Source organism: Epinephelus fuscoguttatus, linkage group LG12 (assembly GCF_011397635.1).
Source record: "Epinephelus fuscoguttatus linkage group LG12, E.fuscoguttatus.final_Chr_v1".
Classification (NCBI taxonomy): Eukaryota; Metazoa; Chordata; class Actinopteri; order Perciformes; family Serranidae; genus Epinephelus; species Epinephelus fuscoguttatus.
In genome coordinates, this window is record NC_064763.1 from 27,145,747 (window position 1) to 27,217,517 (window position 71,771).

General features: G+C 40.8%; 4 protein-coding genes across 4 annotated transcripts; 1 reads left to right on the forward strand and 3 right to left on the reverse strand.

Moving 5' to 3' along the window:
- The first annotated feature begins 8,475 nt into the window (after positions 1-8,475).
- On the forward strand, positions 8,476-14,147 carry slc25a1a (solute carrier family 25 member 1a). Its single transcript, XM_049592887.1, has 9 exons — positions 8,476-8,871; positions 9,420-9,527; positions 9,636-9,735; positions 11,124-11,262; positions 11,354-11,438; positions 11,617-11,721; positions 11,835-11,950; positions 12,023-12,096; positions 12,188-14,147. The coding sequence occupies exons 1-9, from the start codon at positions 8,625-8,627 to the stop codon at positions 12,300-12,302; spliced, it is 1,089 nt and encodes a 362-aa protein (XP_049448844.1). The 5' UTR covers positions 8,476-8,624; the 3' UTR covers positions 12,303-14,147.
- A 3,312-nt stretch (positions 14,148-17,459) lies between these two features.
- Positions 17,460-24,220, reverse strand: nle1 (notchless homolog 1 (Drosophila)). The gene is made up of 13 exons (XM_049592760.1): positions 24,165-24,220; positions 23,246-23,403; positions 22,622-22,842; positions 22,373-22,452; positions 22,196-22,272; positions 22,010-22,107; positions 21,269-21,461; positions 21,009-21,144; positions 20,844-20,890; positions 20,555-20,757; positions 19,842-20,001; positions 19,687-19,757; positions 17,460-18,392 (listed from the first exon to the last, which is right to left on the reverse strand). The coding sequence occupies exons 2-13, from the start codon at positions 23,381-23,383 to the stop codon at positions 18,380-18,382; spliced, it is 1,437 nt and encodes a 478-aa protein (XP_049448717.1). The 5' UTR covers positions 23,384-23,403; positions 24,165-24,220; the 3' UTR covers positions 17,460-18,379.
- Positions 24,221-25,904: 1,684 nt separating this feature from the next.
- On the reverse strand, positions 25,905-33,999 carry inpp5kb (inositol polyphosphate-5-phosphatase Kb). Its single transcript, XM_049592758.1, has 12 exons — positions 33,462-33,999; positions 32,352-32,456; positions 32,095-32,203; positions 31,622-31,738; positions 29,584-29,759; positions 29,366-29,477; positions 29,178-29,287; positions 27,978-28,200; positions 27,717-27,854; positions 27,555-27,638; positions 27,364-27,468; positions 25,905-26,128 (listed from the first exon to the last, which is right to left on the reverse strand). Exons 1-12 carry the CDS (start codon positions 33,680-33,682, stop codon positions 26,063-26,065), a joined length of 1,566 nt encoding a protein of 521 aa, XP_049448715.1. The 5' UTR covers positions 33,683-33,999; the 3' UTR covers positions 25,905-26,062.
- An 11,982-nt stretch (positions 34,000-45,981) lies between these two features.
- pitpnab (phosphatidylinositol transfer protein, alpha b) lies at positions 45,982-71,709 on the reverse strand. The gene is made up of 12 exons (XM_049592593.1): positions 71,469-71,709; positions 64,309-64,339; positions 57,470-57,615; positions 54,880-54,971; positions 53,758-53,765; positions 53,403-53,477; positions 52,769-52,852; positions 52,570-52,647; positions 50,926-51,036; positions 50,373-50,495; positions 50,100-50,182; positions 45,982-48,199 (listed from the first exon to the last, which is right to left on the reverse strand). The coding sequence occupies exons 1-11, from the start codon at positions 71,483-71,485 to the stop codon at positions 50,135-50,137; spliced, it is 813 nt and encodes a 270-aa protein (XP_049448550.1). The 5' UTR covers positions 71,486-71,709; the 3' UTR covers positions 45,982-48,199; positions 50,100-50,134.
- Positions 71,710-71,771: the final 62 nt, after the last annotated feature.

Genomic DNA, 71,771 nt, shown 5'->3' on the forward strand with positions numbered 1-71,771 from the left:
ACTGATCCACTGGGCACAGGGCCAGCACTTATAATCAGCCCCTTTTCACCAAAAAAATATTTGTTTCCACTCCATACTATTGACATTTGTTAACAAAGGGTTATTTATTTCCATAATTACAGACCCAACACAAAATTACATTTTGATGTTAACATTATTAAGTGAAGTGTTTTTAGAACCTGTAGTGATGAAAATGTTTATTCATGATTATGATACGTGTACTAATGATTAATTAGGATGGGGATGAGTAGTTATCTGTTGTAGCATGGCAAATTCTTTTTTATCAATATATTGGCAGGAGACATTTTGAGCATATTTGAATATCAGAGGGGATGTGTTTCTTCCCCATAATATATTATAGTTGCTCTTTTCCACTCTCTTGATGCAATCAAAAATAACATAAGTGCAAAGAAATGTTGCCATTTTAAGGAAATATAGAACAAAAAGCATCCTGATCTCACAAGGAATTAATATAGTCCTTTCTGAAATTAACCTTGGGCTTTTTAATCTGTTACCTAATGAGATCAGAGGAAATAGTGTGGTTAAAAACAAAAACTTTCAGTCATACAAATTCATAGTAATAAAAGAGTGTATGTGTGTATCAGCTGGAGTTAAAATGCTTCAAAGGGACAATACTTTTACACAGCAAAGGCTCAGTGAGAAGAAGACAAGTGTACCAGACAGAGATTGTATGAAATAAATTATTCATATTTCAGACATGCAATACCATCTGTGGCTGAAATATATCATGCACACGTTCATACATTTATTAATATTTTTCAGAAGTAATTTTTCCATTACGAGGGCTTAGAGCCAAACGGGTAGGTGCCATGTTGGGCCAGTATGAGGATGAAAGCTCTCAGAGAGATTTTGTCAGTGCCAAAAACAAACAACTGAGACCCATAGGTTGTGATTAAAGGAAACCTGAAAGGTGTGACAACAAAAGTTGGTTTTTGATCTGTGCCAAGAAGGTGTAAGCTCACCATAGTAAAGGAGTTTAATAAAATTCGCTGCATTTGACTATAAAGATGAATATAAAAATGTACATTGCAAAGACTAATTAAAGTCCATCAGGCTCAAACTAGAGATCAGTGAGAGAGTGAGAAGGGGGTTATTGACTGAGTTCAGTATAAGTGGGTGGTGTGTGAGAGGGAAATCATCTCTTGGAGTTCAAAAGTCTGATGGCTTGAGGGATGAAGCTGTTGCAAAACCTGGCTGTTCTGCTCCTGATGCTGCGGTACCTCTTTACAGAGGCCAGCAGGGAGAACAGTCCATGGTGGGGGTGTGTGGCATCTTTGGTGATGTTGAGTTCACTTGTCAGGCAGCGTTTGTGTTCAGTGTCCTGGATGGAGGGAAAAAAGGCTAAAGGAGAGGGAGTGGGCCTCTTGTAAATATGCAAGTTCCTACTTTCTTTTAGGATGGTTGATAGTGACCGAGGCTTATCAATTCACCCGATGGCTCAGGTGTGATAAGGCAACTTTGACAGTGAGAGACCCGACACTGCAGCAACTTGCGGCTTTTGCTAAGTTCATTTTCTGTTGCCTTTTTTTCTTAGTTTTACAAACAAATCACTGTTTGTCCCCGAGGTCCAGATCCCTACAATCTGCTGCTATGCTGTGTTGCAGGAAGACTCTGATCCTGTGTCACCAGCGCCCTCTAGCGGTCAGAAAGTGAGCTACCAGACAGACCCTCGGCCTCACTTTGGTGTAGCTTGGTCCTCCCACTCCACGTGTCGCCCCCTGTGGGGCAGTGAGGGGCCCTGCCGGGGGCAAAGGAACCATGAAGCGCCTGATCAGACACACACCTGCCCTCACTGCCATCTGGGGCTGCCCCCTGACACACTGCGCTGGCACGAGGTTGGCATAAACACAGACACAGACATAAATAGAGACACGTAAGCTCACAGTCTCCACAAAACATACCACAGTCTTTTGTCACTCTGTTTACCCCAGAGCCTCTGACTGTTTTGTTTCTCTTTGCACAGGCCAAGTGTCTACTGTTTGAAGGGCTGAGGAACTTAAAGAAATAAAAGGAGTTATCATCAAACAAAAATGTTGCTTGTACTTAAAAATGTTGCCGTCTCCTCTCTGTATTAGTGCTCTCAGGAAATACTACTTGTGCAGTATCTCTTTTCTGCTTGTAAACAACTGTCTGTTTACACCTAAGCTTAGCCATGTCCATCCCTTATTTCATTTTGACTTTTGTGTAATTTCTGTGATATGTTTAATGATGTGTCAGTACAAATAACATGCATGTGTATAAAATCAGACTGTCTTTTTATACATGAAATTAAATACTCTTTCTCTCTATTGCAACTGGAGCCTCTCTTTGCAGAAACAGAGAATAAAAAGAGGAACATTTTCAAAGGAAAAGGACAATATTGACAAAAAAACAAGTCCTCAAAAACAGTTATCAGTGATTCCACATATTTACCTTAAAGGTCCAGTGTGTAGGATCTTGGGGGATATATTGGCCCTTTATATCTACATGGGGAGCAGGTCTTCCTCACTGCTAGTTGCCACTAAATTCCCCTAAATCCTACATGCTGGACCTTAAAGCTAATGCCATCAGAAATGTGACTGATGTGACTAATGGCTTTGTTAATAGATAAGTCATTTGCAAATGCTTTGTAGATTATTTATAGAACACATTTAGGGTTGCCAGGCCGAGATAAAACCCTCTGACAGGTGTTCGTCATTCTTGAAATCCAACACTTAACTATCTGTGGCAGTGGGGAAAAAAGAAACAAAAATGGAGGAGGCACTTGTGCCATTGCAAAATAGAAAAGACAGCACTCTGTAGGAGAGCTTTGATGGAGAAGACAGTTTAAGAAGAGTTGGGTGAAGATCTCAGTGATGCAGGTCGTGCCTGTAGCTCAGTGAGCAGTCGGGGGTCACTTCTTGATGTGTGCTTGCGGCACGTGTTTGGATTTCTTCCTAAGTGATTGCAGGAGTGCAGACCTAGTTTGCCACCACTAGCACAATGTCATGCATTCTCCCTCTCTCTGGTGCTCCCACTATTACACTTCAGTGGTCGGCTGTCTAGATTCAGGCAGTCTGAATACTACTCTGATTTTGCCAATGTCCACTCTCTGGGGGTCCAGCTGAAGAAGGTGGAGGTGTGTGTCTTTTTCAAGTAGGTCCTTGGGACCCCGGTGACTGGAGCAAAGAATCGGCGAACTATTTTCTGAGCTTACCAGATAAAGGAGAGTGTTTCCATGGAGGTCCACTGTGTATGATTTAGTAGTGTCTAGCGGTGAGGCTGCAGAACTGAAATCTCTCCTTTGTGCTAAGAGTGTAGGAGAACTACAGTGGCTGACACATAAACACGAATGGCCTTATTTAGAGCCAGTGTTTGGATTGTCCATCTTAGGCGACTGCAGGACAACCTGGTGGACAACATGGAAGTGAACTGGCTCTGAATGTAGATATAAATGACTCATACTAAGGAAATGAAAACAGAATTATTATTTTCAGGTGATTATACAATAATGAAAACATAGTTATGAATATTATATACTATTACTGCCAATAGATGCCCCTAAATTCTACATACTGGACCTTTAAGGCCTATCTAAAACAAATCTTGGTTTTATACAATTCAGTACCCCAATTAATCCCCCATTAGACTTCAGCTGACATCTCCCCAAACTGAACATTTCACTGACACAAGTGCATCACCAAAATGCCAGTGATAAAGAAAGAAGAAAGATCTCATCAGCTGAGCACACTTAAAAAATGTGATCCAACTCTGATTCCTGATCCTAATCATCAAGGTCTGGAACTGCTTTCCCCCCACATTCTCAGAAAAGGTGTTCCTACCCCTGATGCTACATCTCTTCTTCAGACTTGAAAGGGTTCTTTACTCGTGATGTACAAGTCCATCTTTGCTCCAGCGTGCTCCTCATTCTCACCATCTACTAGGCCTAACCAGCCTGAGCCAGCGTTATTCCTGCACTCCAGCACAGACAGCAAGGATGGAGAGATGTCAGTCCCCCTGCAAACATTTTCACTGCACTTTGAATGAGCTCCATGAACAGGTAAGCAAAAAATAAATAGATTAGTGTTATTTGCTGAATTGCCAGGCAGGACTCAGCCATTAGTCCAGTGGACTTTCCCCAAAGAAAACTCCTTAACTGCTTACACAAGTGGCTGAAGTGTGATGGCACTGAAGGCTATCATTGAAAAATCATAGATGTCATCTCTGGGGAGCTGAGTGTAAGGACACATGCCAGTGAAGTGTTCCTCTTGGCAAGATAATAGTGTAGGTGCTGTGAGGTCTGTGTAGAGTCCTGGATGTGAGCACATGCTTACAGAGCAAAAAGTGAAGAAAAAATAAGGTACCACTGGTGAAAATGAAACCCCCTCAGGTTTCCTTTGTTCATTTCTGTCTCTGCTTCATCTTCTCTGTCAAGGTGGTGTGTGGTGTCTCATGGACAACTTGTTGATCAGTTGACCAAATCATCAACACTGAGTGGCTCACATTGAAACTGCTGCCTGAGATTTCCCTGACAGAAAACACCATGACAGCTTTCTACTACCCCCACGAAAACTGGTGCCAAGCCTCTCCTGTCACATGCTGCTTCGGTATAGACAAAGTGTTGAGGTAAACAGGCATCATAGAGCGATGAGACACGATGAGAGATGTTGTTAAAAGGAACGTTTAACCAGAGACACATTATGCGACATACAGTTTATTATTTTAGGAGGTTCTGGTGTGATTTGCTGACATATGGAAAGTAAAAAGTTAAAAGTAGTTCTCAGTAAATGAGGCAATGGGGGGAGAACCCAAAGGCAGACAATCAAGGCAGACAGAGATCATTTATACAGTCCAATAATTTCCTGTCAAAGTGAATGTATAGGCTCACAGGCAGGTACAGCTAAAGGGTCAGAGTAGAGGTCAGGTTCAGGTTCCAGTGGGTCAAAAGGCAACAAGCAACTTTGACTATCTGGCAATGAAGGGGCAAAAAGAGCAGGGCTGATGATTTAAAGTGGAAACAGGCGAGCAGGTGGGCGGGGAAGGTCAGGTGACTGGGGCTGCTTCATTAGTTGTTCAACATGCTCCTGTTGACTCACCCTCGGTCCTTGGGGCGAATCCTTGCTGCCATCATTAGTGCCGTTTCATTTGTCTGAAAAACTGAGGTGACATTGGTGAGATCGACCCTTGGAGTGTTGAGAGAGCAACGATGGTCATTTCAGAGGTTGATACACAAAAATACCTTCATGGTCAAGTGGAAGTACTGTACATAAAACTCCAGTTGCTTACCACTAAAGAAGCGGAGGATGAATAAATTGAAAAAGTCACCAATTCAGTATCTGGCCAAAGTTCACCTCTTCTGCTCCTGAGTTATGACGTTGAATAATGGCTAGAAAAGCGTTTTTGCAGAACATTATGATGTCACTGTGAAGTTGTCCTTTTACCAAAAACATAAACCCTTGAGCCATGACTATCTTCTAAACATTCTCTGTAAATGCACAGAAAATTGCTGCGTTGCAAGATGTCATAAACTTGTAGCAATAATAGTAATAATATCATGATTCACATCACAAACAATAATGTCTAAATCAGAAAGTGATGCAGCTGATTACCAAGTGCTGACATATTCGATAATCCCCAGAAGATGCCTTCAACCGCTTTGAAATTAGCCTCCAGGTATTTCTGATGATTTGTAATGAGCAGTACAGCCCTCAGCCTACACTTGGCATTCGAGCATGAGGGAAGGTGCGTTCCATTTAAATTCCCCAGTCCTCCCCTCAATACCAAGGGCTGAGGCAAAGTGAATGAGATAGAGTGCTACTACTAATGAAACGCAGCATGGGACGAATGGGAAAGTCTGGGGGCATCTGGTGGACAGGTGGAGAATGGCAATGAAGGGGTTTGCGCAAGTGGGAGATGTGGGATGTCAGTGTAGTGTCTGTAACATTTATCTTAACTGTCTGCTGTATCTGACCCTGGACCTGAGCAACTGTCTTCAACTAGTCACTGGATGAGGAGCTGCTGGAGCTGAATAAGGTGTGTGAGCATCTGGAGAAGGATATACTGCCTGAACCTGCACACACACTCAGATATATGGGCCTATACTGTGACGGCTTCCCTCTGTATCTCTAGTTCTGTCCAGTTGTTTGTCTTCCAGGAGAGCCAAGAGGTCTGTCACCGCTCTTCAGCCAGACCTGGAGAGAGAGACACCTAAGGATACAAATTGGCTGCCAGCCTAGGAGTCTCCCCCTTTTTGCTGAGCTGTCAAGACGCCTTCCACATGGCCTTCTCTGTTGCTTAGTTTGTTTTTGTTACTTTGCTTTACTCCAACCATCAATACGTCACTCATTCACAACCGATTTACACTACTGATGCTGAGTTTTTATGCTTAGTCTAATAAACACCTTTTGTCACCTTCCATTAGTGTGTGGAGTCTCTCACTGGTTGCAAATCCTGAGGCTGGTAAGCAGAAGACCAGCTGGAGGAAGTACTGTCTTCCTACCTGCTTTTCCCTACTGAACTGGATTTGTTCGCTAAAGTCTGATCACACATGTTCGTGTGCTTGTAGACAATTTGTCGCCGAAAATACAATAAAAAGAATGAAGCATGAAATTCATCATTTTTTACAACCAATTAACCAAAAGAAGAACAATTGGTCGTTGTAGTTTGGAGTTTTGACACTGACTGGCTCTCTCTCAGTGTGTCTATGTTTTCCTCAGAGGGGTGGGGGTTGTGGGTGGAAACACTGACCTAGTTTCATTGTGAAGGGTGATTGGGGGAGGCAGTGTGTGTGTGCATGTGTGTGCTCTGGCATGTCCAGAGCACTATTTAAGGGAACAAGGATTATAGGGCAGCAGCAATAAACCAAACTCTTAATTGTGTGGGTCGTGATACACGAGACTATTGCATGGTTTTAATCTTATTCATTTGATATCTTCTAATTATTATTGTTATTACAATATTACATGGCTCTCGGAGTTTAAGTATTAGTGTTACTACATACTTGTACACACATGATACATACCTCTGCATACTTCAATTTTTGATGTGAATATAATGTATGATCCAATGCGCTGTATCCTTAACTTGCACTTCTAATGTGCCGTGTATTATTAGGCATTATATTAAGCATATATTTGGCATATATGACCCTAGGTTTAGTCTCTTTACAAAGATTTTTGTATATTGTCATATAATTTATGGCTTTTGTTATGTTTTATTTCAGACCTATATCCTTGAACCTTGTCCTTTTTTTTCAATGTGACTTGGCTGCAATTACAACATCTATCATACCTATTTTAATGTGTGTAATGTTAAATGGCCCTTTATAGGCTGATGTAAACCTCTATTTACATAGTGCATGTCATAAATAATAGAAATGTCTGGTGAGAAAAGGTATATTTTTAATATTTTATTAAAGCAAAATTAAACAGTACTGGTTTCTTTTGGTACTAAGGGACTGTTTGTTTTTTGTAAGGGGGGCAAAAAGAGGGAGGCATGTCAAATAATTTTTTTGAGCACTAGGGAGGGACTTACGTTTTATAGTTTTGGCTTGGGGGGGGGGGGGATACACATTTAAATGATTGTATTTTGTATTTATTGTTTGATTCATTTAGGTGTGAGGGGGACATATTAAGGTCCGGCAGTGACTGTGTTGAAACAAGGAACCAATCAGGCCATCTAATTCTACGGGATGAATGCGCTGTGCAATTGGTACAAAGGTGAGAAAGCCTACAGACTGCAAAACAAAATCTGATGTCCCTGTTTTTTGCCCAGTCTTCCTTTTTCCATCCAATGCACTGATGCATTCTCCTCCTATTTCCTTCCATTCTCCATGTACCCAACTTTTGGATTTGGCCTTTTAGGTGACGGCCCCAGATGAGACATGCACCCAACTGGATGTGCCAAATGTGCATATTAAGGCAGTACAGGAGGAAGTGCACATTAATAAGCCTCCAGGACTGTAACATGCTCATGTTTAACCCAGACAATGTGTCATGTGACTGCAGTTGGTTCGGATCGAGGTCGGAACACGTTCTCACCACAAACGAACCTCACCAGAGTTCATTTGTAACCGGATGGAGACCACCTCTTAAAGAATGTCCCAGTCTGGTTGTTTTGGTGTGAACCCAAGTGCAATTGCTGTGTTCACATCTGCTCAAACAAATGTCACTCCGGGGTGAATAAACTTGAGCTCAATTGAACCGAACCAAACAGGGCAGGTATGAAAGCATCCTAATTTATGGTGGAGCGAGGGTCATGCATTTTCTGCCAGTCATTCAGGAAAGCTCATGGAAAAATATTGAAGCAAAACAAATCAAAGTCACACCCCTCCTCTGATAAGTAACACTCCCTAAATGATGTAATGTTGTGGATTACCAAAGCACTTGACAGTGAGGGTCAGACTAGACATTACCCGAGCAGCATCCTCCACGTTATTGGTGGCCAAAAGTCATGCATGATCACGTGACTGACTAATAACATTAGGCAGCATGGTGAGCCAATGGCCTGCCCCATCACCTGACCGCTATTTGAATATTGATGCTCCCCCTGCCGCCACCCTCCAGTGTTGTTGTTGTCTGACATTGTCCGAGTCGCGGGACCGTCGCTACGGTAGGAGATTTCCATAACCGGACTAGACGATCGAAATGTCTTCGTTGCTCAAGCCTTTTTCAGTGTGCGAAGGACCGTGCGAGAGCTGCGGTGTGAGGAGAGGATGCGCGAGCTCAGCTCCTCATCGGCAGCCTTCATCGCAGCGTCTGGCAGCCGCAGCTGCCGCGGCGGGGCTGGGCTCTCTGCCGACCCACCAGCGGTCGTACGCGGCGAGGAGAAACCTGGCGGCTGCTGCAATCGGAGGGAGGAAAATCACCCATCCTGGAAAGGCCATCCTTGCAGGTTGATTTTGCAGATATTCATCCAGCCCCGCAGATTTCCCCCCTCATAGTCGCCTATTGCTCTCTGCACAGCACAGTCTAATCTCAATCTGTCGCCCATTAAGGCTATCCATGCAGAACTGGGTCAAAACGCACTTGGCCAGCAGTGATGCTACAGCATTTGCATGATGTAGTAGTATGGTGTCATTTCTGCATTTATTCTTGACTGCATTTTATTCATTTTAATGAATCTAAAACCATCTATAAATATCCTATAAGGCTGATGCTGTAATGATTAGAGGCAGATATACATTCAGTAGACCTCAGCTTTTCTTACAGCTCAGAGGAGGCACTGCTGTGTAATCACACCATATTAGCATTTAATTAAAACACAGATATATGCCTGACATGATCAAGCATCAGCACCACTCTGAATTTAATCTATTGCAGGTTTTTAAAGTGGTATAGAAATGATGGCCAGCTCCTCTCCCTCGCAGAACCTTCAGGAACAATTCTGCACAATGAGTCAACAAATCCTCACAGCCATGTTTCTCTGCTTCCTATACCCAGGTGGCATTGCAGGAGGAATAGAGATCTGTATCACATTCCCCACAGAGTATGTCAAGACCCAGCTGCAGCTAGATGAGAGAGCCAACCCGCCGCGATACAGAGGGATTGGTAGGTCACTGGGACATGTATGACTGCTGCCTGGCTGCACGATGGTGTGCTAGTCTTCTGCTGGGTTACTCACTCCTGGATGCTGTGTGTGTGTGTGTGTGTGTGCAGGTGACTGTGTGAAGTTGACTGTGCAGGATCACGGGCTCAGAGGGCTGTATCGCGGTCTCAGCTCCCTGCTTTATGGATCAATACCCAAGTCTGCAGTGAGGTAAAGATGCACAGTAGCTTTTAATGTACAGATTTTTTGCACTTCTTATTTTACTAAAGAGGACGGAGCTGCAGTTTGCCTCATGCATCCTTTTGGTTTATGCATCACAGATCAGTAGGGTTGTAAACTTGAAATTAATTTAACATCTGAGTGACATCAAAGCAGTGACACAGCATTTCTTGGTACCTAAGTTAAAGGCAGCCAAAATGTTGTATTTTCTTAAATTACTGACTAATTGTCAGAGGTGTGGACTCGAGTGACATGTCTTCAAACTGAGTCAGACTCGAATCACAAATCTGAGACTTTAGACCAACAAAATCATTAAAGAATTGCACCTCAGCTTGGACTTAAACACCAGTGACTTGGGAACTAACTTGGACGTGAGCCTTTTGACTTGAAAATACTTCCCCTAAACCCAAAGATTAAGAAGTTTGTTATTTAAAGAATGTGCCACAAATCAATACATTTCTATTACATAAATATGATACCAAAGATCATTTCACTCACAAACAAAAATCATAGTGCAGTATGCAATGCTGTGCTTTGTGTGAGTTGAAAATCAAGGGATGAGTCTCTTAAGTTCTATATCATTGGCAGCTGGACTTGCTTAAGTTTCCTGAAGACATTTCGCCTCTCGTCCAAGAGGCTTCTTTAGTTCTGGTCGCAACCCTTTCAGAGTCGTTGAGGTCACGTGTGAGTCGTTGACCCACCCGGCAATTATGTGTCGTTTGGGTTTGATGAGTCCAGGTGTGAATGAGTGTTAAGTCGTCTGGGGAGGGATCCCAAGGCTGCATTCCTCAACGACTCTGTAAGGGTTCACAACAACACAGAGTTCAAAGCCTGCAGCTCCACTCTAGTCTGTTAGAACTAAAGAAGCCTCTTGGATGAGCGGTGAAATGTCCTCAAGAAACTTAAGCAAACCCAGTTGCCTATGTTATAGCTCTTAAGATTATCATGACATGGATGACTGAGAATCTTCACTGACAAAGGATGAGTCGTAATAATGTCTAATGTCTATAATGCAGTCTCTTCAATTTCCAAGATCTCATTAAATTATATTTTGTTTTGTTCAACCAACTGTCCAAAATGTGAAGAATGTACTAAACTTTGATGTCAAAACAAGAGAGAGAAGGTAATTCTCAAGTTTAAGAATATGGAACCATCAAATGCTTACAAAATCCAATCAAAAGTCAATCAACTATCCAATTAATCGACTATGCTACTGCTACTTACAAACTTAGTAGAATTGGCTCACTGACCATTAAGAAAATTCTAATTTGGTCAATGAACAAACTATTGATAACAGTGGAATCCATCACACAACTGTTCATCTGTTGATGTTTATTTTGACCCTTGTTCTTGAATGCATCACCTTCCTATTTTCACAGGTTTGGCACGTTTGAGATGCTCAGCAACCCAATGCGAGATGCCACAGGTCGCTTAGACAACACGCGAAGCCTCTTGTGTGGTTTAGGAGCAGGTATAACGGAGGCAGTCATCGTCGTCTGCCCCATGGAGACGCTCAAGGTCGGTGGAGCTGGATTTCTTTGACTGCAGGAAGCTTTTGTCAGCAATGATCTGCATAAACTGACAAGGTGGTTCTTCCCATGTCCTCCAGGTGAAGTTGATCCATGACCAGTGTTCCCTCAGACCTCGCTACAGGGGCTTCTTCCATGGAGTCAGTGAGATAATCAGAGAACAGGGTAAGAGAGCAGGGTGGGTCAACATGACACAAACAGTTTGGAGTATGTGCAGCATCTTTTGTTGAGTTGTCACTTTGGCCCTGCTCCTTTTTATTGGCTACCGGTAATGATAACTGAGTCTGTAACTATCAGTATGGATAGCTTGAGCTCTATAAAGAAACATGTGTGACTCATTTAGGTGTGAGGGGGACGTATCAAGGTCTGACAGCAACTGTGCTGAAACAAGGAACCAATCAGGCCATCCGATTCTATGTGATGAATGCGCTGCGCAATTGGTACAAAGGTGAGAAAGCTTACTGGCTGCAAAATGTCCCTGTTTTCCATCCAATGCATTGTACATTCTCCTCCTATTTACTTTATTCTCTGTGTAACCAACTTTTGGATTTGGCCTCTAAGGCGATGACCCCAGGCGAGACATGCACCCAATTGTCACGGCAATGTTTGGAGCGACGGCGGGAGCAGCAAGTGTTTTTGGAAATACACCTCTGGATGTGGTGAAGACCAGGATGCAGGTAGGAACAACCCTGTGACCATTTTATTACTGTCATCAAATTTGCCCTTTTTAACACACACTGTTTCTGCAGGGTTTGGAGGCCCACCGCTACAAAAACACAGTGGACTGCGCCTTCCAGATCTTGAAGCAGGAAGGACCACAGGCGTGAGTAACCCTGATCCAGATAAATGCTGTGAGCTGTTTAGTTTTCACTACTGTAGACAAACCATCTGACCTCATCTCATCTTATCCCCAGGTTCTACAAAGGAACAGTTCCTCGGCTTGGCCGCGTATGCCTGGATGTTGCCATAGTCTTTGTCATCTACGAGGAGGTGTACAAACTACTCAACAACGTGTGGAAAACTCAGTAGACCGGCTGGACGGTTACAGAGATTCAGACAGAAGCACAGATCAGTGCCTCATGCTACGCACAACTGAACACCTCTATCCTAGTTCGTACTCGCTCTCAGCATTTACCCTGAGCAGATGACACTTCATCATGACAAGTTTGCAAACTTTTACATAAAACAAACGCAGGATGTATTCCAAAAAACAATGATTAACAAAAAGGACGGAGAGTGGCTGATAGCACAAACAGTTCAGTTTTGCATTTCTCCTTAAGGCCCATTTATGCTCCCTTTACGTCCGAAAATGTATATGTCTGTTTCAAATGATGTTACCATCACTGCCCACGTACTTCCATGTGTCCTTTACGTTGGCATGGATGTTAACCAATATATCCACCAGGGGGCAGCCCAGAGTCAAAAGTTTGACAACAACAAACTCAAAAACAAACATGGCGACTGTGGAGGAGATATTGATAATGTACCTCTTGCATAAAAGACAAAGCCTCTAGTATTGCTGATGAGAGAAATTGACGACAAGCATCATTTCCAGTACTTCAGGATGGCAGCAACACTGCCCCCACGGTTTCCGGTGGTACTGCTCCATTCGGCCTGTATCCGTTAGCTCTATGGAAATGTGCAGAAATACGGACAAAATGAACACGGAGCACGGACAGAAGGCTCTGTCCATATCCGGATCTGTATTTAATGTTGAGCATAAATGGGCCTTTATTCTCTCCAGTGGTCAAACTTAGAATTTTATTTTGAAGAACAAGACAAGGCAAAGTCAAATGAAGTAATGAAATGACCAAATGTGTGGACTTGCTTTTTTGAGTCTTATTTAACATGTAGAGAGTGTACGTAGAAAAGAAACACACATTATTATTAACCAAAGTTTCTCGTTAGAGGGCCGAGGAAAAGAAAACAAAAGTTAGGTTTAAAAAAGGGATATTACGTAATCTTTTAGCTTTCCATGACTGTTGTTACGGTACATGTTGTGGAGTGAACACTTTGTACTGAAACCATAAACGTGTCTTTTGATTCACTGAGAACTTACTATACTGAGCGAAGAACAGAGCAGCTACTGGACACAAACCAGCTCTCTGCAGTACTTTCAGATGTCTGTGCAGTACTTCAACACATCTCTGTGTTGTGATTGCTTACCTGACTGTGCTTGTGGTGTCATCACACTAGAACATTTGCAGTATTTCCTCGCTGTACTTTGGTGATGAACTTTAAATACTGTTCATTGTGCATTTCATGGCCCGCTCCTGGCAACTGCTGAGTATGGCTGCATGGATCTCGATGTGGCATCTGTCCTGTTATGCGCTGACAGTGGCTCGCAGGCTTGTCAAGGCTACGCAAATTGGTCTGGAGTCAGTACCTTGCTTGCAAATTTCCTTCAGAGTGTTACGAACTGACACGAGTAGTCGTTAAGCACACACAACAGGAGACAAATCCATATGTAGCACAATCTTCACATGCAGTCTTAAGATAAGGTGTGAGTTACTGATAGAAGTTAAGTGAGCTCATTGTTACATTTCAACATCAGATAGGTAACTAAGGTGTTCAGAAGGTGGCTGAGTTCTCTGATGCTGCATGTGAAGGCTTTATTTGGGAATATCTGACCAGTAATGTGTTTGAACAGACCCACAATCAGGCTGTTTCCAAACAGGTGCATAAAGAAGCCCATTTCCACCTGTGTGATGAAAACAAGAAGATCCTTTAAGTCATTATAATGACATTTTTTTCTAAAAAATAATGAATTAGTGTCATTATCCTCAAGATATTAAGTCAGTGTTTTGAGAAATTTTATTATGAATTTTTTTTAAGGTAGTTTCATTATTTTCAGATGCAAACTTATTTGTGAAGGGTTTTAATTATTTTTAGATACTAACTCATAATTTCCTGATACTTAGTCATTGTTTTGAGATATTAACTAATTATTTCCAGATACTGAGTCATTATTTCCAGATACTAACTCATTATTTCTAGATACTGAGTCATTATTTCCAGATACTAACTCATTATTTCCAGATACTGAGTCAGTTTCCAGATACTAACTCATTATTTCCAGATACTGAGTCATTATTTCGAGATACTAACTCATTGTTTCCAGATAGTAACTCATTATTTCCAGATACTTAGTCATTGTTTCCAGATACTAACTCATTATTTCTAGATACAGAGTCATTATTTTCAGATACTAACTCACTATTTCCAGATACTGAGTCATTATTTTGAGATATTAACTCTTTATTTCTAGATACTGAGTCAATATTTTGAGATACTAACTCACTATTTCCAGATACTGAGTCATTATTTCGAGATACTAACTCATTGTTTCCAGGTAGTAACTCATTTCCAGATACTTAGTCATTGTTTCCAGATACTAACTCATAATTTCTAGATACTGAGTCATTATTTTGAGGTACTAACTCACTATTTCCAGATACTGAGTCATTATTTTGAGATATTAACTCTTTATTTCTAGATACTGAGTCAATATTTTGAGATACTAACTCACTATTTCCAGATACTGAGTCATTATTTCGAGATACTAACTCATTATTTCCAGATACTGAGTCATTATTTGGAGATACTAACTCATTATTTCCAGATACTGAGTCATTGTTTCCAGATAGTAACTCATCATTTCCAGATACTTAGTCAGTGTTTCCAGATACTAACTCATTATTTCTAGTTACTGAGTCATTATTTTGAGGTACTAACTCACTATTTCCAGATACTGAGTCATTATTTTGAGATATTAACTCTTTATTTCTAGATACTGAGTCAATATTTTGAGATACTAACTCACTATTTCCAGATACTGAGTCATTATTTCGAGATACTAATTCACTATTTCCAGATACTAACTCATTATTTCCAGATACTGAGTCATTATTTCGAGATACTAACTCATTATTTCCAGATACTGAGTCATTGTTTCCAGATAGTAACTCATTATTTCCAGATACTTAGTCAGTGTTTCCAGATACTAACTCATTATTTCTAGTTACTGAGTCATTATTTTGAGGTACTAACTCACTATTTCCAGATACTGAGTCATTATTTTGAGATATTAACTCTTTATTTCTAGATACTGAGTCACTATTTTGAGATGCTAAGTCATTATTTCCAGATACTGAGTCATTATTTCGAGATACTAATTCACTATTTCCAGATACTAACTCATTATTTCCAGATACTGAGTCATTATTTCGAGATACTAACTCATTATTTCCAGATACTGAGTCATTGTTTCCAGATAGTAACTCATTGTTTCCAGATACAAACTCATTATTTCTAGATACGGAGTCATTATTTTGAGATACTAACTCACTATTTCCAGATACAAACTCATTATTTCTAGATACGGAGTCATTATTTTGAGATACTAACTCACTATTTCCAGATACTAACTCATTATTTCCAGATACTTCGTATTTGTTTCCAGATAGTAACTCATTGTTTTGAGAGATCAACTAATTATTTCCAGATACTGAGTCATTATTTTGAGGTACTAACTCACTATTTCCAGATACTTTCAATGACTTTCATTTTTTTTATGTGTTTTCATCACACTGGCAGAAATGGGCTGCTGTCGACACTTGTCTGCAGCCTGAAACATGAAAGTGAATTCACTTCTACTTTAGATGACAACATGTCCCGACTATGTAAGCCATATGACTTCAGTGCGCTTGAGCCATCAGTGGTTTTCTTGTGCTGATTGATTCACTATCCTCTAGTCTCATATGTCACTTTAATATTCTTTGTTTACCTCAAAGCTAACCTGCTTCACAAGCCTTTTGTATACTAACTAATGAAACAGTTCATTAGCCGTCTTTGAATGCACTCATTATCTAATATAATGTTTACAGCGACAAGAGGGCAGTAGACATGTCAGAGGCTCGATAACATAAGGGACTAGTATTGAAGCAAGGCTTGGTTTTGATTGACCGTGTTGCGCCATGCAAGCCTTGCACAGAAGCCTTTTACTCCTCTTTGCCAAACTACTTTAGTAGAATCCCGATGTAATATCCCTGATAGGAGCAAATCTTTATTACATGTTAAACAAAGAGCAACAGAATATTGTTTAATCTTTATGTCTCTACTGCTTTCTTTTCATTAACTAAAGCACATCTTTAATGCATAGAATCTTTGTGGTTATGCTTTGCTGCTTTTCATAAACAAGACAACAGCACGTGTACATCATCGTACAGCATATCAGATTTGATCCGTCACCTTTCACAAGATCCTGTCTGGCAGAGTAATGGATCTATGTGAAACATGTTGGGATGACATCAGAAAAAAATACTGTTATAAAACATCAGTGCTCCGAGAATGATTTACATGATCAGATGTGGAAACCTCAGAAGAAACATATTTAGACATGACATTGTTTCAGTGGTTTCAATAAACTTGTGATTGATAAACCTGATCTGTGTCTCTGGAGATGTGTGTTAAGACATCAGACATTAAAAACACCCTGTAATTTCTTGTAAGAGATGTATGTGTAAATTATAGATGAACAAATGCTTTTATTTATTTTCTTATAGGCCAAAGTAGGACTGAGCAATACACTCACTGGCCTCTTTATCAGGTACACCTGTTCAACTACTCGCTAACACAAATAGCTAATCAGCCAATCACGTTGCAGCAACTCCATGCATTTAGGCATGTAGACATGATTGAGACAACCTGCCTAAGTTCAAACCGAGCATCAGAATGGGGGAGAAAGGTGATTTAAGTGACTTTGAACAGGGCATAGTTGTTGGTGCCAGACGGGCTGGTCTGTCAGAAACTGCTGACCTACTGGGATTTTCACACACAACCATCTCTAGGGTTTACAGAGGATGGTCCAAAAAAGAGAAAATATCCCATGAGCGGCAGCTCCCTGGGCGAAAATGCCTTGTTGATGCCAGAGGTCAGAGGAGAATGGCCAGATTGGTTCAAGATGATAGAAAGGCAACAGTAACTCAAATAACCACAAGACCATCTCTGAAGCAACAACACGTCCAACTTTGAAGCAGATGGGCTACAGCAGCAGACGACCACACCGGGTACCACTCCTGTCAGCTAACAACAGGGAACTGAGGCTACAATTCACACAGGCTCACCAAAACTGGACAATATAAGATTGGAAAAACATTGGCTGGTCTGATGAGTCAAATAATGTAGACACAATTTCCTTTGTTATGTCACAAAGTAAAAGTTGTGATGTAAATATTTATTAATATAAAATATTCACAAAGCTGCTTAAATACACAGAATAAAACAGGTTACTTTAACTGGAATGGTGAACCTGGTTTTTCCTCAATGGGATGGAGGATCAGAGAGCTCAGAGCTGGTGACACTTGGCTTCACCACAGCACCAGAAAAAAAATCAGCAGACTGTGGCTTTGCTGACCGCAGGACAGAGGAGATTAAAGGCTGAAGTTGCAGGGTGAGGGCAGTCGGCATTAACATCACAGAGGAAGGTATTAAACACTCCCACCTGTTGCCTTACTGGTCCACCTGTCACCTGCAGTATATAGTTCATCTTGTAAAGTTAAATCCTTTTATTTAACTCAGTGTGTGCCTCTCATTTCATCTGTTCTGAATATGTGTTCAGAAATTTAAGTGATGTATTCATTTTTAAATACATACATTTCTGCATATAGACATGGCACTATATAAAGGCAGTCTTTACATACCAGGGGCCCTGGTGTGTACAAAACAATATACAGATGAATGGAAACCCTTTCAATTTGAGATGCTATCACTGACATACATTTCACACTGTAGCTTCCACTTGCAAAGGTGTCAATGGATTGATGTTCTGATGCTTATAAACTCTCCCACTTTACATTCCCATTCAGCTAAACACCTTTACAGTGTTACATCGTTAACATTCCCACATGGGTTCCACACCTGGAGAGTGCATTTGCATCTGACTGGGTTAGAGCTCCTTGACACAATGCCATTGTTGACAGACAGTGTAAAGAAGCCAAATGGGGGATTAGGTACAGCCAGGCCACCAATGCTCCAGCTGTCAGGCTTCTTGATAGTAGAAGACGTGACATCCTCTGCCAAAGTTAGGAGGGGGAACAGAGGCGTGGCTATCTTCTCCATCTGGAAACACACCACGAAGCCAAAGGGTTACGCATTAGGCAACACTGGTATTCAACTTCAAAAGGGTAACTCCAGTCTTTTCCACCTGGACCCTGACCTGCTTTTGTGTTTAAGTGACTAATGGGAACAACAGTTTTTAAAACTGGTCCAGTATTGAGCGAGAGGGCTGCAGCCGCAAAACAGTATGCAATGTGCTTACTTTGCCACTGACAGGCTCAAACTGTCTGACAACATTACGCCACTTAATCTGCAAGGCGTCTCAGTTCTGACTTGTGCTCCTGTTCCTTTTGTGAAGATCCATAGTTCTCACACAAGGACCGGAAAAAGTTGAACGAGGTTTATTGAGAATACAAAAAAGAAAACAAAAACGGCCAGCCAGTTTTTTCCAAAATTAGATCTTGCACAATTCAGTACCGACTTGATGTCCTATTTCTATATATTCTCACTTTTCTATAGGCTATAGTAATAATACAGAAACTGTTGTGCAAACTTAAATAACAGCAGAACCTATATGATATGCCATACCAACACAGACATTTTTACTAAAGATTAATATGTGCATAAGTGGCTCTTATAATTATGGAAAGGATCCCTACAGAGACAGACATTTTGTTAAAGAGTTAGATCCTTTTTGTTTAACCTGCCCCAAAACTGCTGTTGCCAAAGCCACCAGACTCCACTGAAATACAAAGTGATTTTTTATCATTGTAAAACTCACTTAGTTGTAAGTCCATAGAAACAAAATAAAACTCACAAAAGCTGTCTTGATTCGTCTTTTATACAGTTTCAACAATGACCCACTCTAGTTTGGTTAAATAAACCCTTAATTTACTCAATTAGATGTGGAAATATGCTGACTCTATATGTGCTAAATCTAATGTCTATTCAAATGCAGTCTGGTAGGTTTGGCAAAACCAATTTCAGGGCTGTTTCTGGTATAAAAAAAAAGAAAAAGAGAAAAAAAAAGAAAAGGGATCTTGCTTTTCAACAAAAAGGTCCATCTCTGTAGGGATGTCAGACACTTACAATAATAATCTGAGCCTGTCAGTGGCAAAAACAAGCACCTTTAGTGAAGGTAATTTGATGGTGTCCTGAATGGTTGCATTTCAGCCTGTTTAATGGCTGTTAGCTGCAGCAGTCTTGCTCAATACAGGACCAATTGCAAAACCTGTTGCTCCTGTTAGTGACTGAGACACAAAAATGAGGGGAAATATGATCCAGGTTGAAAAATACCAAAGTTACCCTTTAACTAACTGACAAAAAGATGAGCATGGCTTCTTGGCATCTCACTCACATTCTGAGACATTTGTCTTTCCCGCCACTGGCTACTCTTTGTCCATCAGGACTCCAGTCCACTGCAAAAACCTGCACACACGAAAAACAAGGCATAAGAAAAAAACCTACAAACCATACAAAACTGTCAGGGAGCATCACTTTCTCCTTCCTCACCTCATCAGCGTGGCCAGGCAGGTCCATGTTCAACTTCCCGGTCTTTATGTCCCAGACTTTAAGTGTGCTGTCGCTGCTTCCACTGACCAGCAGCCTGCTGTCCGCTGACCACGCCACTTGATACACAGATCCCACATGGCCACGCAGGGACATTAAGTACCTTTGGGGAAAGCAGACACACAGGCAGAGATATAATTACACAGTGACACACAGTGTAATCACATTACATTTGTCTGTAATGTAGTAACTTAATGTATTACTGATGATAAATGTAGTAATCACTAAATAAATATAATTTAAAAAATATATAAATTAAAAATCTCTCTTCAAACCCAGAGGGCTAGTCTCTTATATTACATGATTTATGCCTACTGATAAATTATTTTGTGGCAATGAATATTTACTCTAGGCCTTGTTAGGAAGGTCAACCTCTTTTATATATTATATATATTAATATGTTTTTCCACCACTGCAGAGCCATTTTGATTCCCCTGAGCCTTGTTTGTGATTGATAAGGGGGCATATGTAAGGGTTAACAATATATTGTTAACTTGCAATCAGCTACATGACAGTGCATGTCAGGTGATGTTGTGGAATAACGCCGATGACCCCAACACTGGTGACACACATACATAAATCTTAGGCTTACAGCTCCATCGCCTGGACAATAGGAGTATGACACATGGATCATTCATGATAAGAGATTTTCTTACTTTCCAGTGCGTCCATCCCAGATTTTAATGGACTTATCGAATGAGGCAGAGGCAAGAAGCCTGGTGTCTGGAGAGAAGAGCACTTCGTTGACCAGAGCACTGTGGCCAGTCATCCTGGCCAGAGGCTTCTTGTCTTCTGCAGGGTTCCACAGGAACAGGGTGAAATCATCGGAGCCAGACACCAAGCGCTCTGGAGCTGAGCCCTGCAGTATGACAACAGGAGTGAGGGCACTGATACGAGGGACATACAGACTTGAATACATCAGAGCAGACAACAAACAGTGCTTACCCTAACTTTATTATATCTCTGCAAAGCTTTCTCCTTCAGCTCTTCCACTGGGGGGAAGAAAAAAGCTTGTTACATGAAACATCTTCACCAGAAAGCCTCTTCTTCAGAGAGTAGCAAATGCTCCCACTCACAATGTACCCCAAAAGAAAGTAACATGATCCTTACATGGTCCAGAGAGGTCCTGGGGATTGATAGTGGCAGTTGCAGGTTCAAAAGCTCCAGTGCGCAGGACATAGTCTGTGCTGAGAGCCAGGGTGTTCACCCAGTGGGCGTGACCCTGCAGAGTCCTGCACTGGACACCCTTTATCCACAAAGAGAAGTAAATACACATTAAGTCTTGCTCTTACACACAGATGTCTCTTCCCTCTCATTCATCTCCTTCTGTCCATGCCAGCAACATTTAAAGAAGTGTCACACACACTTACATCTTTGGCCCTCCAGACTTTGACCGTTCTGTCCTGTGAGGAAGTGTAAAGAAGTCCATCTCCACCCCACTTCACACAGGTGACTGACTGAGTGTGTCCTGTCAGGATCTTCTCACAGCGTCCCAACACAGTGTCCCAGATGCGTATAGAGCCGTCCTTAGAGCTACTGGCTAAGTTCCGACACTCTGGGTTACTGAAAGGGAGAGAAAGAGGTGAATCAGAACAGGCACATGCTACAGCAGGGCTAGGGGGTGCTATAGCCAGGTCACAATCTCTTTTTCTGGAAAAAACAAAACATATTCCTGTCCATAGTCTAAGACAATATCCACTACAGTACAGATGAAACATTCACATTTTTAAAAGTTAAATCATGAATAATTAGTTAGCACACAAAAGCTACAACTTATCAGTGTGCCAGTGCAGGTTCTTTGGTTACTGTAACTCTGGTTTATCGCCTGTTGCGAGGTGTTGTAACATTATACAATGATTATATGTAACATTAACAATGACTCCTTTCTACTGGAGTGTCACAGTAAGTCATGACAGTGAGCCAGCATGCACAAGACCAGGACCCTGAAATTCAAGCCATTTTCTTGATAATGGCCTAGAATTGTTGTAATTTTACAATTTCATGAGTAAAATATATATTAGTGCAGAAGCTGCAATTGAATAGGATTTCAGGTCAGCAGTAAAATAGGCAGAAATGTATAGAAATGCAAAAGTGATGAATTGGGTGCTCACAGATGGAGAGGTTCCCAGCTGAGCCAAGTGATCCATTTGGTGTGTCCGGTCAAAGTCTTTCCCATCTGTGAACCTGTCACTGGATCCCACAGACAGATCTACAGAAAGAGCACCACAAAAATAAATACATTATGCTCATAGGATACATCTTAAAACTATCACATTGTATGTGTGTTAGAAGTTCACCTGGCTGTTCTTGCACCCTGAAGCCAGCTTCTTGCCATCAGGTGACCAGGCGATGCTCAGTACCCAATGTGTGTGTCCTGCAATAAAGCAGAATACAGTTCAGCTGTGTCTATGACCATTAATCAAACATTTATATCATAATGTATAGGACGCTGCCTTGGAGAAGGGATCTTCTACCTCTGGCAGTATGATGGGGCGTCTCAGTCATCAAGTCCCAGAAGCGCACTGTGGTGTCACCTGAACCACTGGCCAGATATCTGAAACAAACAAGGACAACTGATTAACAGCATGTTTAAGTCTTCAGAACATAATTTTTAGTTTCATCCCTTCTCTAGATGTTGTTATATCAAGAGCCCTGTTGGATAAATGAGAGTACACAAAAGCATGACAAGCAGCAGCTGTTCATTCTGCATCGGAGTTACTCACTTGCCGGTGGGGCTGAAAGCAGTTGAGATGACAGCTTCTGTGTGCCCCTGTAGTGTGCTGGTACAGCGGGCCACGGCTCGAACCCTGAACACAGCCTGAGGCTGGTACACCACTGGCAGAACTTGCTCTGTTTCGACGCCAAGAGCCTGCACACACGACCCCAGACTGGACACCACCTCAGCCTCTCCACGCACAAAAAATGCCAGTGGCACCGGCTCCTCCTACAGTGAGTAACAGCACAGAAACAAGACGTTCACTGGATTTCAAATTTCAGCTTTATATAACTTCATTAACTGAGTCCAAGATGGGACAAAATAGAAATCAGTGATTGGCCTGTGAGGTCTTTGAGTGATGATGGTGTTTGTGGGATATTTAAGTGTTCGCAAATTCAGTAATAATGAAATCTGTATTTGGTTTCTATTTTGGTGTTACAGTGGGTGATACTGCCATTGTAACACACACTGTATATACACAGTAATACATCTGGCACTTAATGCTAATCCCCACTCTCTGATACGCTGAGACATATAGCTAAATATATATAAGTGAAATGTTTTCATGTGCAGATATGTGCAGGTTAATCACAATTTCCTACATCCATGTTATTTAATGGCAGCTGGTTACCTTCTGAAGCAGTGCATTGCAGACCAGCTGTAGTTTGTCTGGGGTGATGTCTAGAGGCACATCAAAAGGTGAACCCAGAACCTCCCCTTCTTCATCCTGGAACTGGATCAGCAGTCGCTCCACGTCCCCACTCGTCATCCTCAGATTTGGATCTAAACCTAGAAACAGTAAGTTGTCTTTACATTTCTGGAAGTGGAATCAAACTTGTTATACTTATACTTATATATAAGTGCACACTGTAAATAAATAAACGCCTACAGGCAACTGCCAATAATGTTTAGTTTCGTCTTAGTGTTTGGAGACCTCTGAATGACAGTTCCCAGCTGTAAAATATAAAACTTCTTCTGCAGAACAAGTCCAGTCCTTCATAAGACAATAAAAATGGATACATTATGTTTGACATGTTGGGGTTCAGGGATTATTTAGAGCCCAAACCATGACGTTGTATCTGCATGAAAGCGGATTTTGCAGAATTAAGCAGTTCTTCCTTTTGAGTGAAAACAGTTCACTTTGAGATGTTGTCAATTCTCGTTCTGTCATGAAGGCAACATTATAGCAGCTAACGTTAGCTGAACTACCTGACAGGATATCCATTACGTTAACCCATTAATATTATCATAGAAAACAAAACTAGGAGTAACACACTGTAGGGCCATGATCAGTATTGTTATTCTATAGATCTGGGCCCATATTACCACCTGAAATCAACTGTTTAGCGGTTTATTTTTAGCTAGCCAATGTCAACCGTAGCTATCAACGAGTAAAGCTAGCTCAGCTAGCCTGTTGTTAGCTAACAGTCTGGACACCTAATTCCTCTAAGCAGCGATCACAGGTCAGTAAGATACTTGTCACTTGCTTTTACAGTTTTGTCTACTTTTATATGGCATTAAATCGGCACGTACATGTATTTTAACATTACCTTTAGCGAGGTAGCGATGTGTTCAAACTCCCCACGTGTATAACACCGAAGAGCCTTTAAAGAGAAGATCCTCCAAGAAGCCGGTGTAGTCATGCCAATGAAAGCACTCGCGCAAGGAATTGTGGGAAAGTAATGTGCGGAAGAACCGTCGTCAATTGTTGCCTTTGCTGGTTTGCCGTACTGCTTTACTCATCTTCACTCTTATTGTGTTTCTGTAAGTCCTCTGCCGACGTCAACCCTTAGACAATAATAATAATAATAAAAAAATTGAATTTCCCCTCAGGGGGATTAAAATTAAAACGATTGAATTAATAAAAAAAAAAAACCTGAATAATAATAATAATAATAATAATAATAATGATAATAGTAATGATAATAATTATAACGAATTAGAGATAATAATAATAATACATTTGAGATAAATAGCATAAAAAATACTATATATTAAATTACATTTATATTAAATAATACCGCATATTAAAAAAAAAACAAACAATTATATAGATAGATAATTTTACATTAAGCTTCCTTTGACTTTTACACATTTTTATATTCTATAACACATGCACACCTTCATCACTATCAAAGTAGGACCATTACATCATGCCTTTCTATCACTTAAAATATGAAACTGACATATTTTGGCTACCCCTTAAAAGTATTAGCTTTTCCAAGTGAAACAGCATAGATGCTGATCTATGACTTGTTGTGGTGTGTTGGCTCCAACTCACAAGTACCCACACGACCCTGATCTGTATCTTAAATATTTTGAATATAATCTACCCCTGGAATGAGTGTAGACATACAAGCTGAAAGAGAAACTGAACAAAGCCTTTCTTAAATTAAAGGCTAGTAACCACGTCCCAAAATCACTGTGGTGTTTATTGTGGGATATGTCATAGTGTGATATTGTAGTATACTAGTACTTGCTAGAAATTTGACTCTGTGTGGTGTTGCTGCAAAATAAAATGTTAAGCTATCTGTTACAGACCTGTAATCAGTCAATCAAAAAGACACAGTTTCATTATAACACTTTTTATTCTTTGACAACATTCATCTTTTTTGCATTGGAATAGAAAAGGCAGCCTGTATCTTACTATTATGAGAAACTACATTTAAGAAGTTTAGAGAAATAATTAATTGAAAATATAATCTTGTCATGATTCTGTCCACTGCTTTAGAGTCTGTCATAATACACATTAGACTTAAATGATCTCAGATACTTTACACATATTTATTATAAAGCAATATATGACTCAAAACACCTCAGAGTAGAAGTTCACATCACCAGCTAACATTATATGTTCTTAGAGGAACTCATGCGTACATTAGATTTTTAAATCTTTCTCCCATCTTCATCATTTCAGCCTCAGATACTTGGGTCCAGTAATCCAGAATTGACTTCATCAACATAAAATTTTCTATACAACAGTTTGATTGGCAGATCTTTCTTACGCTTGCTGTACAACCCTCTGAACTGGAACTCATGTAGACCCAACCAAAACACAAACATGTATTTTCAAATACAATGGGCTGTGTTGACCTGCAGTGTATGACCAAACAAAACTTAACTCACTCTTTCTTTTTTGTTTTTTTTTTGCTCTAACAGGCAAAATAGGCCTGTGGACAAGCTGGAAGGCGTCTCATTACAGCAATAAACCTTTTGTGTAAAGAAACTGTTCCACCAAGAGTGAATCTGTTTCCAAAGCTGAAAACAACAAACTGAAGTTTCCAGTCCATGTGATAGTGCAGTATGGTTGCCATTAGTTAATGAGTAAATTAGCTGAGCCAGCAGATGATGGAGTCGATCTTATGGGGCATTTGACAGACTGAATCAATTCAGTGTAAATTTCTGGGGGAGAGGAATAAGATGTGGCACTGCAGTGAATTTGTTCTTATTAGTTGAGTCCATTGATGTTCTCAGGAACAAGACCTTCCATGACGGCACGCTTTGACTCCAGGATCTGCAAGACCAAAGTAAAGATGAGATTATTAAACTGAACAGCCCAATGCCACACACATTTACTACTGAAAATATACCTGCAGTGGCCACCTAAGTTTACATCTGTACAATCCATTGCAATGCTATGGAAGCCCATTTCTACCAGTGTAATTAAAAAAAGGAAAGATCCTGTAAGCCATTAGACTGAGAAATTTTCTCAACATTATGACTCAGTATCCCAAAATAACGACTTAGTGAAGACAAAGTGAATAATGACTTAGTGTCTCAAAATATTGAATTAGCATCTAAAAAAAAGACTTAGTATCCCAAAATAATGACTTAATGTCTCAAAAATAATGAGTTAGTATCTAAAAACAATCACTTAATATCTCAGAATAATGACTGAGTATTTCAAAATAATGACTTAGTATCCCAAAATAATGACTGAGTATTTCAAAATAATGACTTGGTGTCCCAAAATAATGACTAAGTATTTCAAAATAATGACTTGGTATCCCAAAATAATGACTGAGTATTTCAAAGATAGTTACTTAGTATCCCCAAATAATAACTTGGTATCTTAAAAAAATGACTTAGTATCTCAAAATAATGACTTAATATCTCAAAATAATGACTTAGTATCTTAAAAAAAAATGACTTAGTATCTCAAAAATAATGACTGGGTATCTAAAAAGTAATGACTTAGCATCTCAAAAATAATGATTAAGTATCCCATAATAATGACTTAGTATCTTAAAATAATGACTTAGTATCTCAAAATAGGATTTTAGTTTTCAAAATAATGTATTTATATTCCAAAGTCCTGAAAAACTTTCTCAAAATAATGACTTAATATCTCAAAATAATAGGAAAAGATACTATCTCATTACTTTAAGAATGTTCAGTTATATGGTCAGAAATATGCCTTAACTTTTGGAGGTGTTGCAAATTTTTTTTGACCTCCCACATGCACAAAACAGTTAGGATGAGAATTTACCTCTCTAGTTGTTGGTGTTTTTTTTTAGTAACAATTATTCACAGAACTGTTGTACTTTGTTTGGCATCACAGATTTCAGTGCCAGTCAGTCCTTTTTTTTTAAAAAAAAATTTATGGCAATACAAACAGTAGTGGATGATCATAAGCATAGACTGAGGTGTCATTGGGCAGAGATGATACAAAAATCTTCTGAGTAACAAATCATGATAGAAGGTATTTACATACAATAAAGAATAAAGTTGTGATAGTGGTAAGCTCACCTGGAAGCTAGCACTGAGTCCGATGATGCTTTGCATGTTTGTACTGAAGTAGCCCAAAACATATTGTCCGCCCAGCAGAGGGATCTCGTCCTTATCCACAGATATCTGCAACCCAAACACACACACACATCAAGCAAACAGTCACATAGTATTCAGCCAGTCATGATATAAACATCCCACTCGCACTTTACCTGTATGACTTCATTTATCTCTGGCAACTCGTCCTCTCTGACCCAAACAAAGGTTTCATAATCAGACGCACTCTTGAATCCCACCTGCAGGAGAACAACCCCAAGAGTTTAAAAGTTTCTTGTATAACAATGTTTGTTTTCCCTCCTTGTCTGTCGCAGTACCTTGTACAGGCCGATCCAGTCCCATGTGGAGGACATGAAGTCCTCTTGGACGGTGTAGTTAAGAAGTGCATCATGGTCGGCGCTCCATACACCCAGAGGAGATACATGCACCAGTGGTGTGTCAAAGCACTTCCTCAGCTGTGGGAAAGACAGGAAGAAAGAGAAGGAGCTACGTAATACAGAAAAAAATATGCATCAGCAGAAGTAGATTTATATGTACTGATGAACAGTCCTAGAACTTTACAGTGACCCTGTTCTCACCTCCAGACTGAAGGTTGCAATCACAGGCTTGTGGTCACTGACTCCGTAGCTCATTTCACTGGTGTACTTGTCCTGAGTGACCAGGAGTGGGTACTCATCGAGCCCATCATCAGTAGAAGTTGATGCCTTCTCATCATCATCGTCATCATCCTCTGATGGCGGGGCTTTGGGTTTGATGCGCCAGAGAATCCGGTCGGTCCAGGCAGGTTTCCTCTTCTTGCCACTGAGCAAAGCAAAGACAAGCATTGATCACACAGTTTCCTATTTGAGAATGAGTTGAATTCTCTGTTTCTAAACACTTACCAGATATGTCACATTCCCTTTTGTGTCAACCTGACTAAAGATGATCATAATAATCATACAGACATGTTAGAGACAACGCTGTTAAAGAACACATCCCCAACTGACATGGGATTACAGCTTATGTATATGCACATAAAGCCATGCATACATTATGCCAGAACAAAGAGGGGGGGTGCTGGGTACAGGAGGAGGTTATCTCAGCTGTAATTAATTTGCAGAGCATGTCTGAAATTCATCAAGGTTATTATGTTTACTAAACCTCTTTGTGTCTTGTCATTTATATCAGTGTCTCCAGTGATTTTGTGATTGTCTTAAACCTTCATGGAGCCTATTCTGTAATATGGGGCCCACTCTTATTCCTCTTATATCTATGGAGACACCCACCTTGGCGGGTCTAGCTCCCTGTACCAGGCCCCCAGCCACACAGAGAGCAGCCCCCAGGTGAGGGAGGTGAGGAGGAAGAAGAGGGTGGTGCTGCAGCGCTGCAGGGGCCTGGGTCTGTACATGGTTAGGGGCAGTGCCAAAGTGCTCTTTCTGAGAGAGACACATACATGGTGCTAGTGTCAGGGATGGGTATGACTCACAAGAGGAGCTGCTCCCAGTGTTATTTACACATTACTGCTGTGGGTTCCTGTTTGGTGTCTCAGGGGTTACATGTGTCGTGTCAGCTTAAGATGTGGTGGCAAAAGCTTCGGGGGAAAGGACAGATGGTGCAGTGGCTAAGAAATAAGGGAATGTGGGGCATGCAACACAAAAAACTTAGAGAGCATCTTACTTAAAACCCAACCATGTCTTCGGGGTGCTGTACAAAATTCAAACGGAAACAAGAGCACAGATGAAGCTGAAGAAATGTGTTGCGTATTTGTGTGTGATATATTTGTTTGTGGCACATGTTACCTGGTATCATAGGTGTCAGAGTTACGGTCGAACTTGTAGGTGGGCTTAAAATTTAATGGCCCTTCCTCAAATTCCTGCAGGAAAGGCTCCTTCTTCTTCATCATAGTGAGCTGCGGGGACATTAAATAAATTAGTGAGTGTGTGATACTGTGTGTGTGTGTGGATGTGGGCATATTCTGGTATATTACCTGGTCCTTGCCCCACAGTAAATTAAGGCGTCCGCTGTTGATGGACGAGCGCAGGAAGTGCAAGCCATGGTCTGCAATACGGAAGTTCAGGTCGCCAAACCAGAACACCACCCTGTGTGAGAGGGACGGAGCATCATTTTACCTGCTATACAATAATCCTCAGTGCTGTGTGTGTGTGTGTGTGTGTGTGCACCTCTCTGTACAGTAGGTGTACTGACTTGTGATCCCGGACTTGTGGGGTGTCAGTGATGTCAAAGTCTTGTGTCTCCAGGATGTACTCAATCTCATCAACGCGCTGCAGGGCGTAGTTCATGTGGGCTGCTAGGTGGCAGTTCAGGAAGCAAACCATGTGGCCGTAAAAGGAAAAACGCACGGAGACTCCTCCTTTATTTCCCTGAGATAACAGAGGGAGGAATACGTCATATTTTTATCTTTTAGAAATAATGAATGCAGACTATACATAGCAAAAATACATTCATTTTACTGCAGTATTTATTAGAAAATGAAATATACTGTGGTTAAAACTCTTCCACTGTGGGAGTGGTGTCTTTCAGGGGCTGAATTTTAAAGCTAGAGCGAAGATGCCGGTATCATATAAAAATAAAAGATCTAAGGAATCCATTGTACTAACCACGTCATAGCTTTTTGGGAAGGGATTTAAATAACGCTTCAAAGTTAGGCTAAATTTTAGCGAGGGCAAAACTGGCATGGCCATTTTCACAGGGGTCCTTTGATCTCTCACCTCAAGATATCTGAATGAAAATGGGTTCTATGGGTACCCACAAGTCTCCTCTTTACAGACATGCCCACTTAATTACCTATTGTGACGTCTTGTGTAATCACAGCCTCATGAAACTTTGCAGCCACAAACAAGAGACCCACAGCATTCAGAAAATGTATGTGTACAATAAGGGAGTTTCTCAGCAGTTTCCAGAAGAGAAATGCTCACCATCCAGTCGTTGAAAAATGCAATCCTTAGAGAAATGTTTAATCTCTATGATGTTCCTCAAGGTTTTGGTTTCTGAATGTAGTATTTTGGGGGGATTTTTGACCATTTCTATCAATTATTGAGTGATTACAAATGCTTAAATTAAGCACCAAATCTGTCTAACAAATAGTATCAACTCCAAAATTGCTGCAACAACTTTGAAACATACTGTGCGTTCCAAAACCCATACTACCATACTATATGCCAGAAAAAGATTTAGTATGTCCCAATACATAGTATGTCAGATGCAATATGCCAGAAATACCAGGATGTTCAACTACATCCGGTCTGACTTTGCAGTCTGCAAGCCAGCATGTTTCTCTTGCTATTCTGACCCAGAATCCTCTGCACAGCATATGATACGTCACATTGACTGAGCCACAAACAGATGACAGCTTGACGGTTGATTGACAGCTGTCAGAAGTGGCAATGACAGATGACAGCACACGCAAGTAACTGATGACCAGTCGAATGGTAATAATAGGAATATTGATTATTTACAAAATAATCATGAATATTGCAAACAACTAAAGGACATAGCTATGAAAATGACAATGACAGAGAACTGCAGATGTAAATTCACTGTCACAAATATAAAGTGTTAGATTCTACAATCTGTGTAAAAGTTAAACCACATACATCACAAAGTAACAGCAGCAGAGCTCTTTGGGTTGATCTTATCTCTGGTGAGCTCTGTAAGTGGCATTTGTTTAATGTCCAAGGTAACGGATATATAAGCAACAGGGTCAAAGTTCAGGGTGTAATATTACGAGACAGGAGTATGTCCAGATTGTGTGCACGCTGCATGCAACAGTACATACTTTTTAAAAGCAGCTGCAAAGTATGTGATTCGGTACGCATGCATCATTCAGCACGTGAATGGCCGTCATATACTTTCATCATAATGTTTTACTCCCTTATACACTAATCAGTAAAATGTGAGTAGGTGCCTGACAAAAACACCCCTTTGTTTTACTTTGGATTAAAAAAAGTTTGGCCTTTATCCAGTCAGATGGTATTTTTCCTTGAACTCGGATGAGATTATTTGTCTTGCAAGTGTTTGCCCTGGTGTACCGTACCAGTGTTTGTGTTCTTTCCTCGTCAAAGCTGTGGCACATTCCACTAAACAAACACAAAAGGCCTTTCATAATGTGTTTAAACTCCACAGCATCTGATGCCAACGGGATTCCTGGTGTGCAGAGTTTAACCGTCCGTGTTGTTGTCTGTAAGGTTCAGAGCTGACCAGCACTCCCATTGTGATGACCTACCCAGTAGCCAAAGATGCCAGTACGAGTGTAGGTGGTTTGGATGTTTCTGATGTAGGGGAGATGGATTTGTTTGGCAAAAACCAGCAGCAGCAAACCCTGCATCCTGATTGATTTGACCTAGACAGAGATGGAGGTAGATTTTATTAATCATTTTAAAATGTAATTTTTCAGTATTTTTAGAATACTTTCCTTTATTTCTACTTTAAAATCTCTTAAAACTTGAGTTTATGTATACATGTAAACATAAAGCTAGAAAATGATATTTCATTTAAGATAAAATCAAATGAAACAAAAGCTACACGTCTCAAACTGTAAGTTACATAATGTCAAAAAGAAATAAAGTATTTAAGGATTTTTATGTGGCCCTTAACTTTTCGGAGACATACAGTAACCTTTAAGGCACTGTTTTTCCTTTACACACACACGGAAATTCACAGCACTCAAACGTGTAACCGCCCTCTATCCTATCCCACCTTAACAAAGCCTCTGGGTGCCAGTGTGTCCATAAAGACGTGGCTCCAGGAGTCCTCTGCTAACAGGTCAGAGATGAACCTTATAGGGGTGGCATTCACCTCCTGCAAGCTGACACACACCAACACAAACAATTTTTTTTTTTAAAAAAAGCTTGTTGTTGTGTTTAATCTTTTTTTTCTTTTCTTGCCAAAGCAGTAGAAGAGACACTTTTATCCATCACTCCCATTAATAGCAGAGTTATATTGTTATTTCTCACCCAATCACATAGAGGTCTGTGGGGGGCTGGACGTCTAGCTGCAGCAAAGAGGTGACGTCCTCGGGAGGCTCAGCTGTGGCCACATTCCAGGTCACCATGTGCAGCCTGTCAGTATTTGATGATGACAATAATTGACTGAGGTGATGGGAGAAGAGAAAATACTGACAATATATGTTGCAATACTACATTTTCCTTGTTGTAAATAGAGTACTGAAGAAATGAGTTCTCAAAAAGCTGAAATGAGTTAGCATGTTAGCACACATGGTTCTCGTCTTAACGTTAATGGGTTTTTTAATGGGTTTTGTTTAGATGGCTGAAATAAGGTCTGTGGTTTTCACAAAGTTTTCTTCTGCGACCTAGAACAAGTCAGAAAATACCCCACTCGTGAATACTGAAGCTTTTACACACCTTAAAAAATGCAGTTGCCAACAAGTGGCTAAAACTGGAATGTCATCATGCCAAACATGGCTTGACAGTCTCGCTGTGGTGGCGAGGTTTAAGTCATGCAACCATAGTGTAGTTTGTTTATAGCCTAACGTGAGCTTTTTACTTCTGGTGATTGCATTTACGCTTTAAAAATCACTAAGTGGTGTTCAGATGTGATATCTTGCTGAACCAAATGTGAAAATCCAATGGAAAAACCCAATTGTTTTTTTGTTGAGGGAACTAGGGCGATGCTAACTTCTGTGCTGGCAAAAGACATCATCCCTGGAGCACTCTAAACACTAGTGTAATTGATTCAGTTATTGACTTCCATTATTGGTGGTGTGCAGATTTAATACTACAAATACTTATACTGGAAAACAAACTGTTTCATTCCTAGCCAGTATTAAGTTCTGCTTTATTTTTTTTTATTTAATTTCTATATCCATGTTTTCTCGATGTCTACTTTCATTCCAATTTCATTTCATTCCCTGTTTGTTAGTGCCCTTGGACAATGGAAAGCTAAAGTAAAAACAGCCAAAATAAAGAGGAACATTAATAATAACATAACATTAATATCATATTTACTTTTGAGTGTTTACATTTCTTTAATCTTAAATTAGAAACCAATAAATTCAAACACTTCCTGCTTTCGTATCTGCAAAACTTGCACATGTACATGTTGACCTGAATGCGTCTGTGGGAATGAAACGCCCGCAGAGATGAAACGCTTCGTCCAGCGAGCGGGACACTTCCTCACTGGCTTCATCGTCAGAGCTCATGTCCTCTATGCAGGTCATCAGCTGAGACAAACGTTGGCGAAGAAGCACCTTGGTCCTCGAGCCCTGAGACGCTGAGCTGCTCATGCTGTCTGAACGCACACGTGGACTGTCTGTAAAGGGGTCCATCTTTGGTACCTGGTGTTGGCTTTGTTACCTGTATGTCCGAAAGGTCAGGAAGATTATTTACTCAAATAGAAAATTAAGGTGCCGTCCTTCTGGGGCAAACAAGAGAAATCCAGTGGAGAAAATTCCCTTGGTTTGTTTTCTGTCAGACTTCTTTAGTTGGTTTGGTTGCATCCATTTGATGTGGCCAACTCTGCTCAGGCCACTGGAAGTAACGTGAACAGATGCCTTGTTAGTCAAATCTCTCTTCAGGCAGCTTGTGATTTAGCTCCTCCAAACTGGCCAGGATGAAAAGCTCGAAAGCCCAGGGTGATGTTTGTCTGGACTGGTGCAGCCCTCTCTCTGGTAGAGTCCCGTGTGATCAAGCAGCGATGGAGCAACGACTGACAAAGCAGTGGGGTCGACTCAGGAATGTGGGCAAGAGTGAGTCAGATTTGGACGTTAATCGCAGGCAGGAGACGGGCATGTGAACGTGTGTGTGTGTGTTTGTCTGTAAGTGTGTGTAGTCACAAAGAATAGCACAGGAGGACTGAAGGCTGACCCTCCATCATTGTGAGTAGTGTTGCAAGACTTGAATAACCCTCAGATCCCTAAGAGGTTTACTGCCAGCGCTCTCTCTATCAGCTGAGTCCACTCAACAATGCATGTAACCCTGCAATTACAGTCACGCATTAACGAGAGGACGGCAGCACACAATGGCATTAGCTTCTTTTGGCCTCAATCCAATCTCTCCTCATATAGGTGAAAGGTTATCTTTGTAAACCCAGAGAGAAGCGGGGGGTTAAATGCCATTTTGTAAGCACTGACACTGCTGGGGTTTTTTCCCCCTAAGAACAAAAGCTTAAATAATTCTAACTAACAAGTGTTTCAGAACAGTTAATGGTGGACAAATTGTATAATAGATTTGGATTCATGAAGCAATCAGCAATTCCAAAGTATTTCCGGTAATCCTTAAATGGTTTAAAGATTTCCACACCCTGAATGCAGTGAGGTATTTTTAACTTTGGACAAAGAGTTTAGTTTCAGAATTAAGTAGCCAGTATTGGCAAATGTGTCTGTAAGAAAATGACTAGGATTAGACACTGTTTTGCACACTGGCTTCATCAATTCAGAGAACTGAACTTTATATGAGCTATGACTGTTTCCAGTTTGTGTTTGGCAGCCTTTTTTGGAATAAAATTCCTAATATAGCCTCTTACCCTGAAAAATCGTCATACCTACACAGAGGGCACCCTTTGCAGTTTCTATGAGAATCACTCTTTCACATCTCTATAGCCTGTTTCACACTGCCTCTTCAAGGCAGAATTTCACACCGTCATGCAGTCTCGCTGTTCTTTATGAAAGGTACTATTGCGAAAATAGAGGGACAGAGTTGTCTTGCCTTTAAGCTGGCATCGGATGTAGTAACAGTGCTGAAACATTTTCTGTATAAGCGGGACAGCTGGTAGGACGAGATCATCGGTGGCACAGGTGTAACATTTTAAAAATGCCCTCAAATTGGGAAAACAATGACGTCTGGCAGCTCCCCACTAAAGGGTGCCTTTGGCGTCGGTTTTGCACACCAATGGGTGTGGCAAAGCAACTCACTCTGAAATTGGCAAAATCTGATGCTAGGGCAGTGACCTCTGGCGTCAGACACCAACGAAACAGCTGTTCTTGAACTTCAGCATGATATGCGGCCAGTTGCAGTTATAGTATACTGGTAACCGGTGGCGTCAGGGGGAAACGCGCCGAGACAAGAACCAAGGTTACGGTGGTGAAATGTCCGAGTGGGGTTGGTGCGAGGTGCAGTGGATGGGTCCAACAAACTGGGAGAAAGGTGTTCGCAACCCGTAAGATTCTAAAGCCAAACCCTGTTCTTTCTTCCTAAACCTAACCATGTGTTTTTGTTGCCGAAGTCCAACCACGTGCGTTTGTTGTTGAAGGAAATAAAACGTCTGTTTGCAGTGTTGTGCTGACGTAGTGCATTTATTTTAAAAGAAACAGCATGGGGCGTCGGTGGCTTGGTGGTGGAGCGGGCGCCCCATGTGCAGGGCTGTTGCCGCAGCGGCCCGGGTTCGGGTCTGGCCTGTGGCCCTTTGCTCCATGTCATCCCCCCTTCTCTCTCTCCCCCTTTCACGCTTACCTGTCCTGTCCATTAAAGGCAAAATGCCCAAAAAAATATTTAAAAAAAAAAAAAAAAAGAAACAGCATGTAAACTATACATTTCCTGTTAAAACAGTGCATGTAACAGGCAGAACTTGACACGGTGTCCAAGAGCGTCAACAACCATCACACCCAGGGTATTGCATGTCGTATCTGGACATGGAAAGTCCAAGGCCAAACGTCAATATGTGACAAGGTTGGAGTGAGAATGTGTTGGACAAAGTGTCGGTATTTGATGACCTACAAATAAAAATGGGTTCAGAAAACAGTCTTTAATTGATGGATCTTTGACGCTGTCACTATGAACGGATAGAATAGAATATTGTATGGTAATAATATTAAACCAAAATATCATAAAGGTATTGTGTTTATTGTCATGTGGGTAAATTTTCTGAAAGAAATGGGCATTTGTTATATTGCATTATTCTGGGGATTACAAAATTGAATCTAATTTTGGATAGTCATGTATCTTTCACTTTATATAAGTAAATAATGACTGTATAATCTGTAACTACTCATATGAAATTATTTCTAATTGAGTCACTGGTATGGTGGCAGCATTCAAACAATAACTCATGGCAGAAAGTCAGCAGCGTTTTAATTTTTTGGAGCGCTGTGGGGGATAATAGGAAACAAAACAACCAGAAGAGATTGGCCCTTACAAAATAAAAAATGCTAATCTTGGGTGCCCCAGTTCTCCCTGCCACTTTGTGTAACAGTGTCACATGCAAAGACTTAGGGCACATTCTTTAGCAAGCAGGAGTGTTAAGTGGATAACCTGGGGGTTCACCAGTCCAGTGAGAAATGATGAATGGGAGGCTATTTAAGTTTTATCACAGACCTCTGGAGAAAGACTCTGAACCTGCAGCCCCAAAGCTACTTATGAAGGTTAGGCAATTCAGATACTGCACAGGAGGGTTATACACCTTTTTCTGGACTCTCTTGGTTTCTACATACACTCATTTGAGACTGAAGTCTGTGCTTTCTCTCACAATGACTTCCATCACCATGTTCTCCCTCTTGTTCTTTCTCACTCCTTACCCTTGCAATACCATGACAGGACAAACGAGAAGAGGTACGTATGGGATTCTGATCTTACCTGCACTTGTCTTTCCCACCACTTCGAAATCTTCCAGTGCTCATTTCCTCCCCTGTAGGAACACACAAACACATGTATGCCTGAGCAAAATGTAAACAACGAGGAAACACACATGCCAAGATAAAATACTTGCTTCTATGGCAGCCAGTTTAGCATGAGCACAGACCAGGGTCCAATAAAACAGACCTGACAGAGATGCCTGAAAGTCATTTCTGAAATGGCTTTGTAATCATGTCAAATCACGGTTAGCTTCATCCACATTAAAGTGGCAGTGCCCCATAGGTCACATGTAAAAACAGAAACGCTTTACCTAGGAGCCATTTTGTAAAACTTGATCAAAGTGGGATTATTTGATTAATTTAATATTCATTCAGGTATGCTGTGTACAAAACGAGCTCATGGTTGACTAATCTATAAAAACAGATATCAATATGTGTGTAAAATCAGTAGGCAACGTTCAAGAATTTGGTAATTGAAGCGTTCTTTTTTCTGTTTGTTGTCCAAGTGGTAATGGTCAATCACATTTGAGCTGCAAATAAACAGTTCGTGTGAAGAGACGAAATGCAGTGTCTGAACCCATCAGCTATTGTCTAATGACAATTTAGCTTTATATTGGCGTTTTAATACTGATCTGCCTTCATTTGTCTGTTTATAGATTTTAGTCAAAATGACCATCGTAAGGCATACAAAGTCTTGGCCCAGATGTCCACTGGCTACCCTGGAACCCCTGAAATATTGGCCAGTGGGTTCCCACAATTAATTCATGAGCCTAGCATTAAAATCCAAAGCAGAAAAGCAATATTTTGAGACCCTTAGGCCTTTAAAGTTTTACAATTACTGACGAATTATCAGGAAACAGCAGTATTTATTATTGTGACGAGTCTGTAATGCCGTTGTTTTTGTCATTTGTGTGAGGACATCATGTTTTACATACAGCTGCATTAGCGTTAATTAATATATTTTTTGTCCACTTGGGGGCAGCACAACAAGCTGAAAACACATTGACATGACATGAAATCACCTTTCGGCTAACATGTTAGCAAACTAGTTGGCTAATTGCACATGCAGCATACACTGGTACATTAGCATTCATTTGGAGTTTCTGGTCACCTAACAGATGTCCAATATTGAATCACTTTTTAGCTTGAGGGAAATATGTTTAGCTCCTGAATGCTCTGCTATGTCCACTAGCCGTTTGCTTTTGTTTGGTGCTGGGCAGGTAGTGTAGAGATGGGATTTGGAGCTTGTTTGCTGATGAAAATGAGGTTAATGAGAGCAGTGAGAAGGAACCAAAACAATAAAGATGTGAGCTATGAAACCAAATTGATAATCTGAAACTTGCTAAAACGCTCCGAAGAACTGAGAGCAACTACAAGATGTCTCAGGGTTCATAATTATGATTCCTATCACTCCTTTCATATTACCGTACATGTAGTAATTTCATACAATGTTAATATAAATGTATGAATTAGTGTGTAGCTTTAAAGGGATGGTTTCCCCCACAATCAACAATACATATTTTTCCTCTTAGCTGTAGTGCTATTTATCAGTCTAGATTGTTTTGGTGTGGGTTGTCAAGTGTTGGAGATATCGGCTGTAGAGATGTCTGCCTTCTCTCGAATACAATGGAACTAGATGGCACTCAGCTTGTGGTGCTCAAAGCGCCAAATAAATGGGTCCATGTCATTGGTTCGACAGCCCATTGGTTCGACATCCCATTAGTCCGACTGTCCGCGGTGCTGAACGGCTTGCGGCGGGCGTATGGTGCGCTGCAACTGGCTTGAGGCGGGGCAGGCTCACGGCTTATGTGTTTGTCACTTTCTTTTTCATTTTAACCCACACTATGATCTTTTCCTGACCCTAACCAAGTGGTTTTTGTGCCTAAACCTAACCAGACCTTAACCACAGGGCATCATGATGATTTCAGAACGGACTTCGGAACAATGAGTTTAATATGGTCAGAACAATGGGATGTCGAACCAATGGGCTGTCGAACCAATGGGCAGTTCCCAAATAAATTACATTTAAAAAGCTCAAAGGCAATGTCTCTTTCCAGATATCATGATCTGGTTAGTCAAGATAATCCACATACCTTGTTGTGAACAGTTTCATGTAGGAGCTATTTTCTCTCTACCAAACTACACCCGCCAATTGCATTGCCACGCAGAAGGAAGCGTGCATCTACAGCTAGCTCATGTAGCACCACTGAGTTAGGGGATGTTACAGATCAGCCAAGGAGGACACCATTAATGTTTACATCACATGAGCCTGTCGTCCATGAGTAGATGTGCATTAATGCTAAATTGTCTTAATACTGATATTCTTAACCCGAGAATAAATGATTTACAGAGACACGTGATTGACGTTATGAGGATTAAAATGTGGTCCCCATAAGGTCAGTCTGTGTGAATCCTTGTGAATAGGTCTTTGTACACAATATTAATAAAACACACAGTCACACACAGACTAATTGAGACGTACCACACAGGCATCTGAGAGTGGAAGGATTTCAGAGGAATATAACACAATTGACTCTTACTAGACCCTATACTAGACTTTTCCTAAACCAATTTCACAAACAAGTGTTCCAAGATTTCCAAAATAATTCAAGGGTTCAACCATTATAGAAGTAGACTACACTTGTACCTATGTCTGTGACCTTTGAGACCTTAAGTTATCAACTTCGACAAAGGCAAGAAAATCCATGTGTCTCTATGACAGTGTCCATTGTGTCAGGAAAATTAACAATATCACGACTGCTCCTTGAATAATTGTTTCTTCTGTCTTAAGTACCTGCTGAGAACACAAAAACAACATCATCCATTCAGTCCAATACCTTTTTCCGTGTGTCTTTCCTGTGGTGTTCGGAAAAAGCTGCAGACCCCGTGCGCACAGACGACGAAGTCCTCCGAAGGGGATTCAAGAGACTGGACCTGCTTCCCTACAGTGAGTCCCGTTGTTTGACTGTTTGTTCTCTTTTTGGTACCCTCACTTTGCTCTCAGCCGTTCCCCTTCTGGGTGCAAGCTGCCTCACAAAACCTGCTCTGGACTTAAAGCGTAACATCGGATCAAGCTATTATCCCAGGTTGGTTAACAAGCCGGTGAGAAAGTATTATCTTATTTATGAATGGACATGTCTGTTTATTGAATGTCACCATGACGCAAGGTATTTGTTGCACCAAAGCCTTCTTTGTATGTTCATAAATAATCCTTCACTTTCTTAACAATATGGAATGTGTAGGGTGCTCTCTACTTTACTGTGTGCTGTTTCAGCTCCATTGATCGTTAAGTGACATGTAGCAGTTGAAAGCATGTATTGTCTCAGGTCTGAATTTAAAATATTTCAGTATTAAACATCAAGGATTTTGTCAGATATTTCTAAACTCAAAAAGGCTGTCAAGAGCACATTGCCAATTTTCTATTTTTTGTGTGTGCAGCATTTTGTCAGTCCACCGGACAGTCAGGCTCCCTGTTTGCCCCTGTTTCTAGTCTTAATGCTGAGCTAAGCTAAATAGCTGCTGGCTCTAGACTCATATTTAATGTACAGACATGAGTGCGGTATCACTCCTCTCATCTACCTCTCTGCAATAACACACAAACATGTCTTAGAATGTTGAAAAAAAAATCAAATCACAGTTTAAAAGCAAAATGTACTTGTCTTGTTGAGTCCTGTAACATTAGAAAGTGCTAGAGATTGGAAATGTTTAACTTTTTAAAGAGAACATGAGCTAAATAAGCTACCTAAAGGTTTGAGGTTTGAAAAGATGTCCTCTCAGACACCCACACACTGTGTAGCATCTCATCAACATCTCACAAAATGTGTTGCGTCTCTCTGTCCTCGCCCCTCCTCTGCCTCATAATCAGGATTTAAAGTAATCTTTGCCATCCAAACCTGATTAATTTTACCCTGCTGACAGTGTTTGTGCGTGTGCACTGCTGTGTCTTTTTTCATACTTACACTGGGGGTGCCAAAGACAATTATTCAGATTCTACATATAGCAGCTTCCATTAACCTTTGTTCAATTCAGCAAATTATTAGTTCGAAACGCCTTTTTATTACCTCCCTCAAGGCAGTCATGTTCTCAGTTTGGATTGTTTGTTTGTTTGGCATGGGCCAAAGGCACAACATTACATTTTGGAGTGGATCCAAATCACAAATTGTTTTTCACTTTTGTTAACCATGTGAGATCAGGCATTTGGCCTTAGTGGAGGTCTGCACTGTCTGACTGCCCTTCTAGTTTGGATCTTTCAATCAATGGACAAATGTATTCATTTAATGTACATATATCTTTTAATACATCTTTGTATTCCTTCCAGTCACTCAATTGATTTATTTAAATGTGTTTATATGTCATACATGAGTAAAACCTTTTTAGAGCTCTCTTTTTACTATCCAATGAATTGCTGTCAAAGCGTCACTCTGTTCTTCAGACCACTCACAGTGAACAGTCACCAAGCAGTAACCACTGAAAAATGAAGCCAAAAACTGCAGTTCCTCTGATGACCACTCGAGGCTGGATTCAAGAACGAGTCAATCCCCATAGACCCCCATGTCAAAATGCCCAACTTTACAGCAGAAATAAACACTTTTACAGCCTGCTACAAACAATGGTTTTGGTTTCTACAGCTTATTTCAACGTTTATGACATCTGTCTGGGGGTGAATTTTTATATTACTCACCTGCTTACATAGTGTCTTCGGCTTCTCAGTCGCCCCGCGTCCACCATCCATTCTCATCCAAATATAGTCACTTCTGGCTCCAAAAAAATCAAGATGGTGACAACCAAGATGCCGTACTCGAAGCTTCAGAAAGGGAGTCCACAAACCAATGGGTGGCGTCATGGTAGCTACATCCATCATGTTTTACAGTCTATTGTCAAGACCTCTTGCATTATTGTTTGCTGCTAAATCTGAGTTGCTTAGTTGTATCTCAGTTGCTAAATTGGTTAACTAAAGCCACCTGTTGGGACATATTGCCAGAGATGTGGAACTGCATACTTACTCCTAAATCCACCAATAAGTTGTTTTATTGTTGACTTTTTTTAAGCTTCTCAAAGATATTCTGGAAAAGGGAAGATGTCCAATTTCCAGGTTTCCCATGAGGGTAGGAAACTAATCACATGGCTTTTAAGATCCTGTACTGAAACCTGTATCATTTCTCTTTTTACCTGCCACAGAGAGGATTAGCATTTTCGCCTCACAGCAAGAGGGTTTCAAACCTGGGGTGGGGGATTAAAACCCTGGGGTGGGGGAGCCATGTCAGCATGGGTTTTCTCCAGGTACTCCAGCTTCCTCCCACAGACACAGACATGCAGATTATATTAAGTGGTGATTCTAATTGTCCGTAGGTGTGAATGTGAGTGTGAATGGTTGTCTGTCTCTGTATGTGTCAGCTCTACAATAGTCTGGAGACCTGTCCAGGGTGTATCCCGCCTCTTGCCCAGTGTCAGCTGAGATAGGCTCCAGCTCCCCCATGACCCCGAACAGGATAAGTGGTTAAGGAAAATGAATGAATGAATGAATGAATGAATGAATGAATGAATGTTGCATTACAGTATATAAAAAAAATAAACACTCATGTCAAAACATATGTACAGTTGCTTTGCTTCTTTTTATTCATTTCTTTACGTCTCCAATGTACAGTAGTGTTATTGGAAGATAAGATGACAAAAAGGCACAAATTCACAATAAAAGAAAGAAAAACAGGAGACAAGTTAACAGGAGTGAGAGATAGAGTCAGAGAGAGAAAGAGAGAGAAGAGAGTTTTAAAAACAGTTTGGGATTGTGGAATCATTTGGTTTCATATTCTGATTATAAATCGAGGAATCTAACAACAGATATCTATGAGATTGTCTCTGTTAAACCATGTTCTCTCACAGGTTTGTATGGTGTCTTCAGGCTCAGTTTCTGCTTTCAAACAACCACATCGAATTGTCTTTTTTTTCTGTGAAGCTATAACTCCAACCCTCCAGCACCCAGTGCACCTAAATGCAGGATAATTTCCCCTCGATTCCCCATCACAAACCATGAAAGGGGGAAAATCTTACTTGCACCGAGGCTCCACTTACTGTAGGGCTGACACCATCAGCTAATTATGTGGATCAATGAACTGACCCAAGCTGCCGTTTATAAGTTCCTTTTCAGTGAGAGAAGCGAGTGTAGTTCAGAGACTGACAACAGAGGTACAACAACACTCAGAACAAAAATATATATCTATACACTGTCCTGCCAATGAGACGTGGTCCCTGTGAGGGAAGACCGTGAGAAGGAGAGGAAATAGTGAACAGGGTTTTTGCTTCTTTTTTTTTTCCCCCCTCCAACTACAAATCACACGGCAACTCTTCACTGCTTTGCTGGAGCATCCTAAAATCTGCTGCAACATCATCTATAACATTATGTGAGAATGCATTTTTTTTTATGTCTACAGCTGACAGTATTCCTCAAAATGTCTTATCAGCACTAAAGTTCAGCAACTATAACTCTACATTTCCTCATAATAATACCTCTGTGAGAGCAACTTGGTCACTGTGGTCTGTGTGATGCTGAATATTTAGCGATGGAATAAGAGGACTGGGTGTCAGGAAGGTGTGCTGTAGGCCTGGCAGGACAGTCTGATCTATATATATGTGTTCATCTACATTAATTTATTTACTATTTACAAGGTCAATACATACAGTACATCCACAAATCTCCATGATTCAGTTGGTAGCCCCACCACAGACAGTGAGTGAGATGCTCGATGGACACAGAGAGAGGTGGAGAGAGGTGGAAGGGTTGGACATCCAGGACCAGCGCTTTCTTTAAATAGGAGGCAACAGAAAATGTCTTATAAAATTAACCTGACATATAGATATACAGGGACATGAAGATGAGGCAATCCTAAACTATTATGCTTGAATGGTTGCCAATAATGCCCTGAGCAGGTTTTAATGGCCCTTTTTACGCCTTTAGTTTCCTTATGGCCCATAAAAGAAATTTGGTTTTATTGGCTAATGTGCTTGGGCTTAAGACAGATCGCATAAATGTATAATAATCGTACAATGATGTTACTTCAATATTATCCTGTAAAATGATGCATAAAGTCATTTAAATTCTCCATTTCTGTGTGTAACAGAAACACAAAGGTCTGAACAAATTGAACTGATGAACATAGTTTATGTTCCTGCTAGAAATCACCTGAAAGACTTTTAGGAATTAGTTTCATCATCACTCAAATAGCCCTGGAAAACTTGTGTCAGTGCTGCTCTCAAAACAAAATTCACCCCAGTTCTATGAGCAACTTTAACAAGTATATATCAATATAATGGCTATTTATTTAAAGGTGCAGGTGTGTAATGCTTGGCCACATGCTCCAAACTAATGGGGGCAGCATTTCACCTCCAAGCCAACTAATAACAAACAGCAGGGCAAGAATACGCATGATTTGACCAAACTGCTGAAACTCTGAGAACCAGTGAAAATAACACTGCAGTCTTTTGTGGCAGTTTTAGCAAGATCATAGTCACAATTAAAACCATAAATTGACGCCATTTGGAATGTTTTCAGTTCAGTTTGTGTGTGTCATTAGTTGCACTGTCTGTGTTTCATGTATCTCTCGGCTTTATGACTTTCTTTGCCCAAAAACATCAGATTGTGGACTCTGGATTCAAACAAACAACAAATGGTTAGCACAGACTTGTAGTAATACCTAGATACCAGATGCCAAGATGGCACCTATTCATTCCAATTCCAGTTGTTCAACGGGCACATACGCCACAAAAAAAAAAAAAAAAAAAAAAAAAAAAATTTTAAGCTTCTGGGTTTACTTTCATGGTATGCTAGCCTGGAAATCCAGACCCAAATCGAGAAAGATTTAGGGTCTGGCCATGAGTAATGAAAATGGCCCAACTCGAGGGGCGGCACCAAGCATGCATTTGAAAATATCACTGCACGCAATTGGATAACACTAGGACCAATCAGAACAATACACGGGGTGACGTATACACTTAGCTACCAGCAGAGCTAACTGGTAGATTAGACTCTTGCCGTATCCGGTTGGCAAAACAGCAAAAACGTCCTTCTTGCAAAGGAAAGATCTGAGCGCCGTCTTCTGTTCCTCTTTTAGAGAAAAAGCCAAGTCTAACTCGTTCGATGTAGCGGCCAAAGCCGTTTCAAACAACTGGTGTTCATCAGTAGCCATCTTGTAATGTTTACTGACTGATTCCGGACTTCGTCGTCGCAGCGCTGTCGTCATCTGTTTAGCTCGCCTCTGGCCCGCCTATATCAGATACACCGATGTGATTGGTGCAACTCGGTTTCATGGGCATAGGTAATGAGCATCATTACTGATTGCCAGAGTGACTCGCTGAGTGAATTCAAATTGTGCTCTCGCGAGAACTCTGGATTTCCAGGGTAATGGTATGCAGCAATGTCACAGATTTTTGAATCACTTTTCTTGGCCTCGAGAACATTTTAAAAATATAAAACCTCCATGAATAAAATAACATAATAGAAAGAGTCATGATCAACCTTGTTTGCAGTTCGTGGTGTCCTGTCAACAGTAATACAGACATCCTTTTCATAATGGCGGCCTATGAGGTAAAAGTTTTTTGGGCCGCAGGGGATTTTTCTGCCGTAATACCACTAGCTGCCACTGGAAAATCTTGACTGCAAGGTTGAGCAGCATTTCTGGGTGCCTGACAATAAGCCTGCAAGCTAGTTTAGCCTAGCTATCTTAGCTTGGCTGTATACTGCCTGAATCAGCCGACCTAACCACACCAATGTTGCGGATTCCAGACCTTGGTTTGTTTGTCTGTCTGTCTGTCCATCACGGAAGATGAAATTGACGGAGAGATCAGGAGAGATCACAGGTAAAACAACAAAAACTAATAACGAACTTGATCTCTTTGTCCTCTCATGTTGGACTGATGACAGACTGGACTCTGCAGTGACTCACTATCGGTTCTCGAGGTGCAAACTGGCATGCTCATTTCAGTAGATATCACTGCAACACAATACATAGATGTCCTTGACAAAAAGTCAGAACTCCTACTTCCTCAGATTCTGTTGATGATGTTAGTTCATCTTTTGAATGTTTTATAACAAGAATTCTGGCCGTATCTTACACATTGCACCTCTGACTACTGACCTAACTCAAAAGTTTAGCTGTCTTTGTAGCTTGAGTTGCTACACACCAGATAGATCAAGAAAATGTGTTAAATCCTCTTCAGTTTATTGATTGCCCAATTTGAGATTTGAAAACCATCCAGTTTAACGTTAATTACTATGAACTCAATCGTGCAAAAGGTTTGCTTATAGCATCTTAAATGTAGAAAATGTATGTACCTAAAACTGACAGGAAGGAAAATTATAATTATCTACTTGTCCTGATGGCAGTTTTTTGGCCGTGACACTCTTTTTTTATGATCCAAATGTAGCCTATTACCATAATTTCAAGCGACCTAAATCATCATTATGATTTTGGTCTTTTGACATTATCTGTTGCTTGCTCTTTAAAGTGTCGACACTGTTATCGGATGAGGAGGGGAAAGTAAACAGAAGATGGAAACGAGGATAATCCAAGTAACTGAGGACAAAGGAGGCCAAACAGACGTCAACAAGAGGAAGAAGGTAAGTGCTTGCTGTTATCGCTCCTCTAGCTCCATTACTTCCTCCCGTCTTTATCCAGCCAACATCAGATCTCTTCAAAGACACGCTACTGTACATCACTCATGTACACTCATGCATATACCGAGAAAACCACACTATTACACATGACAGGCTTCAGAATCCAGCAGGAGAGAAATCCGCCTCATCCAAAGACAAACACAATAAAACCAGCATTTAATAAATAAATAATCAACAACGGAACAGTCCTTGACTTTCAGCTCGGGCTCTGCTTTGCTAAAACTGTTTTCAGGATATAGGAACAAACAGATTAGATTTGCGATGATAAAAAGGAGAGACCAACGTGTCATGGTAGTTATTGCTATCGCTGGATAAGACCATTTATCCACTGGAGGTGACAGAATGGGTGACAGGGCAAGAACTGATGCAGATCACATGAAGTTTTACTTTCAAAGACCTATTTATCTATCAACAGCGAGCGGGAGGAGCTGTGTATCCATGATGGCTGCTAATGTTAAAAACACTGACATGGTAACAAGATTGCAGCCAAAAGGATGTTAGGTCTGTAGAAAGAAAGACTCATTTATGGCTGATCTTGTGTGCATTCCCCTTTGCAGAGTGATACGTCTTACATCTATCCTTATCTGTGTCTGAATGTGTGCGTATGCATTACTGTATGTTTCAATTACTGCACTTTCAAGTGGCCTGTTTGAACAGCCTGATAAAACCGAAGAGTTAAAAATCATCAGGAGAGAGAAAAATGAAAAACATTGCTGGAAACCTTGAGACCTTACCACGCTACGGAAACACACACACACACACACACACACACACACACACACACACACACACACACACACACACTCACAAAGCAGCAGAAAAGCCACTGAATACCTCAACATATTAAGGGAGATTCTGGGAAGAAATCCTATCTGGTAGGTATATTGGAGTACAGCAGAGACAACGTAATACTCTCAGCACAATCCCAACCTCACAGCTGCGGTTTGTAGATTCGCAGATTGATTTTGAACAACAAAAGGAAACACTGCAGAAAGCATGACACAAATGGAGAAGAGGAGGTATTATGACAAATAAAAGAAACAATCACAGGATCAAAACTCAACACTGAGCAGATACCGCTTGGTCTGGAAAAAATAAACATCCACAGACAAACTTACAGACAAAATCCTTTTTAAAAACCCTGTTTATATATATTTATATATATTTATATTTATATATATATATATTTCAATACAATTATTCAGCTCCCCGATATACGGTATACTGTATATACACCATTGGGATATTTTAAATAGAAATAAATCCTAAATTGCAGAGACACTATTCTCTGTAGTTTAGAACAGTTTAGAGACTGAGAGAGAGGACTGACTGACAAGATCTATAGTGTTGCTACTGGAGGCCTCAGAGCAGTTAATGAGATGGGGACACTGGATGGAGAAACAAATAAGAGATGGATGGGACTCAAGGGAGGCGGGATGTGGTGGAGGAGATCAGCTTAAAACTGGGAGTTTACTGGGTCCAGGTCCCTGAAAACCAGATTGTACCAGGGGAGAGGGGCAGGGGGGAGGGTGTTTGGACCGGCCGGTCAGGTGTTGAGTCGGTTGGAGTAGGAGGAGGATGTGAATCCGCTGGTGTCTGGGTAGTCTGGTCTGAAAGAGATAGAAAGAGTGAGAGCATTAACAAGCGAAATTTTCTACTGTCTGATATAACCAAATAATCCATCAGTAAAAAAGGCCAAAAAACCCAATGCAGCTATTTACACCCTTGTGTATATAAAACCTGGTCTCACACCGAAGTCGTCTAAATCAGTGACAGTGACAGACACAGACAAAAAAAGACATCCTTTAAAGTTGGCATGTTATGCAGCCAGTAGCAATTAGCCCTTAACTAAAGTAAACACGGTGAAAGTCTGAGCAGGGCAAGCATGAGGGGTGGCGAATGGGTCCAACAAACACCAACTTTCAACTTGTCAATTTGCGCATTTATTTTGAAGAAGACAGTATATAAATGGTACATTTCCTGTGAAAATGGAAGTGTATTTTGAAAGAAGACAATGCATATAACAAACATTACCTGACACGGCGTCCCAGAACATCAACAACCATCATACATTATACCTGGATGTGAAAGGTCCATGACCAAATGTTGATAGGTGATGAGGTCGGAGTGAGAATGTGTTGGTATATTCCTAGGTGTCCTAACGTCGTTAACTCAAACAGGTCTATTAAGCTATTCTGCTGATGTTTGTGCAGTGTGCATTCAGCAGCTTTATACATCCTGAAAACTGAGACAGTCTAAAAATAATAAGCCAACACTGACTCACACAAGACTCAAACCGCAGTGTCCTGTGTGAAAGTCCCATGCTTGACCCACCACATCCTGCTCCCCTTGTAGTTTTGCTCTTTACAGTATGTCACCTGACATTCTGGCAGTGCATTTGTGAGTTTTTTCTTATAATTTTACCACTTTTGTCTCAAAAAATATCCAAGATTGGAAAGTACTAGTCCTAACCATGACCTCTTTTGAAATTTACTTTTAAGAAAGGTGATATTAAAGGTATTGTGCATGCTTTTAACTGGTTATTAATATTGCGTGTGCGTGCACGAGTATGAGACAAATAATCTAATAGTACGTCTGACTTAACAAAATCTTGTCTGCCTCTCTCAGCACTCTGTTTCCTGAAGTATAGAAAATGTCACATTCTCATGTTTCTTGTCTTGCATTTCCTGTTTTATTTTGAAACTCACGTCTTGTATCGTTTCAGGTCTCTTCACTTCCTGCTCCCCTGTGTTTCCCGCCTGTTTGATTACCTGCACGTGTCCTAATGTGTTACACCCGTGTCTCATTGTCTCCCCTATTTAGTCTCTGTGTTTCCCTTTGTTTGTGCCAGTTCATCTTGTACTTTGAGTCAGCATTCCAGCTGGTTCTTTGTTAGTTTGTTTACCTTGTGATATTGACCCACTTTTTGGATTTCTGGATTTTGTCTAAGCCTGTCCTTTTTGGATACCTTTGCTTGAGTGACTGACATCTGTGTACCGAACCTAGCTTGAAATTAAAGGACCTTGTTTTGAACTGTAGTCTGTCCCCGAGTCTGCATTTGAGTCTCTTTTGGTTCAGTGTGATAGAAAATAGTTGAAAATGAGAAGCAAGTAAACCTCTCTGTCTCCCACATAGGACATGGGTTAAAATGTGTACTTTGAAAGGCTTAAAACTAACTTACACTTGTGATTTTAATATAACAAAGGCTAAGACTCTCATAAATAAAAACCATCATCCTCATGAAGAACACAAACTATATGTCTTTGTAAATTTAAACACTTATCTCCCTTAGTGCTACAAACTTTCTTCAATTCACATTTTCTAAAAGACATAAGATGTGTTCTTGTGTGCATTACATCACGAGAAAGCCCGGCATGTGCTCCTCACAGTACATCAGGACTCAAATAAACAGCATGCATGGTGCATGGTTTGTCTGTCTATGGTGGTGCATAGACAAACAAATTCTAAGGCAGAATGAAATGTCCCACAAAACAGTTGAACTCCTCTCACCTGATGAGCAGCAGCATTCACGGTCCAACACAACCTCAGTCCTCTAGAGCCACCATCCCTTTAACTGGGTCCTTCACTCTCATCTGATGCACACAAGAAAAACAAATCATGCGCAGAAATGTTGCAGCTGAGTTATAATTCACATTCCCAATCAAACATGAGAGTGGGCATGTCCTCAGAGTTTGTCCTGTTTCAAGACTCTTACATTATGGCTGAATTACTTAGTCTTACTAATATGTTTACTGACATACAAATACCTACATGTTTGCTCACCTCATCTAGCTCCCTACGTGTCTCCTCCTCCATGCGACGAATGTCTTCCATGTTCAGTTCAATCCATTTGTCGATCCAGCAGAACAGCTGACGGTGGAAATTAGTGAACAAACGCTTCTCTTGCTGTGAAACAACATATAAGGAGACAGTCATGTTGTAGTTGAGGAAAGAAAGCAGATTTTTTCCAAATTATAAAATCAAGCTGTTTGACTCTAAAAGATGTTGCTTTACCCTGTTTATCCACTAGAGGCTGGTGCAGCCCATATGTACAGGTCATAGCGGGTGGTACTTTTCCACTATAACCTAAGGCTAACAAGATGTGAGATACTGTGTGTGCTGTTTGCATGCACAGGATATGAGACACTATGGCCCAATGGTCCTTAACATACACAACCAAGGACTGTCCAGAAAGGGGAATAACACAAACACTGCTTTCATATCATGTTAAACAGCTTGTCAACAATCCCTCCTCGGCAGCTGACACTGACCTCTGGCTACTTGGATGCCATATTGATCATAAAGTGACAAACCACAGTCTGAAGTGTAAACAAACCTTTTGAATGAAGTTCTCCACTTTATTTTGCAGGCCCCACCACTTGAATTTGACAGTGACCAGTTTGTAGGCACACATGTGTGGGCAGTCTGTCTTCTTATGAAGTTCTTTCTGCGAGTGCACAAACATAAATACAGGGATGTTTGAGTTGTTAACAAAGATTTCTGGGTTGTAAAATATGCTGCACAAAGGTTCAAGATTTTCTATTTATTTTGAGTTTTTAATCTGTTACACTCAGGGCCATAGCCACAGTTTTACAGATAATTAGGTACTGAGTCAGCCCCTAAAACTTTACAACTATTTGGTTTTTCATATTTTTTAAATTAGTGTTTTAATGTTTTCATTCTAATGTTAGTAAATTTAGTAGCACCAAAAAATACAGAATACAGAAAAAACTAACAGCAGTTGCTCATCTACAGCAAATCTGAAACATACTCTGGTGGGCTGCAAGACGACCCTGACGCAAGGTCATTATACCAATCAGGTGCTAAAGTATCTAGCAGCTACCTTGGAGACCAGACAGACATCCATCAATGCCCCACCTCCTCCATCATTCGGCAATTACAAGAGGGTTTGTCTGTGAGGGTGAGCTCACTGTGCCCTGGGAGGATGCTGTGGAGGAGGCCTATGAGCGCAAGAGCCTTAAGTACACCGAGCTGGCAGCTGACGTCAAGCCCAACGTCAGGCCATCAAAACCCTTTGGCGCAGGTGAACAAGCAAGCCGGTGGCTATGGATCAAGAGGAGGGACACTACTAAGCTACTCAGCTGGTCCTAAAACACTACGAACAACAGCAAGGCTCAAGGGAGTTAAAGCAGAGGGGAGTGCACCTGGGACACCAGGTGAGCCCTTTGGAGGTGTTGTGGGCCTATCATCTGGTGATGGTTCTGCCTTCCCTATGCCCCTTCTTACTTTTCTATCTATCTTCTATACTTCTCTTTTTCCACCTAACCTTAACCCTTTGGCACCCGCTCGGAAATCCCCAGACAGCAGTATTACTCCCACTCATGGCCTCAAGCATGTCCATCAAGGGATTGTAACATCTAATCCTATAATTGAACTCGTTCCAGAAATCATGAACCCCATTTCTCAAGATAATCCACAGACCTTGTTATGAGCAGTTTCATGTAGGAACTATTTTCTTTCAGCCCAACTACACCTGCCAACTGTATCACTGTGCAGAAGGAAAGGGACATTGCTTTTGAGTGTCATCTAGTTCCATTATACCGAAGAGAAGGCAGACATCTCTGCATTTAATATCTTCAAAACACAGCTACTCACACTTTCACGATCATAAATAGCACCATAGGTAAGAGGAAAAATATGTAGTCTTTCAGAGCTTTCTACACACTACCAGCAAATACATTGGTGGGAAAACAATAAATCCTTTTTGTATTTATCTATTCATTTATTTGTTTTCTTGCATAAAATAGCCAAATTGAAATATTTTGATCACAATGTTTGTCCTGTACCAAGTATTTCAGCACAAAACTAAACGTCATAGTTGCTAAGCAACAAGTGTCAATGGGAGTGGGGTTTTTTTGCACATTAATAATTAACAATAATGTGGCTGGAATTCTGTGTTTAGTTCAGTGGCTTTGAATGTGTCTAAATCTACTGAGAAATTAACAGCAAGACGCTGTACCTTCCAGTCTGGTCCTAGAGGGCCCCGTCCTGTCTTCACCGACTTGTACTTGCAAGGGTCCTCCTCTGGCTTGTAGTCCTGGAGAGAGGCAAGAGAAAATAACAGAAAGAACATCATGGATAAGGTGATGATTAAAAAAAAGCAAACGATGTGGTCTCTGTAATCATCTCAGTGTGGATCTTGAGGAAAACATTTTCACCTTCGGTTCAACTTGGGTTCTGTCAGCGATATCGATATAGACTACATCCACTTTCTTCCAGGTTTCTGGATCCAAACCGTGTACCTGAAACAGAAGCACAGAGCACAGCTGGATACAGGCACAAGTCTCTGCAGGCAGCTCACATACAACAGAGGCGAGAACACGGTGCTCAGGGGGAACATTATTTTGAAAGCCCATATGATGCAAGTAAAAATAATACATGGGCGACACATTTCTCTGGTAATTAGCAGAGCTCTTTTTTGCACTTTTGCATGCCCACAGTTCATGATCATATTCATTTATATATAGAGGCACTATCTCAAAGTAATTATAGGGGATGGGATTGTTCTTGTGCTGCACACGAATTCATAGAGCAATTTTTAATTAGAGGACAAGTAGAAGTGGGGAATCTCACTAAACAGCTCGCAGTAGGAAATGCATAATAAACAAAAAACATCCATACAAGATTCAAGATTCATTTTATGATATCAAATCAAGCATTAGTGGTGTAAAATGAGCACTTCTTTGCCATGTGCACTGTTTAAAGTCATCCCAAAATGTACATTAAAATGTCCTCATGCTGCTCAAACACATGCATGCACCTGCTCAGCTCATTACAGTCTTTGCTAATTACATTTTCGAGGTGCCCCATGTCAGGTTTGTGCCATGTCTCGATCTTGATCAGGAAGTTTTCTTTCATATACTCGTTCTGCAGAGAAAACAGAAATAATACTGAGTGAAGAGGGAATCTACAGAATAAAATTTAAGCAAGTATAATTGACACAGGTGGGTCTCCTGCTCTCATACACACACACCAACACAAACACATAAACACAGTAACAGTGTTTGACTGTCGCTGCTGCTACTGCTGCTGCTGTGTTGCTGAAATAGATCAAATTTCTTTCTCAACTTTCAGGTTAATGTGCTCCCTCTATGGGCATCACAGTTTCATACATGAAGTCTGTGAGCGTAAAAGAAAAAATACTTACAGTGATTACTGCAGAGCCAGATGAAAGACAGCACAGGAGCAAACATGGAGAAAGAAAAAAAATGCAGTTAAGGAACATATGAGAAAATATAATAGCATTTACAGTATTGGACAATATACAGAGGTCAAGGGGAATCGTTCAGCAATATCTATGACTGAATAGTGTGTGTGTTCAGGTTGTGTCTTCGACTGTTCCGTGTGTTTCTATGAAAGATGGCTGTCGAGCAGCTGCCAGTGCGTGTGTGCCTGAAAGGCTCAAGTGATTGCTCGGCTCTTCTCACTGGACATACGGTTAATAATTCAACTACTCCTTCAAGGTGACAGAGATACAGAGAGAGAGAGAGAGGTGCTCAGAGAAGGACAATCCCTTTGACAGATCAGCATCTATGTGTCCTCTGAGTCATTTGAGTAAACTGTATTCACACAAGTGCATTGAGATTGTTTTCTGTGGGACAGATCTCAAACACCAAACATATCAATATGGGCATGGTTGCAGCGTCCAAAATTATTTTTGAAGCATTGCTCCATATTAAAAAAAAATGAGTACATGCAGTTGTAGAGATTAGATCCTATGAGTTGACGCTCAATAGACTAAAAGGTAGTTTGGAAGATGGGACTTCTTCCAGGGACCTCTGTTTGACTTTTATATTGATGGAGTGCCTGTTAAGATCTAAACCATGGCCAAAATGTCCTGACTGTGACATCTTTTCATTTCATTTCATTGTGGACTGAATCTCTCCCCTCTGTATGGGCTACTTATTTTCATTCATTAAACTTGTGTGTCATTTCCTACACCATATTTTGACACACTGTCTACCCCTGTAACCCTAAAATAATATGATGGTTACAACCCTTTCCTTAAAAAAAACAATAACTACTTAAAGGCCAACAATATCGATGACACTATTTTTGGTGTACCACTAAAGCCTTAGTATGAAAATGTATGTAGCGTCACACAGCCTATATGTCACTGACTATAATTGCTTTTCCACAGCCCTTTGATAGATGACGCTGCCTGCATTTTTGTATGAGGTTTATGTGCGTGTGCAGAATGTGTGTTTGAATACAGTGTGTGTGTGTGTGTGTGTGTGTGTGTGTGTGTGTGTGTGTGTATGCGTGCTACCTGTGCGACAGTATGGGTATGCGTTCCAGGCTTTCTCGTGGATGTTGAGAGCTGAAGCTGGAGCCAACATTCTGACGAATGACGGCACTTTACTGCAGGACACAGGAGTGAAGACAGAACAGACGTAGATAAGTCTAATGGTATTTTAACAGTTGTATTGTTTTTACTTATTTAACAATATTTCGATGTTACACAGACACAAAGCAAAGTTAAACTACAGTTACAGCCTCACAATTGTATGCCTCTGCGTACCACTCAAGTTGCACTTACAGTTTGCATTCATGTCTGTGAAAACATGGATGCTTCACACACTTCCCCCTCCCTGGCAGCACAGAAGATCTACACAATCAGTAAAGTTTCAAGGTGGACACCCAAGATAAGTGTCACCAGTTAAGTATCTTAACAAATGTGTCCCCTTCTGTAAATGAGTTATGATGCTGACTAATGGCCAGAAAAGAGTTTTTGCACAACAATATGATGTCACATTGAAGCTGCCCCCTGACCTTGTGGATATAAAATGTTATCACATCATTTTATTCTATAAGAGTTATGGCCAAAAACAGGTTTCATGAGGTCATGGTGACCTTGACCTTTGACCTTCAACTACCAAATTGTAATCAGTGGACGTTGGTGCTGAATTTGAGAAAATTGCAACGGACAAGGTCACAGTGACATTTACCTTTGACCATAAAGGGATAGTGCACCCAAAAATGAAAATTCAGCCATTATCTACTCACCCATATGCCAACAGAGGCCCTGGTGAATTTTTAGAGTCCTCACATCCCTTGCGACTAGCACACCTAATGGTAGACGGCACCCCAGACTAACATCCAAGAACACAAAATTGAATCCACAGAGTATCTCCATACTGTTCATCCGTAGTGATCCAAGTGTGCTGCAGCCGCGACATAAAAAGTTGTTTTGAAAAACATCATATGAACTCTGTTTTTAGCCTCACTGTAGCCTGTAGCTCTGACTGCTTCTCTGTGCTCCGCGCTCACGTGTGCGCGCCTGCGTGAGACCAGCGAAAGCATGAGCTTTGCTCACCCGTGTTTACATCACGTGACACGTGCACTGCAGGAAGAGACAACGGTAGCCACAGTAGCTAAAAGATCATTTGCACTACGGTCTTTTAGCAAAGCACAGCCCAACATGTCTGAAGACTTTGAAATTGAGGAGGAACAGCATTTCTTTGTTGAGCCGTATTCGTTTGAGCCCGAGTATACGCACGGAACTCAGGCTACTGGACGAAGCAGCCGCCGCAGCTCATGAGCCTAACCCTCAGCCAGCCGCAGATACCGGAGTCGAGCACTGGAAACCTGGTGGTGTAGTTGTTTCAAATGCAAAGCAATGCCAACGGGTGAGGAAAGTCTTTGCTGCTCAGACTGGGAATTGGCGATGCCTGCACTTGAGAATCTGGACATCAGTACTGACGAGACTGCTGCTCTTTCGAGATCACTGATCACCCTGAGCGCGCACACGTGAACGCGGAGCACAGAGAAGCAGTCAGAGCTACAGACTACAGTAAGGCTAAAAACAGAGTTCAAATGACTTTTTCGAAACAACTTTTTATGCCTCAGCTGCAGCACACTTGGATCACTATGGATGAGCAGTATGGAGGTACTCTGTGGATTCAATTTTGTGTTCTTGGATGTTGGTCTGGTGCGCCGTCTACCATTAGGTATGCTAGCTGCTCCACCCGCTGATCTCCACAAGGGATGTGAAGACTCTAAAACTTCACCAGGGCCTCCGTCGGCACATGGGTGAGTAGATAATGGCTGAATTTTCATTTTTGGGTGCACTATCCCTTTAAAGTCTTATCGGTTCATCCTTTGCTCAAAGTGGATGTTTGTGCCAAATTTGAAAAAAAATCTCTCAAGGTGTTCTTGATATATAGCATTCATGAGAATGTGACGGATAAGGTCTGATTGACCTTGGCCTTTGACCTTTGTCCACCAAAATCTGATCAGGTTGTAAGACATTTGACAATTGTAGACATTTGTGCCAAATTTGAAGAAATTCCTTCCATGTGTTCTTGAGATATCGCGTTCATGAAAATGGTACCTCAAAAAATCAAGATTAGACTTTGGTATACACTGTGTGATTAAATGGTGATTAGCTGAGCTTATGTTAGCTTAGGTTAGCTTAGTTTAGTTAAACCTAAAAACTGGAAGCAAGGGGAAACAGCTAACATGCTAAACTAAAATGGTAAACATGGTAAACTTTAGGCCTATACCTGCTTAGCATCAGCATGCAAGCAGTTATTGTGAGTTTATTAGCATGTTACGTTAGCATTTAGCACAAAGCACCATGTCTGATTTAAACTTCAATTTAAACAGAGCCAGGGTAACTGTTGGTAAATAAGCAAATAAACCTACTTCTTAAAATATCTAACTTTTACTTCAAAAGTAGGTTTTTGGCTACTGGACGGTTTAGAGTGAACCAAGAAGAAGACTTTAAAGTGATGGGAAAACAGACTGAAGCAGAGAAATGTATAAATGGACGGGAGCCAAGAGATGTGACCTCAGGGGAAAGATAAATGAAATAGTCTTCCCAAGTGAACTTTTGAACCTGTCGGACAACCACTTACCTCTGCAAATGGTAAATTTTGTGTGTGTACTGTCCCTTCTCTCCTTCTTTCTCGTAGGGCTCATTTTTTAGCACCTCCACTCCTTCTCCTCCACCCGTCTCATTCTTACTGGCCTCGGCCACAGAGTACAGCTGGCCGACCTGGTACTGAAAAAAACAGAGAAGAAAAAAATCAGTTAGACTGAGGGAGAAAGAGCATTTAAAGGAAGAAATAAGGAGCTCTTTCCCAACATGTATTATCCTCTAGATGAATGAGCTTTCACAGTCACGTCTTTTTTCATGTTTATTTCATCAGCTCATCTATTTCAGTCTTAAATAGTGGATTACTTTTTCTTCTGATCCTTTTCCTAAACTCAACCTTCTCCTTAACGCGTCCCTGAATCCTTATAATCTCTCCCGTACACTCTTGTTCTTGACCTGTCAACTTTTTTTGTTGCACCCGGCTTGTTTCCTCTCTGTACACTTCCTCCTTCTTTCATCCCTCTCTTCCTCTCATTCCCCATCTTCCTGGTCCCGCGTGTGCATGCGAGTTTAAAAACAGGACAATGGCTCCTTTCATTTCTTAATCACCTCTAATCCACAATGTAACCTCTGCACAAAGCTGAACCAGAGCGCAGACACACGTACAACATCACAGAGATGGAAGAAGTTGATGTGTTATTCATTTTCACAGGAGAGAGATTACAATTATTCTTTCTATTCTATCAACTTAAATATATTAATGTAGTATCAAACCATGAGAATAATATAGGTTACCTTCTTACACACATAAAACAATGCAGCAACGTCCCCAGACAAACCCACAGTCTAGGAACCAGAGTGGATTTGACACTGAAATGTCTGCATTAGTTAAAAGCTCATTAGTCATGTTGAAGAAATACACACAGTGTGATGAGCCTGTCACAACAGATTTTTTTGTAAAGTTTTTTGATTGCGCACAAGTCACAATTAAGTTTGACAGAATGTCTCTCTATGGAGTTAAATGGTGAGTGAATGCACTCCTGCCAATTACTAAAATATGGAAACAATAACTGAAAAATCAGAAATAATAAATCAGTTAATGTATAAAATAGGGCCCAACTGATTTAACGGCCGGCTGATTTAATCGGCCGATTATAGCCATTAGAGAATAATCGGCAATCAGCCAAAAGTTGGCCGATTGACGCCAATCTTAACACTTATATATTTTCATCACTAATAAAATGCGAACAGTAACCTTAACCCATAAAATATAAATTCACTCTTACAATAAGAACTCTGGTACTGTGAACATACATGTGAATGTCTTAATTCATATAGACTTTGCATGATTATTTTATTTCCCAGAGGTTTACTGCCTTTTTGCACATGATTTATTTTGTGTTCAAATTGTTCATATGCTGCTTGTTCCACACATTTTCTGATAATAAAAGTATTTGAAAATAGTAAAATGTAAAATCTTCAATTTATATCTTTGTAACGAGTGTTTGAACTATATTTAAGCCATCAAAAGCAGGTATTTCGGGGGATTTTAAATTGAAAAATGTAAAAATTTAATCGGCCGATATTTCGATTATCAGATTTTTTTATTTCATAATATTGGAATCGGCATCTGCCCCAAAAAATCCATATCGGTCGGGCCCTAATATAAAAATTAGCAGGGACAATAAATGAAAAAGACAAAATGAAAAATAACAAAAATGTATATATAAAAAAATTGGTGAAAGGGTCAATAAGCACAAGACTTTTACCTATGAGACCAGTGTTCATAGCAGAGTACATTAGTATGTGTAGCATACTATGCTAGTGACGTATGTGATGTATGACATTCGTCACTTTACATTAGTAACAACAGTACTTATTTAAAGTCAAACCTTGATGTTTTTTCTAAACTTAACTACCTTGCCTAAATCTTTTTTCTAGCATAACTGTGACTGTTTCATTATGTGTTTAAAACAGCAACCCTTAGGACCGTAATGTAGGTCATTTCAAAAGGTGGTCATGTATGTTGTCATGGAAGTCAGTGGAAGTTAGGGTTGCAACATTATACCGGTTTAAAGTTATACTGTGATATTAAAATTGATGGTAATCATATTGTGTGCATTTGCTTATCTGCGATATTGAAAAAAAATGCAACTGGACAGAAAATCTCAACTTCATTTTAGGTAATTTCAAGAGGGGGATTTTTTACATATACTTCCTTTATCAAAACTGTTTCATGATTTAAATATAGCAGTAAAATGTTTGTTTAACCAAAAGTAACCCTTCTGATTTAATTCGTTCAAGGGTCATTCTGACATGTAATAATAATTCTGTAATACTGTGATAACGTGAAACCGCAATATTTTCTGAGGCAGTTATTGTACTGTGAAAATCTCATACCATTGACACCCTAGTGGAAATGTTTTGGTGTGCTGAAATGTTTTCTATCAAACACCAATGAAGCAACAATAACTCTATAGTTTGCAGGTGCAGGCACTTGATTAAGCCTACAACGGAGGTCTTCACCTTGAAAAACAAGAATACATAAAATCATCTCCTTTATGTACTGAACATATGCAACATAATTTCAGGTTCAGATTTTGCAATTACAGCTGCCAAAACATCTTCAACAGATCTATTTTAATATTATTCAGTGTTAAGTTGCTTTTCCTCCATAAGGAACATACGTATCAGTTAATTTGACTGTCTGAGGGAAATTTGAAAGCTCTAGGAGCAGATTTCCCTGAAATTTGTGAGACCAGTAACTGGCCGTAGGCATGCACAAAACTGATTAGACTTTGGTAGTAATTCTAGATAACTCATATGTCATTATAGCCATAACTATGGAATTAAGAGTGATAGTGAATTGAGGCCAAATCCTAGATATATATGCAGTGGGACTGGATGGTTACACTTTGATCAATACCCACATCCAATATTTAATGGCAAGTACTCACTGTGTTCAGAACAACAGTGTCAGATGTAAGTCCTGTATCAACTGCATCAATTGTTTTAGCTACCTTACAGCCCGGTTTCAAAGAAATACAGGAAATGGACACCATATTATGTGGTGGTGGGCATGAAATGTGTTAAATCATGTGCTGGCACATAAAAACAATGCCAGTATAAAGTCAATGAGGATCTTTTGTCATGGTGGACACAAAACTTAAGTATAAAGAGCAAGAAAGTCCATGTAGGGCTGGTAGGAGGGGTGGTGGATGGGTCAAACAAACAACTGGACTTTCAACCAGGAGACAGCTGTTTGTGTCCCGTGTGAGACAAAAGTCAATGTACTGACATGACTTCACAGATTTATTGTAACTACACAAAGAACAAAGCTGACATACTTTACATAACTATGCAAAGTACTTCAGTTCACATCACTTACTTACTCAGTACTTAGGAGTTTTTTTTAACCAAGTTTTTTTGTTGTTGTTGTTGACCAAACTGTGACCATAGTTTCACAATTAAACAACAACCATTCATAACAGACTTTGCATTGGCATTGTTTTCATGTTGCCAGAGAGTAATTTTAACATATTTCGCACCTGTTAAGAGGTTGTGTCCATTTCACATGTTCCTGTGAGACTGTTGTACTGTAGGACTTTTGGATGTCAGGGGACTGACCACAGAAAATCATCATTGAACAGAAAAGTCACTATTCAGAGATTGCTCCTTGTAATTGTTATCTTTTGACCTTTTGTGTGTGTTTAAAAGGTCAGTCCTCCACACCAACAGCAATGAAAGACAAAAAGACAAAGACCCAGAGGTGCAGAACTGGTTTAAATGCCCTTCACATAATGTGAACAAAAAAGTTATAATTGTGACCATGATGGTCTCTAGATTGTATTACTCGCCAAACCTGGAGAGCAATGGAGAGATTGTTCCCTCAAGTGAGCTGCAGACACCGCAACTGCCGGCTGAATAAATGGGATGCAGGAACAGCAAAGCCTCCTGGGTAACAGTGTTGGACAAATATAATTCAACCTTGCCCTTGTGAGGTGAGTCCATGTTGGGTTATACCAGAACTTCCTTCTTTCACAAAAAGAAAACACAGATAAAGCTTTGGTTTCAAATCAGCTCCCGGGAGGAAGTTAGCAGACAGGAAATTCAATTCAGTTGACTCTCCAGGGGCTTCAACAGCTGGAACAGCCTCAGTCAACATGTACTCCCCAAAATAAAACCTTTGTTCAAAGAGATTAATCCATTGTCATCTCCAGGGAGAATACAACTGTTGTGTTTTTTGAAAGTAATCAAATTTAATCAGTGAAACAATTGAAAAGGAAGGAAATCAAATTGCTGATGGATTGAATCATGGCACCCCAAGTGTGGTTTGGTGGCACATTACTGAAAACTTCAGAGAGATGGGAAGTAGAGAGGGAGACAGATAATAGAAAAGATGAAGCTCTGGAGGGATGTGATTCAAGGGCAGAAGGGGCACACGTGGTTCAAGAGACAGGGGACGTTACTCAACTGTATTCAGGCTTTTTTGCTCATATTTTAGGCCCAATGCCATTTCTGTTTTCACCCCTTCCTTTCATTTTTGAGTGCTCCTTTGCCTCTAAGAACAGATTTGTTCCAAGAGGCCAGACTGCAAGAGTTAGGTCTACAAGGGGTAAGGGTTAAATCTTATCCTGCGAAATGGGCCAGCCCTTCAAGACCGTGACATGTCATTGGTAGTAGTCGATGCCAGCAGATGCAACAAGTGTTGTCGGACATTGCAAACATGCCATCGTCTTCTTTGGTGATTTCTCTTATGTAGGCTATAGGCAGTGGTTGACAGGACACTTGCGTATTTTTCAAAACTTCAGTTTTATGCTACCGATCTATTAAACAAGGTATCAAATAAAGGAATAAAAAATAATTTAAAAAAAAACACTGCTTAATTACCAGGCCCCCAGGATAAACGCCAGGCTCTGAAGCCAGTTTTCGTAGTGGCTAAACAGTGGTACTGCTATTTCCGGGGTCTGTCAGGTGATGCCCTACAGCCCCAAAATACTTTTTCATATTGACTTACATTGGGAGAGAGACGCAAAATCAGGATTTGATCCACTCAGTCAGATAAAATTTCGGAAGTCTAGAAGAGCTGCAAGATTCAATCAAGATTCAGTAAAACCTTTGGCCGCTTTCAGTAGCACAGTGCTTCAACAGTGGAAAGAGCCGAACATCCCCAGATCATCCATGTAATTTTCTACACGGCAGTTGTGTTACAGTATTTTTGTGTCATGTCTCATAAGAAAGAACGGGGCCCTACTGCCAGTGCTGTATCCAGTTCTCCATACACAACAATGTTCATTATCAGGCCACTAGTGGTGCTCTATAGGCTAACGTTAGCGACCCCTGCTCCTTCCCTGCCATTCTGCAATGATATCACAGCAACTTCGCTGCTGGACTTTAAATTTCAGGTGTCATATGCCATCAAAAGGGGGATGAATGTGACATGCAAATATGTCAGAATGTGAAACTGTCATGCACAAATCAGCAATAGCAATGTAATGTTAGCCAGCTAGCTAGTTAGCTTCTGAGTCATCAGCAAACTAGCGACTTCTATTGTCATACTTGTTATAAAGAAAAGGGAAATAATACATTAAAACAATATTACAATAAGATAATGGTTATCATAATTTTAAAATCTGTATTAACAAAGAAAATACATTTGTGGGTTTCTTTTGTTGATGGTCCAGCCATCTTGACAATGATTTCTCGCTCAAACGCTTGGTTTGGAGTGTTCTTTTGATGGGCCAACACTTCACAAGAGTTGGGAAACCCTAGTCCTACACATGATCATTCAAAACAATGGAGGGGTAAGGGCTGAGTGGTTGGGTAAAGAGGTATATTGGGTTTGGGCTTAAGTCTCTTTTACTGTGTTTTCCACTGTGACATAGCATGCTGACTGTCACACAGTTTCCAGGCCTCCGGCTCTAGAGGAAACCCTCATTATGTCGAGATATGATTAAGATAAAGGCTACAAACACAAGCTACGTGTGTAGATCCAAACCCCTCTATGAGCCAAAGGAAATGCAAGCGGAAGCAATCATGGCCATGTGGTTTTGAGCTGGAATAAAAATGAATACACAAAAGTATAAGCACACATCTGAGAAGTCACTAGATATTTCTCAGATCAGCTTCTTGAGATCCTGTGGCTGATGTTGCATTGATGTGACACAACAGGCAGTTGTTGCAGTTACTGTGTCTCTGAGCACTCACTGCTGCTTTATGCTCATACTTGAAGCTGTTTGTTGTGTGTGAGAGCAGATTGAGTGCTTGTTGGCTACAGCAGTCAATATTTATTCATCAGTAATAAACAGCACAAGTCAAACGTCAAAAAGTAGATTGCACTCATGTTGGTGCATAAATATGAGGCAGACAGCGAGGTGGTTGGGTGGGAGTGCAGAGGAAGTCATGGCAGTAGTTTCAGGTGACTCATTTACGATGCTCATCTGAACAGAGGAGCAAACTGCAATGGAAATGAGGATAGGAGGGGACGGAGGGACACAGAGAAAAGAGGACGAGGACAGTGAAAGACTGTGCTGACTGTGTCGCTTCAAAGCTCTATCTGATTGAAAGGCTCTTTACAACACGATGATGAGTTTTGCTCACAAGGTGAGCCCTGCTGCACTTTTTTGAAATGCATGAAGTGGACATGTGATATATCACTTTTGAAAATATAAAAGGTTTTATGTGTGTATTAGAACATAAATGTAAACACATATTAAAGTCCAAAGGCCACTCCAAAAAGGGCAGCTTTACTAATGGCAGGCACTTCACTTTGAACCAAAGTGAATCAAAGAATGAGATAACAAAAGCTGAGCCTTGAGCCATTTTAGCTAACACACACACACACACACATACACTGAAATGTACCGAAATGAAACTTACCTCTTCCACAGAGATAGGAAGGATCACTCGACTGTAAGAGAAGGGAAAAAAGTAAAGTTACTTAAAAATTCATAAAGTAACAATCAGATACAGTAATTCAACTTTGACCCAATACAGTAATACAGTAAAGACAACTTGATATTAAGATACAAAAAGGGGGGGGAGGGGGTTGCCTTAAAAAGGAGCAGTGTGTAAGATTTAGGGGATTTAGTAGCATCTAGCAGTGAGGACTGCAGCTGAAACTTCTGCCAGCTAGGATTCCTTCAGTGTTCATTGCTCAGGGGTTTTTTACCAAGAGGCGAATTATCCATAGAGGTCTCAAAACATCTCCACAACATACAAACCAGATGATTTAATCCGGTAAAAACACTGAATTAAGCAGTTTCATGTTGCAAATCAATGTTTCTGAGACCCTGTTCCCAATGCCCAAGTATCCACAGAGGTCTCTTTCTCTCCAAAACAAATTGACCCGGTGATTTAAACCGGCATTAACACTGAAAAAATCTGTTTTACGTTAGAAATCTGTTTTTCAGATGCTACTTATTGCTAACTACTGTTACCGGTGGCCTTGTGGATAAGCTGTGAGGATGTGACGTGTACTTCAGTGTGTATAGAGGGAAGCAGCTCTCTCGGTGTGTCATGGTGAAGACGGAAGGTGGCAAAGAGTGATGATAGTTAGCAGAAATAAGTGTCTAGATAAGCTCAGGGTTACTGTTTGACCTCATGAGAAGGCCATGTTTGTTTTTTTGCAGTGAAGACTGCAATAAAGCCATTGTTGGGAACAATGGCATCCTAACGCCTTGCCATCCATCCCTCTGCAGAGAGGTCCAGACCACTAGAAGGCAGTTACCAGCTAAAAATGAGCCAAGCTAAATTAATGTTAATAAGCAAGTGTGTTCCCAACTACGGTTTGGGGTCAATAAGCTTTCACTGACGGAAGTAACACTACAGTGGCCAATGCAAAAATGCAAATGGCCCTGTCTAGAGCCAGTGTTTGGTTTGTCCATTCTGGGCTACGGTAGAAACATGCAACATGCCTGTCTCCATAAATGACAACCTGCTCCCTGAGTAGATATAACAGCTTATTCTAAGGTAACAAAAACACAAAAATTATTATTTTCAGGTGACAATGGGCCAATGTATGCCCCTAAATCCTACAATCTGGACCTTTAAGATTTTGAACCAGCTCAAACTCAAGATGTCCGTTTTCTTTGTGAACAATCTGAAGATGTGATGTTTAATTCTGTAATACTGTCTTTTCATACTGATTAATTCGATCCCATAAAACCTTAACTATTCAAATTTCTTTGGATTTCTTGGATGTAGTATGACGAGTTCCTTTGGTTTCACTGTACATTCCCGCATGGGCAAAAAAAAATTCCCTAAAAACTGTACTACTGAATTCATTATTGACATTATAATATGACATTCATCCTGCTTTATTTTGGTAATAATGGACTTTCTCTGTGAACTGGATTAGCCTGGAGAAATCCTGTGAGTGACACGCTGACAACATGAACTGACATCTTTAACTGTTCAGCTCGATGAAGATCTGGACACCAATTATCTGTCTAACATGTGTCTGTCCCATGATGAGCTGAGCTGGAGTAAGCCCACAGGGATTTGTCATAAGGAGTATATAAGCTATATGAACATTACATGTCAATCGGACAGCTGTGGTTCTGACAAGTTACTTCTTTTTAGAGGTATTTTACCTGTTACAGAGCAAAGAGTAGACTGCCTTTGATGTTTCTGCAAAGTAAATGACAAGGCCACTTCTGTATTCTTCAGCATGACACATCTTTTATCAGCAATAATTATTTGATAATAAAATCTAACGTGGATTCCAAACTGAACAAAAAAACAGGCCATCAAATATGAAATTCACGTATTTCACTTTGACGCTGTAACACTGAGTCATCATCAGGAGAGAATAAATGATCTATTCTTTGCTATTCTGAGGAGAAGATGAGAATATGCTTCACTGAAGCAGGAAAACAGCCAGACAGAATACAAAAACTGAGCTGTGAAGCCTGAATTTTAGGCTGAGCAGTTCCTCTAAGGTTTCCACCAGAGGTTATACTTTATATGAGGAGAAAACACTGATTTTTAATAGGTTGTCATTATTATTATTATTATTATTATTATTATATCATAGAAACAAGACAAAGTGTGACTAAGGTACAGGATTATCACTTTTCTTTTACATCTCTGTATGAACGGAGTCATACAAATAACGATTACTTTTTCCAACTATTAATTATAGCAACATCTGTTTGTATAGTAACATCTATTTGTTATCATACAGAAAACATCATAACTTAATAAAAGTTACTGTTGTCTACAAAGGCTGCTCTGTCAAGATCAAACGAAGCCCAGCTCTGTGCTTATTATGTTCGGTACGTTTCATGGCATTTTTCAGATTTTATAATCTTTAATTGCAATTGTTGGAAATGTTTTATAGTAACAAAAAAAATGCCTGAATGTTTTTGCAGGTTAGGTGAACACCGGCACCTCCTAGTGGGTAGAAACTGGCTACGTATGAGGCCCACAGTGTTTGTACTGGACTTAAAACAGTGTAAAGTGAGGGCGTTCTCACACCTATAGTGCCTTTGCTCTCGTTCAAATCAGCGACCAATTTGTGACAGTGTTGCATATTGTCTTGAGTTTGGTTTGTGCTCACAAGTGTGCTCGCCCTTTTTCCCCCTTAAGGGCAGTGGCCTTGTGGGTAACCTGTGAGGGTGTGACGTGTACTTCAGTGTGTATGGTACGAACCAGCAGCAAAGAATGATGATTGTCAGCAGAATTTAGTGTCTAGATAAGCCCAGGGCTACTGTTAAACCTCATGAGAAGACTGTGTTTATCATTTTGTGGTGAAGACTGCAGTAAAGCCATTTTTATGAATGGCACCCAAATACCTCGCCATCCTTCCCTCTGCAGAGTGGTACCCACTAATAACAGGTCACGCTAATTTAATGTTAACAAGCCAGCGTGTTCCCAACTACGGTTCAGAGCCGGTAAGCTGTCACTGAGAGAGAGGTAACACAAGGCAGCATTTACAAGTGGACCAAAATTTGTGATGCGTGAAGTTCTCTCTGATTGGTCACAAGTTCCATGCGAAACAATCAAGGAACCCATCGGCTATCGTCCGACGACAATAAAGCCTCTCGGGGGAGCTTTAATATTAGTGGCTGATACAGTGTCTCCAGTTGATATCTTACCCAGAATTCCTCTTCCGTGCACTGGTCATATAGTCATATCTCCAATAGCTGATATGTTACATTACATTTCGGTCAGCACCTTCTGCCTTTCGACATGGACTGTCACCTGCTATTCAAATATGATTGATCAAAACTACTCGGACTGTAAACAGACAACCAACAAGAACAGTTCTTTTACCAAAATCTTGTCCCGTCACCTACAGATTACAGGTGAGAAAACTTTTTGCGGTCTGCGTGGTGCAGATGGCGCACATGGGGGGGCAGCTGTGGCGCAGAGGTAGAGCAGATTGTAAACTAGGCGAAAGATTGGTGGTATTTATCGCCGGCTCCCCAAGTCCGCAAGTCCAAGTATCCTTGGGCAAGATACTGAACTCCAAATTGCTCCCAAATGGCTGTTCCATCGGTTTGTAAGTGCATGTGAATGGTTACTGAGTAGCAGGTGGCACCATATACGGTAGCCTCAGCCACCAGTGTGTGAATGTGTGTGTGAATGGGTGAATGTGCAGTCCATTTAGCATTTTCTTGGTTCCTGTGAATGTCTGATCATTCATACTGATTGCAGTCAAAACAGTCAGGTTATCAAATTTTCAAACTTATTTAGCCAATCAAAGAACCACCGTGAAATTTGAATCGACTTTTACACACTTCCAGGTCTTGTTATTAGCCAATAATTGCAACACCATCTGTGCAACCTCGTCTGCGCTGTTACATAATCTTGGAGGTGTGCAGATCGTGCAAACCACGCCAAGTTCAAGAACCACGAAACAGCAGTTAAGCATAAAATTATTCATAAACAACAAACATTTTATAGTTAGTATTTTCCTGCTGTTTGGTGCTTTGCCATTTTTTGTTTGGTGTCAAACATCTTTCAGTTTCACCACTATGTTTACAATTGAGTGTTGGGAAATGGAGCTGGCTTACAAATGGCCACGTAAGTCCCACACCACTAACAAAATGATGACATCGGTGCCAGCAGTCCTTCAGAATGAGCAGAGAGCAAATTTATCTTTGTGGGTGGCAGCAGGCCCAGTGACACTAAAATGAAAGATAAAGGTATACATACAACTAGGAGTGTGTGTATCAAATGTTGCATTACAGAAACAATGCAAATAGGAAAGATAAATGAAAAGTGATTCTTATCAATTTTCAGTGCAGTGAACACAAGGAAACAAACCCTACTGTTATTAAACTCTCTTTAATGTATATGTATGATGTAAGGAAGCACAATTTAATAGCCATTGCCTGCAGTATTTTACTAAGAAATCTAACTAACACATTTTCCATTATGATGGGATGATTAGTGTTTTACTTTATAAGTAATTGATCTCAACAAAGTAGGTTAATGTGTTGAATGCCTGTAACTCCTATGTGTAATGTAATCAAATATGTAACCTACTTTAATGCAACAACCCCCCTCCTGCAGCTTTGCATAAACTACAAAGGGAATAAAGTAAAAATATTAACATCTTGGTACAATGTACAATCACAGTTTCACAAATCTGTATTTATGATAAAAAGCATAGCTGGTAACAAGTATTAATGTGGCCCTAGTACACTTTACAGATCCACCCACACACATAAGCATGTGAGGAAAGACTCATTTTGGTACACACGTGCACACACACACTATTTCTGGGCTCTTTTATATCACCCAGATGCATGCAGCATCTTGAACGCACTGCACTCTGATACGCGTGCATTTTGTAGCGCTTAATGCACATGTACAGTATGCAGCTTTGTTGATTGTTTTGTAACTGTGTGATGTATGCCCAAATTCAGATAATCCTGCATCCCACTCGCAGCTGAATGTAATCTGGGTCTGAGTCCAGGCCAGACATTGGATGGGAGGCCAGATGCTGCAAGGAGGGCAGACACACTGAAAAACTATCTGTATGTCAAACGACAGTGTTAAAAGATGGTTGAACTTAAGTATAGATCACTCAGAAATAAGTGTTTTGTGTATCTTAATTTGAGGTAAATGTAAGAAAAGAGCCAAATTTAAATACTTAGTGGAATAGAGGTTTAAGTAAAACAAGGAATAAAGTCACCTCAGTGCTCTGTCTCTCCCTCTCTGTGCAAATCTCCTTGGTCTAAAGGTCTTAACAGGAAGATCAGGTGTCTCTCTGTTGCTTCAGGAAACAAACACCCCTCTTCTCTTCTGCATTGTTTGTCTTCCCTCTCCTCACATCTTGTCCCCTCTCTAGTCTGTCTCTACTCTCTCACTGCTTCTTCTTCATCACACCATACTGTACATTTCACAGTGGCTCTTGTGTCCCTGTGCACCTGCCAAAGCACATTGAAGTAAAGAAAAAGCGGACCAGGAGTGATTTAGGTCAGTGGTTCAGGTGAGCAGCACAGGTTAAAAAAAACAGCCTGTCTGTACTACATGGATCAATTCACTGTCTCTTGACCCCCGTGATGGCATCTTGGTGTATATGTGTGTGTGTATGCACGAGCCTCTTCCTGTTCCCGTGTGTTGACAGCGTGTTTAAGTGCATTCAGCATTTAATCGTGACCGATTTAATTAATTTCCAGGCAGACTGCTGAGACCCAGACTCTCCCTAATCACTTCAGATCTTTAGCCATGCCATCACTCTCATCCTGGGCTTTTTTTAATGCTGGGCCATTAATTGATTGAATACATGTGGTGAGAAATAAAGACAATAAGGAATGATTACTGTATGCCCATTTAAGCCAGACTCTGCTGAATATGGATTTTTTTTTCAAGATCAGGGTGTTATTTTTAAGCTGAAGCTGCCAATAGCTGAAAATGTGTGCCAGTTTACAGAAGCATAGCTCTGACCTTGTCATAGAATTACAATGAAACAGGGATCTTAAAAATACATGCACATATTTTGACAGAAAAGAGGGTGCAAATCCATCTGAAACTATACTCAAAAACACAAAAACGTGGAGGTAATCAGACTTTTTACAGGTGGGTCACATGATCCTTGAGGCAAAATGAGTCTGGTGTGTAGCTGACACCAGTTGAGGATCCATCATCCTATCTGAAGTCGACATTCACGACTAATACCAGATTTTCTGAAGGCCAATATCATCCCAATTCATCTGCAATCTGTCGGCCTTACCCTTATTCTAACCAACAGCTGATTCTGAGCAGGCCTCAGTCAGTTATCTTTACAGCACACTGAGGCCTGTGCTGAAGTAACGTGTTAAAATCCCCCAGATCTTTCCGTTTGCACGCACGATCCCACTTGATGTGCCATCCCGTCCCTTCGGCCCAGCTGTCAAATTCTCAGAAATGTCTGACTGGTGCGTCAAAACCTCGCCATTTGCCATTTTTTTTGCCAAAGCCTTTGCAACCTCCTCCCCTGTACCTGCCCACTCCCACTCCCACCCCACCCAGGGTCCCCATACACCTCGCCATCTCCATTCCTCCAGAGGTAAATGCCGGAATGCTCCATCAGTCGTTTCACCTTCACCGCGCATCAATAACATGGCCACAGCGGCTTTACAGGGATGGACGCTGGCACGGCACCTCACGTCACGGCGCGGCTTACACCAGCCATTTCTCCCTCAGCACCACCGCTCCTCTAGAGCATCCGTCATTTTTGCACCAGAGCAGAGGACATTTATTTATCCGCCACAGTGAAAGCCTATCATATCACTTCAGGGCTCGTGATGCAAAATGTGAAGGGCACAGCCATGCCTGCGCCGGCTGCTGATGCAACTACAGCCGCCAGCTTTATTATCTCTCGGTTTATTCGGTGGATGCTTTGGGCTGATGGAGTGTCGTATGCATGAAAAATGATGACGGACACGCAGTCAAGCAGATACGGGATGTCGACATCACCCTGGCCGCACTCTTGTAATTCTACTCTCGGGCGACTGGCCACAATGTCAGCGCTACGAAACCAGACGGATAAACGCGCACACATCCTCCGCTCCTCACACACACTCACACACACGGATACTTACAATTCCTTTATGAGCATTTTCTTGTTGGCGGTGCAGTATATATCCAAGAGGGGAGTAGCTTAATACAGGTCCAGAAACAGGGTCGATCCCTCCCTCCGTTCGTCTCTTCTTTCTCCGCTTGCTTCTCTCCCACCTCTCCCCCTCTATGTCATCCTACCTCCACAGTCGCTTATTTTCTTCAGATTCACTTCCTGATCGGGGCCGCGGCGCGGCGTTGCTGTTGCGCGCAGAGCACCGAGGCCTGTGCAGAGCACACAACACACAGAAGAAGGATGGTTCATCTGGGGGTGGTTTGTGGTCGCT

What these genes read in the sequence shown, in the direction of transcription:
- nle1 (XM_049592760.1), bottom strand. Translation starts at nt 23,383, where the DNA reads ATGACGAGTGGGGACGTGGAGCGACTGCTGATCCAGTTCCAGGATGAA. An exon ending in GCAATGCACTGCTTCAGAAG is followed by an intron (nt 22,843 to 23,245) that starts GTAACCAGCTGC and finishes TACTCACTGTAG; the next exon opens with GAGGAGCCGGTGCCACTGGC. An exon ending in AGCTGGGAACCTCTCCATCT is followed by an intron (nt 21,462 to 22,009) that starts GTGAGCACCCAA and finishes TCTCCCTTTCAG; the next exon opens with TAACCCAGAGTGTCGGAACT.
- pitpnab (XM_049592593.1), bottom strand. An exon ending in CTCTAGGACCAGACTGGAAG is followed by an intron (nt 51,037 to 52,569) that starts GTACAGCGTCTT and finishes GTGCACTCGCAG; the next exon opens with AAAGAACTTCATAAGAAGAC. An exon ending in TGGAGAACTTCATTCAAAAG is followed by an intron (nt 50,496 to 50,925) that starts GTTTGTTTACAC and finishes GTTGTTTCACAG; the next exon opens with CAAGAGAAGCGTTTGTTCAC.
- inpp5kb (XM_049592758.1), bottom strand. Translation starts at nt 33,682, where the DNA reads ATGGACCCCTTTACAGACAGTCCACGTGTGCGTTCAGACAGCATGAGC. An exon ending in CCACAAGTCCGGGATCACAA is followed by an intron (nt 29,478 to 29,583) that starts GTCAGTACACCT and finishes CCTCTCACACAG; the next exon opens with GGTGGTGTTCTGGTTTGGCG. An exon ending in TTGCAACCTTCAGTCTGGAG is followed by an intron (nt 27,855 to 27,977) that starts GTGAGAACAGGG and finishes TCTTTCCCACAG; the next exon opens with CTGAGGAAGTGCTTTGACAC.
- slc25a1a (XM_049592887.1), top strand. Translation starts at nt 8,625, where the DNA reads ATGTCTTCGTTGCTCAAGCCTTTTTCAGTGTGCGAAGGACCGTGCGAG. An exon ending in GCCGCGATACAGAGGGATTG is followed by an intron (nt 9,528 to 9,635) that starts GTAGGTCACTGG and finishes GTGTGTGTGCAG; the next exon opens with GTGACTGTGTGAAGTTGACT. An exon ending in GCTGCGCAATTGGTACAAAG is followed by an intron (nt 11,722 to 11,834) that starts GTGAGAAAGCTT and finishes TTGGCCTCTAAG; the next exon opens with GCGATGACCCCAGGCGAGAC.